Here is a 72,089-nt window from a genome sequence, read left to right as displayed (position 1 = left end):
ACCGTATAAATGCCTTTTTCTCCCAGTGTCACTGTCATGTGATTCTTTGAGCCTTTCAGAACATTATATTTAGTGCAAATGATCAAGAGATGTGTATCATGAAATGTTGGAATGACGGGGATTTTTTTATGTATATTTTTCTTCAAGACTAAATATCATTTCTGAAGAGTCTTTTAGGCACTTGATCTTTCCCACAGTTATTCTTTGCTTTTGCTCCTGGAATGCTGACAGAAAAAGAACCATGAACTACAAAATGCATTTTCACTTCCTGAATTTCATTGTTTAGTGGACTTAGAGTGGAACACTAGCTATGTGTTCCACTTCTGGAAGCTTTTTATGTCTGCATCTAATTCTAAGCATACATGTGCCCTCATATTGCAGCATTGCAATGCTCTTAGTTGTCTTGCTGAATTACAGACAGAATGCTCAGAAATGAAGCCTTGATGAATATATGTAACTCACCTTTACACTTTCTTCCCCCATAAAACTGGCCCCTTCTCTCACTGAATATTTTGAATAATATTAAGCAAATTGCAAAAGCTATATGAGAAAAGCAAAATGACAGTGAATTCAAATCTACAAGTCTTCAATGTGTTGATGTCACTAAAAGGGCACAAGTTCATTAGCTACCTAATATTTAGAGGAGTGCTTCAACAGCAAGAACGGAATACTGATGACTGGATGAATAGAAGTTAAATATATCTACATTGCTGCCTGGATTGACTTGCTTCCCTACAACCCAATAAAAAATTATAGAATTAAATAATTTTCTTCTGCTAAAGTGGTATCTGTGCTTGGAAAAAAGGAGGCAAAAAAGGAGGTGAAAAAAGGTACAAACTGTGATGCTTGCATTTAAGTTTCCTGCAGAAGTATCTTGAGCACACATGTATGACAGCATCTGTCTCCCCAGCTATGAATGTAAATCAAGGGGTGTATCACTAACATGAGTTCAAAGGTTGGCATAATCTAATTTTGCTGCTTGATTAGCTGGGCTAGACAGTGTGTTAGCTTTTCAAAACATATGAAGAATATCTAGCATGTTTAACAATAAAAATTCAGGATTCTTCCCCAAAAGCTGTGGAGCTTTGAGTGGGCACCATTAAAGGGTTTGGGGAGCAATGAGAAATGAGGATGCGTCAGCAGATTCCCCCTCTTCCACTGAAGCTGCATTTCTGCTGGGACTATCAGCCTCGTCCTCCCCTAAGATGCACCACGACTCTCTCTGTGAACCCATGTCCCCATCTGGACTTCTTGGATTTCCTGGGCTAACCAGATAACTGGTCAGGAAATAGTCTGCAGCCCCATAGCTACAGAACAGCCTGTGGCAGCAGTGTCTTGGCTGAGCCCGCTGCAGCCCCATCCTGCCCCTGCAGTTTGTAGCGGATCTGCTCTTGGCCTTCTCTGGTGGAGATGTGACTGGGACCTACAGCTCCTTTCTTGAGTGATTGTGCCACCTGGAGAGGAGCTCTTCAACACGTGGTTAATTCTGCCACGTAAGAGGTTGCAACTGCTCATAGCAGTTTTTCCTTTTGAAATTGAAGGATTATTTAACATTTGACATTTGTTCACTGTTTAACTGAGATTCTGTTACAAAATGCCAGTGTGTGCATGCATGTGTGTATCCTGGTGCCCATGCCCAAATCCCTGGTGGTAAGATGTGTGGGGTACTGACTTGTCGCTACATCACTGAGTCACCTTAGGAGCCCTCCAGAACAAGGAGCCCAGAAACTGACAGGCCTATATTGTTTTGCTTTAGTTCCCCTACAGAGATCAAAATGGGGAATGTTGCGGTACCCTCAGAAGACTGATTTGATTTTTGACTAGCTATTTCTACTGCTGAATTTTACAGAGTAGATTACTACTCCCTCTTCCCGAGAGAGATATCCTGACATTTCCATTGGTTGTAATGTGTGATTTATATTCAAGGCATAATTAGGACCAGAGATGATCTGTTTCAATAGTAAAAAACCCTCTTTTCTGAAGGCATCAGCTGTGAGCTACCCTGCAGTCACTAGGAAGAGAAGAGCCTTCTCAGAATGCAGAAAGGATAGAGACAGACAGAAAGAGGAGAAGGAAAAAAGAGAGGCCTTCTCAGTAGTATTACAGTCCAAATTTCTTTCCCCTCCACAATACCAGGCTGTTGTTAATTATTATTTGTTGGGAAATACTGCATTCCCATAGGGCCTGTCAGCATCATCTTTGTCCCTTGTAGTTTTCTAGTAGTTGCTTTCGAGGTTTCTCCAGTTGTTGCTTGCCTCTCAATTTTATAGATGAGACAGCTGCAACCTGAAACATTAGATATTTTCCCCTTCACTCCCGTTGCTCCTCTGTGTGGAACTCTGTTCCTCCTAATGTACATCATACTAGGAAGGACCCTTCTTGCAGGTATTGAAGGCCTGGCCAATGACATTTGTCATCCCCAGGGAAGTGCTGCCCAGCCCTGTGCATCCTAACAGATTTTAGGGAGAAAACATACTTCAAGCAAAAGGTCAAGAAGGAGCAGCTGCAGCAGGCTGATAGCCAGCTGTGATAAGAGATCACACTCAGCTGAACAAATGCCAACATCCAAACAATGTGGAAGCAGCAGTTCACGGTAAGTCATGTAAAGTAGCAGGGAACTCCTTCTGTCCTGAATGTTCACTTCCTCTTGACTCCAGTCTTTAATTCTTTTTCCAAAATTGTCAAGTTTCAGGTCTGTCATTTTCTATAGCAAACATATGGTCTGGAGAGCTGATTCCAAGGAACAGAAAGGTAAAAATTACTGTGTCAAGAGGGGACTTGAGAATCACATGATAGGCAAATCAAACCAACAACCAAGGAACATCCAAGCTGATGATCCCAGTGAAAAAACAGCTCTAAGTTGTGCCAAAGTTTAGTGTAGAGTTGTAAATTTGAAATGTACCTTGTAAATTTGAAATGTACCTTGAAATTTCCTTGCTTCCTCTGCTTGCAATATGGCCACTATATTTGCTTTGGAAACTTTCCTTTCCTTTAAAACTGCTTTCAAAAAGTGACCATATAGAATCACAGCTTTTATAAAGAGCTATAGAAACGGAAACTCTAGTGCTGTTTTGTCTTCACAATGCCTGTCTTTCCTTGTTATTTCCACAGAAATACTCAGAGCCAAATTTCAAAACAGACCTTATTGTTATAAGATAATGCATGTAATTTCTAGCAGTCTGCTATCTGTGTTTTTCCTCAAATATCTCAAACAGCTGGTTTAAGACTCTGGCTAGCAAGCTTAGAATTGGGGATGTAACCACATGGTTCCTGGCTGCACAGCTTCTGAGAGGCAGGAGCCCAGCCTTAATCTGTGTCCCCAAGGGGTCTTTTGGCCAAGTGCACATTTTTGATGTGATTCTTCTTTACTGGGTATGTGAGAATTGATTATCATTTTGTTTAGAGAAATTTTAAAGGTGTGAACACGCAGCTTGGTTTTAATAATCTCATTCCACATTAAAACAGCTTCAGAATGAATGAACTGGTGCCTCAAGCCAAAGCTGAGGTGAAACTGGAAACCTCCTGAAGAACAGACAGCAATACAGTTTAACACCTGATGGTGACAAGTAAGGAGCACTTGGTTTCACAAGGCTTTTTCCCCCATGTTTTCCTACTTATGTCTATATGAGCAGGTAAGGGAAGACCTGGGGTAGAGGTTAGGGCATGGTCCTTTGATCATTGGACTGCCAGCATGCTCTCAGACATGATTTTGGTCACTAGTAACCAACACGTATCTCAGTAGCACTCTGTCATGATCCAGGCATGTTATGGCCCAGGATAATTCCTGATAAACAATTTGGACAGGAATACTCTTAAGTGGGAGAAAAGAGAGGCAGATGGGGTTTGGGAGGGGGATACAAAGTGTGGTGTAAAATCTGAGTCAGAAAATCCAACTTTGTTGTAGCCTTTGATTACCAGGTTTATGTAAAAACATCTTGTTGGCTTTAGTAAGGGACAGGTCTGACTCTTAGCTGCATCTTCACTTAAAGCAACTTCATCAATCAACTCTGGTATTTGCAACCACTTTCCTTTACTTTCTTTTAATTTTTTTTAGAGCTTTAGTTTCTTTGCATGACCTACTTTCCTTGAATTGCTGTGCAATGTTTGCCTCCATGTCCTTGGCTGTAACTGCATCGCTGAACAGCAATCAGCTGGTTTACAAAATTTGTAGAGACCTGCAGTGAGGGCTGGTCCCCTTCTCAACAGCCATGGCAAACTGTTAGCATCAGTAACTGTTTATTAGTCAAGACTTGCCAGAAAGGAAACTGGGCTGTTTCTTAAAACCAGTGTAGTCACAGAGACCAAGAAGTTTCACCATCTCTCTCTCAGGGCATGATGGTCAACTTGTGTTGACATCAATTGAAAGATTCTTCATTTTGAAAGAACCACTGAATTGGACCATTACTCAGAAGGAAAATTCACAGTTATTAAGTCACCCACGCCTTTTCTTATGTTTTCTTTGGAAATCCGAACTGTCAGACCTTCTGAGAGTGATCGTGTCTTAGGCTGATGGACAGACAGTGTCTGGTTGTTTGGTACACCCCTGGTCTGCTGCTCTTGTTGCTTAATTCTGGACTTTGTTGTTGCATTCATGACGGAGTGCTAGCAAAGAAGTTGCACAGTTTTTATGTGGTAGTATTGTTTGCACTTGGGATACGTGCAGATGTAATTTGGAGATAGTTATAAAATTACTAATTCTTTTCCAAAGACGAAGTTTCTTCTGAGGTGGCAACTGTGATCTGCTACCCACCTACATCTCTAGCAACTAGTTTTCATGCTAATCTGCTTTGCTGGATGCCATCCAGGCATGGCAGTTGTGGTGAGAACTGAGTCAGAATCTCAGGTGGCTCCGAATTGTCATCAGATGTGTCAGAGCTATACCACAATATCCCTCACTTCTCAAAACAAGCTTATGATGATCTCTGTAAGGGTCACAACCCTGTTTGAATCCCAGCAGTCGGGCCTCCACTCCACATTTGTGTAACTTTTGATCTCATGCTAGATTTCCATTATTTTCCCACAAGTACAGCAGGAGGAAAAAATGTGATACTGAGAATTAGGCTGTTGAAATGTTTTGTGTCTTAGTTGTGTGAATTTCCATCAACTCTACTCAGATGTAGGAGAGGTGATTGGTAAAAGCTGTTAAAATGCAAAGATAAGATGAGCTGTAACCCCCTCTGAGTCACTGAGTAGCAGGGTCAGCAGCAGAGCTCTGTTTTTCCTGCCAGTTTAATTAAAAAAACATAAACTATCTTGGTTCACTTACTTCATCCCAAAGCCTTTGCTATAAAATTGGACAGCCTTTGCTTCCCAGAAGCAGAATTTTCCTCTTTACTAGTGCTCTGTTAGGAAAAAGACCATAACAGCTTTTTACTGAAGGAAGAAGGCAGAAATGCTACAGTGCAATTTGAAAAGCCTGACTAACCTGTGCCCTACCCTTTTCTACTCAGCTAGAATATGCTGGCCTCCTCTAAGGGCTGTAGGGTCCTGCTGGATGAGTCAGTTCTTACTCTCCATGCCCAAACGATCCCCACTTGGAGTCTGTGAGCCCCAGAGGATTTCGATACGTAAGAAGAGATGAGAACTTCTGGAGTCTCTACAGCTCCCTTTGGAAAAGAGTCACTGTTTTCCACTGGGGGAAAAAGGATCTTCTGAGTTATTGTTGAACTGCGGTTGCATAGGAAGAGATTTGCTCGCACAGCTCTTTTCACCGGGCTGTGCTCTTTCTCAGCTTGCAGTGTATTTAGTGGGTTTCAGCTCCTTGGATGAAGTGGAATAACAAATGGGATTTGCAGTCTGTCACAGAAAGGTTGCTTCCTAGATAGCTTTTTTATTCTCTCAGGAAAAAAAGAAAAAAAAAAAGAAATAGTTTCTTTTTCTCAGCTTTGGTTGAATTTGCACCTACCCTCTGGGCATTCAGTGCATTTGGGTTTCCAGTGGTTACCTTTATATATTTTTACTAATTTCCCAGCCCCTCCTTTCCTTTAAGTTTTAAGCAACCAGGTTCTCCTCCTAAGGATGTGACTGCAGGGAGTTTTGAACTTGAAAAGGCAAAGATCTATGATGAATCACTACAGTCTTTAGAAAATGAGACATCAGTGGGAGCTTTTGATTTTGGCAAGTTTTTAAAATTAGACACTTTTTTTCATGAGAAACCCAGATGCTACCCTTGATCTAACTGCTCTGGGTTGTTCAGTGAGCCAGTCCCTGCTGTCTGAGAACCAGGACTGAGGACTTTTGATAGTAAAACCTCTCCCAAGGGCCTATGTCATGGGACAATTTTGCAATTGCAATTGAATTTAGTGTAACAGCAGAATTTCTACGGAGAGTGTTTTTACATTGGGTTGAAGCTATCCTCACTGTTGATTCAGTTTCCCAGTGAAATTCAAAGTCAGGCATGTCTCTTTATTTGAAAATATGTATCTGAATTTGTTTAGGGAGTGTTCACCTACTTTGATAGTACCTTCATCAGCTTTTAAAACCAGGTAAGCATTTCTGCACCATGACAAATTATGGTAGTGTAATAATAATAATTTAAGGTGGTGGAAAATCCTAGGAGATTCCTACTGGCATGTATTTGGAATGAGATGGAATCCATTTTATTGCCAGACTTGTGTTTAGCAGTATCAGGTAAAATAAAAAAAATACAGATGTGGCTGTTGAAGATGTGCCAGGAAGATGAGATGTTGGATGGGTGCTTGATGCAATGCTCATGGGAAAACCCATGGCAACTAATTTGAACAAGATCTGAATAGCCTTTTCCCCCATATCATGGCAGGACTGATGACAACATCAATAAGTCAAAGAGTTCCTTGTTGTTTTTTTTTTTTTTTTTTTTTTTTTTTTGTTAGTGATAAGGAGAAGTAGTAATAACCGAACAATTATATGCAGGACACGTATGAACTAGAGAATATGTGTGTGTACACCAACACATATGCACAAGTTAAGGTGACAGATTAGTTAGCAATTCTATGGCTAATGTAGGTCAGTGTCCAAAAGCCTTGGTCTGTGAGTCCTCCTGAGAGAATATTCTGTTCTGAATCACCAGCCAGGCCTTTTGCTTCAGCAGGGTTAGTCAGCTCTCTCAGCTGGTGCTCCGTGTCAGGTCTTGATCATCTGTTTGTGATAACAGGGGTGGAAATGCCAGAAGGCACAGATGAACTCCTCAGAAGCAAGCATTCTATTTCTGTATAAATATCCCTTGCAATAAAGGGAAAAGGAGGAGAAAATAAAGCAAATCTGTTATACAGTATCAGCAAAACTGTTACTAAATAGAATGTTTTTGTGAGCAGTCAGCAGATGCTGAGGTTCAGATATTAGCTTAGTGACTGTGTAACAAATTACAGTCATAAGACTCAGTTCACTTTCACCATCTTGTGCTTGTTTTAATGGCAAATAAGGATATAGTTTTCAGGGGAATGTTTTAGGGGTTTTTGTTTGTTTTGAGGTTGGCATTTTTCAGTGAAAATTCATATTCCCTTCTGGCATTCACCAGACTGCAACTTAAGTCAACATCAGAGATCTTTGCAGAGACCTCATTGTCTTTTTCTCCTTTATTGGTGTGACTTTGCTCTCTCTCTATACAAATAAGTTCCTGAAATCTCTTAGCAGGCTTTTGTGTTTAGACTCTTCCAAGGGCAGCAGCTTAGTCAAGGTAGCATATAGATAGTCTAAATTTTACAATAAATATCTTTTTAGGATTCTTTTCTTACAACCCAATGTCATTTTGGGACTCTGTGGATGTGTGTCACAGTCTTAACTAATAAATTCAAAAAGTTATGGTTGTGCCTGAGGTCCAATGAATTCCTATTGTCCAATTAATGTTAAAGCAAGTAAGTAGGAAAAAACTTCCATTTGGGCCCAGGAGAATTAGACCAGGCCCTACACCTTTGACAAAACTCCCATGGCTTGAAGAACAGAGAACAAAATTATAATTTGCATTTGCTTGCAAAGCTGGAAAAGGAAAGCATACTCTCTGCAGCTACTAAATGGAGCTAATGCCTGAATCGCTTCTGTTTTGAGCTGTCAAGGGAGAACACAGCACACTGGCTACACATAGATCTAGTCAGTGTCTGCAATAATCAAGATAGGCAAGATTTTCCTCTTTCAGGTAATTACACTTCTCTCCAGATATCTAAAAGAGATAAAATAAGATCAGGGAGACATTTTTCAGGGAGACCTTTTATCCTTTGTAGCTCTAATTTTAGGACAACAGCTCTTTCCAAATGGGGGGTCTATGTACTACTGCTGTCAGCTGAGAGATGCTCTTATTGAGCAGAGCAGAGCTTTTACGGTTATCTGGGTTATCTTCTATTCTAAAATGCTCTGGACCAATGACATTTGTGGCAAACTAAAGCAACCTGCAGAATCCAGCCTACAAAGAATAAGTAGAGGTTGTCCCAGACTGTGGGGTTCTGAAGTAGATAATATTTATATATATTGTGTGTCCTGCCCATGAATATAATTTAATCTTAATAGAAATATTTATTAGCATGGTAAAATGAGTTGAATTTAATAAGTTCAGAGGTTCAGCTTGCTGTTCTCACTTACAAGACACAGCCAAATGTGAAACATTCTGCTAATTTTGTGGCTGACACCAAGTTGGCTAGGGCAGCATGCTGGAGGGAAGGGATGATATCCAGAGGGACCTGATAGCCTTGAGAGGTGGTGCTGTGTGAATCTCATTAAGGTAAACAGGGCAAAGTGCAAGATCTTATGCCTGGGCTGGGTAATCCTCAGTATCAATTCAGACTGGGGGTGATCAAACTGAGAGCAGCCCTGACGAGAAACACTTAGGGATATTGGTGGAGGAAAAATTTAATGTTAATCAGCACTGAGCACTTGCAGCCCAGAAAGCCAATCCATTCCTGGGCTGTATAAACAGAGGAGTGACCAGCTGGCTGAGAGAGAAATCACTCCTGCTCCACTCTTGTGAGGTGCTACAAGATGGAGCAAATCCAGAGGACAGCCACAAAGATGATCAGAGGGCTGGAGCACTAGAAGGTTCCAGGGACAACTTATATCATCCTTCCAATTCCTGAAGGGAGCTTTTGAGCAAGACAGAGACTTTTTATAAGGGCCTATAGTGATAGCACATGGGGCAACGGTATTAAACTGAAAGAGAGCGGGCTTAGATAAAACACAAGGAAAAATTTTTTTATGATGAAGGTGGTGAGGCACTGGCAAAGGTTTGCCCAGAGAAGTTGTACTGGAAGTATTCAAGGTCATGTTGGATATGACACAGAGAAACTTCTCTTGGTGAATGATGTCTCTGCTATAGCAGAGATGTTGCACTAGATGGTCTCTAAAGGTCTCTTCCAACCTAAACCATTCTGTGATCCCAAGTTTTTCAAGTTCTTGTTGCAGAAGTGCAGGAAAGTGCAGTAAATGGTTGGGAGGTTTTTGTGACCTCCATACTCTTGTCACACCTCAGAAAACATTGAATACTTGAACAGCATTCATCTTCTTTTGTAAGGCTGCATTTAATTTGTAACATCTGGTGCAAATAAGTAAATTCCTTTTAGATGCTTTTGAAACACTTTGCAAATTTGCCAATATTGTATTATTTTCCTTGCTTGTGGCATATGTGTGACTGCAGTAAATGAATATTGTGTGTTTGGGTAGAAACACTCTCCTGTTTTATCTGAATGGAAATTACTCCTATGTGCATGTGCCTTTTCAGCATGAGGTAGTTTATGTCTAAACAGCCCACTTCCATAAGGTGTCTTATTAACTGTTTTCCTATTTGAATTTTAATTACAAATTACGTTACATTCCAAATGTACTTAAATAGCTTTCAAATGTATGGATGAATGGGTGAGAGCTGCCCCGTTCCCTCCTGAGCCAGGGAGCTCACCACCCTGCAACCATGTGGGGCATCTCTCCAAATGCAGGGCCTGTTCCTCATGTTTGTATGGTCACAGGCTTGACAGACTTGTTTGTTCAGTGGAACAGAAAATCCCATGAAGCATACAGAAATATTTGCACTCTCTTTGCACTTTGCTACACTGTGAAAATTGAGGAAGAAGGCATGGGGATGCATTCTCAGCAGGTGAAAACAGGCAGGGCTCAGGTGAAAGGAGTGATGTTTTGCTCTGCAGCAGCTGTGGGGTTGTCACTGTCCACTAGGATATTGAACATTAAACAAAATCTCAGAGTAAATGTGTGGGCGAGTTTTTAGGGAAAGCTATCGTCTTACCTCTGTTACTAGTGAAAGACTTGTGCAAAACAGATGAACATTTAGGGCACTTTCAGAGAAGTGTTTTTGTGCTTGAAAACTTATCTATTATCCAGTGGCTCTAGTAAGTCCAATTAAATATGTTGTTTCTCCTAAAAATAATTACTTACTACTATATGCTACAGCAAGTAAAGTGATGTTTGCTTTAAAAAAAATATGTTGAGAACCAAAGATGAATTATCACTTATGCTAGTCTCTCTTCTACTTTGTATGTGGGTACAAACTTGCAGGCAACATTATCCCTAAATTAAAAGAAATGTAAACTGACAGGTGCAAATCAGGGCTGTACAATTTAATCCTCACTGGAGATTATGCTTTTCACATGAATTTGTATGAAAACAGGTTTGGGATCCTCAGTTCAGATTTTTAATCAAGAATGAATTGTGAGTGATACTTGCTCAATTGGACAGAAATAATATTCTTGGTTGTCTGGCAAAGGCCTTGGTTAAGCAAAATGTGTAGAGTAAATTACTGACTGCACAATGCACAAAAATATTCAGCATTTGGACACAGCCAATGTTTCCACTTCTGTTTTAGTTTGATGCTTTGAAATACTGAGCACAATGAGGATCAGGTGCCCAGCAGACAGAAGTCCACCATATCAATAGGCTGAGGGTTTTATATTGGTTTTGTCTCAGTGATACTGAGAACAGCTTTCAGCTGTTGTGACAACTCCTTACATCTTTGATGCACCACATCATTCTGAATGGTAGTGATGAGTCAGGATCCTTCTGCCTCCGACAATATTTCAGCAAACTTGGATAAAATTGAAAGGTGCCAGATGCTGGGCTCAGCTGCAGGGGGTCCGCTGGAGCCGGCTGGAACCCTCTGCAGCCCCCCCACTGCCACCTCCTCCCTGTTTAAACCTAATGCCTTCCCATATTCCCTTTGCCCTGCCTTCCTGGTTTTTAGATCACAAATGTTGTCTTCCAAGGTCTGTTTTGCAGAAATATTTCTCTATACAGGAAGTGTACTAAATAAACTTGCCATTTCAGCAGGGGACATTAATTAAGTAATAGCTCATACCATCTCCATTTGGATTCTATCTAGGACTTTGAGACCTACCCTCCCATTGAGAAATCAAAAGCAGCTGCCATCATTCTTGACACTCCTGGAGTATAAATTGTGTCAAAAGTGGCAATAAGTGAAGGTGAGCAGGGCTGGAGTTCATCTGTCCCTTTGTCTTTCTCACTGGAGGGACATCTGCTCCCAGCTGTTCTCCATCATCACCTAAGTTTTGTCTGCAGTCTGCCAGGCAGTTCTGGAACATGCAGCAAGGACCAGGGCTGAGGCAGAGATCTCCTGTCCTTCAGCACAGTAAGTGCCAGAATTTAGTTTATACAATGTGCTTCCAGCAGATGAAAGAACAGATCTGAAAGGGCTATGGATGAAAACACAAATGAAGACGAACATTTTCAAACACAGCCGCTGCATGCCCATGGACTTACAGCAGACTTTTGGAAGCATTCCACATTTCATAATGTCCAAAGGGAGCAATGTTTATTGAATGAAACCACTCTTTTTAGCAGTTTTGTTCTGTAGCAGAAGGTATAGTTTTTATGCCTGTGTTTGAAAAGGAAGGAGAATAGGTTTAGCTGCGCTAAATTCAGTAAGGCTTTCGAACATAGGAGTTAGAACCAAAGAAGGATACCAGCCAAAGGACCCTCCTTGATTCATGTCTTCACACTAAGGACTTTGGCATCCAGAAAGCTACAGGATTTGTACTGAAAAAAAAAACCCTAAAAAATTGTAGTAGCCTTTGATTCTTTCAAAACTAAATTTTACCTAGGACTGAACCACAAGACAACACTAGAATATATATCAAGGAGAGATGTGAAGGAAAAGTGTACTTGAAGTGCTGGCTTTCCTGAAGAATTGGTGTGACAGGCTCAAGCTGTTGCTAACAGTTCAGTAGGAATTTAAGGCAACTCAAGGATCATAAAAACCTGAAATTCAAATTAATTAATGAAATAGTAGATGTTATTTTAAAAAATTAACTTATCAAATGAAAAGGTCTGCAAAAACATCCTCAAGTTACTGCAGTGTAAGTTCCTTTTCCAGATAAGTTTGATCTGGTTCACAGCAAACATGAATGGTAATCAGAACACTAAAACATATCCTTAAAAGATTTGTTTTTATTTTGTCATTGAGCCATGAAATAAAAAAAAGGGGAACAGGAGGACAAATATCTTACAGAGGAATTTGAAGATCATTCTAACACAAAATCTGATGATTTTACTCAATTTGCAGCATTTGAGCATCTTCCAGATAGTTGCTTTTTATTTTAATTGATTTCCCACATTCTATTATATAAATACCTTTGTGTGTTTTCAGGTGTTCTTTAATATTCTTCTAAGTAGTGTGAATGTGCACTAAAATCAAGTCCAATAAGTGTTACATTTAGATGTGAGACACTGCCCAAGGAGGAAGTTACATCTGCGGCCCTGGTAACAGTTTTTTGTTGAGCTGAGAATGCAACATCATTTCAAAGGTGGTTTGGGATGGGTAGGTAATTCCTTTATCAGATAAGTCAAGCCAATCTCTTGAAGTGCTCTGCATAACAGGACCTGAATTTAAACTGAACTTTGATTCCTGTTAAGAGGCTGTTGCAGTGAGAAGGTCCCTGGGAAATTGCATCCATACTGACCTAAGTTTTCCAGATGACTTGGTTCATTTCTGCTCTAAATCTTTCAAAAGCTGTTTCTTCAGTAAGCTGATGAAATCTTGTTCTGGAGGTATGCTGGACACGCACTACTAGAACATAATCCAGACTCATACATTCACATTAATGGTGAATACTCTTTATCTGAATTCTCCCTACTGCTTTCTCATGGCTTCAGTTTGACATCTGAGAGCAAAACACACAGGAAGCCTTTAGTCTCCCTATTTTTATGTAATTGATAACAGGTCAGGTAAGGTTTCAGTGCAGCATAAATTACTGGGGGGGGGGGGAAAGCTTCTATTTAAAGATTATGGCTCCTGAAAATTGAAAAAAACCTCTCAGTACCTGAGGAAATAACATGCCTAGCCCTGAAAAAGCAAATAAGAGACTATCCAAATGCAGATATTTTTCAGTGAAGTACAACATCATTTGAAAGAAATAATCTAGTACTTTTTCTTTCAACGTGTACTTTTTTTTACTTTTTACTTTGCCCGCTGTGTATATTGTTTCAAGGGTTCTCATAGAGGCAGGTATGTGCAAAACCTGAACGGTTGAAAGCTGTTACTTCTGGAGCAGACCATTAATATTCCTAATGGATGTGAACAAACTGATTATGGGGGAGGTTCTAACACAGCAGAACTTCTTTATGAAGGTGTTCCTTTATACATAGAGATGCTGTAGTCAACTCTTTATTAAGGGGGATAACTAGACTGATTTTACATAACTTGCAGCTCTAAGACAGCCAATACTCCTTTTTTAAAATTCTGTGATGCTTTTTGCCTGCAGTGGGTGAGCATGAAAAATAAAAAATAATCAATCTTCACAAAATTTCTATGAAGTGATCAATCTGAATATTGAGCTTTAAGCAAGAGAGCAAAAACACTGAAAACTTGAGTTACATGCTCAAAATCACAGAGTGGAAAAGTCTGAAATCAAGACCTAATCTGGGTTAACTGACTGTGCTGAGACCCCACTAGTCCTCTCTTAGAGAGGAAAGATGGAAAAGATTTGCAAACTTGGTGGATATTCAAAATTAATTTTGATCCCAAGTTCTCAAGTTTCACACCTCAAAAAATTTCCAGGTTTGAGTCTTCTGCCTTGCAGTGTGAAGAAAGAATCAGCTGGGATCTGCATGAACAGAAATGATTTTGTTGTAGGGTCTATCTGTTGCTCTGCTGGACTATAATAACTTTTCTGTGATCTGTGTTTCAGTGCCCCTTTGACAAGTGAAAACGTGCATAAGTCGTGAAGTTTATTGCAAGTACAAATGAACAATTGTAGAGAGATTATTCATTACACCCTGCCACAGCTCAAGCACAGAATTAATAGGGTGCAGATGCTGAACAAATGGTTTGAATTCTGTTGCAGAGGATGATGCTAGTGACTGCTGACATGGGGAATAACCAGTGTCTGCAGGACTGAACATTGCTTGAACAAAAGTTCAGACTGACAGTTTTTTTGCCATTTTGGATCCACTTCATTAGCAAGGTAGCTAGGCAAGGGGATCTCACATGCCTGGGGCTGTGCCACAGTCACTTTGCTCATATCCTCTAGCTATCAAAACTTGAAAGAGAAAAAGAAAATGGCTTTTGTTCAGCAGTATGTGAAGTGCTATTTATCCTAGAGGGCTTCTCTGGTGTTGACATATTGGCTTGAGATCTTCATCAAGACACAATGTAAGTTATTACCATAATGTCCACATAAATTTTAAATACTCAAAGGTTTTTAAATACTCAAAGGATTTGTAAAGGTAATATATTGATATAAAAGATTCTTTCAAGCCTATTTTACAAAAGAATCAGGTGTTTTTTTATATGTTATAAAAACTGTAGAAGAACATTATATGTTTGCCAAAAGTAGCAGTTTTTTTTTGAAACAAACCTTTTCCTTATAGCCACACTTGATCACATTAGCCTGAAAAATTAATTTAAAAATAATATCACAATGATAATTCCTAATGGACAAAGCATATCAGAGGGAGAGAAATAGAAGCTGGGAGAACAACTGGGAAGGAATCAGACTAGAAAACTTTCTCAGCATCTTCTGGATTAGACAAGTTCAAGGCTGTGGTGAGAGAGAGAAAAACGGAGAAATTGTAGCTATAACAAATGTTATTCTGACAGAGCCAGGATTTTACTTGGCACAACTAAACCTGCTTCATCCCACAGATGAGGGCTGTGGAAAGCATCTTGCATGCTGGCAAAAGAAATCTCCTTCATGGTATGTCTCTCCTTTGTGTAGTGGCGTATGAGAAATCCTGTGCCTCAGCCTATATCAGGTGGAGGAATTACAACTTAAAAAGCTTCTGCTAAATTAGTGTAAATATATGCAATGTGCAAACCAGGAGAGGAGCATAATGGGAGAAACAAAGTAGTTACAAATGTTAAGGGATACGAACACTGAAAAAAGCTAATTGAAAACTGACAGGACCTGATACAATCATGAGAAAAGAAAAAGTGAATTAAATGGAAACATCAGGGTAAAAACAGAAAATATTTCAAATAAACATACAAGTATAGAGAAATATATCAAGAGGGCACTTACTGCTTCTCATTAGAAATGTGTTCTGGAGTACAACTACTAGCTAGTGATGCTTTTAGTTCTTTCTGAGTTGAAAATTTTGTGGGATGGAGAGACATGGTGAGTCATTGAAATACTAGTACTAATAATACCTAATGTTTATCCTGCACTGATTCAAAACAAGACATCCAAGCTTCAAGGAAAAGACTGCTCATCACTGGAAGGTGTAAGTGGCCACATGTGCACTCATCTGATGGAAGGAGAGAAGTGTGCCCCATGCTTCTGCAGGATGCAAGGCCAAGAGTAATCCTAAGTGTCGTAGTAAACAAACTTCTACTCTGATTGCAGTGGCGCTCCGGCATTTTAGTAACAACTAAAGGAGTCACCTCATTTAGGACCCATCGCTCAGGGACCCATTGGCTCAGGGCCCATTCCTAGGAACAAAAATAGGACCATACCCATCATGATAAGTTATTTCTTTCCCCATTTTATCAGCCTCTGGAGACTAAACTGCTGAAAGTGCTGTTGGTCAAACTGGCAGAAAAGGGGGCTAATGGCCTTCAGCCATGGTAGCTGGTGGGATCCAAATGAGCATATGATGATGGCATGGCAATGGTTTCCAGCTCTGTGAAGGAAAGCTCCTGCTGATTTGGAAGTTCTCCTTGATGAACACCACATGTCTATATTGAACTTTCTCTTCTATTTATTTTAAATTTCCTATTAAAGTAATTCCTATGTGAAGGAATAAGGAAACTACGTGCTTAAAAAGAAAATAGAACTGTAGTGCTTAGAAGTATGTTTATTCAACTGTGAAGTTCACCGCTGAAATGGGGATTGACAGACGTTAGCCATATTTTATCACTACTCTCATGAATGCCAGGACTAGAAATGCTCAGGAGAAGCTGATGCCAACAGTAATCCGAGCCATCAGCCCTCAGCTGAACATGTACTGAGAAGATTTATTCTTGCTTTTCTTTCATTGTGCTTTTTCCAGACTTCCCACAGCAGGCCTTAATGAAAAATATTCCAAAGTTCAGTGACAGTTCCAAGTAACTGACAGATGGAACAAAGTTCCCCAAGAATTTTATTAAGGAAGAGGATACCTGAGATAGGATTTAGGAGAGATGCAGGTGATCCTCTCTGATACTGCAATTCTCAAGACCTTCTATCAGCTTGCAGCCAAAGCTGGACATGTTTACTGTGTGTTGGCAGTCCAGTCTTGGACTTTCTAAGCAGCTCAAATTTGACTTCTTCCCTGTCCAGGACAACTTTCTTTGTGCTAATAGTATTTATGGAGCAAGCATTCCATGCCTAAAACCTAAGGAGATGCCAAACTTGAGCAGTTTTCTTCTGTCTGCCTTGCTTGTAGGTGTGGCTGCAGTACGTGATGGGAAAAAGGCACATTGCCCCAGGATGGTCTCAGGCACAACATGCGGCAGCAATGGGCTTTGTCCTCAGGCTGCACTGGGTCCCTTTAATGCAGCAGTCCAGCCCATGTGCTTCTCTGTCTGCTTGTGAGATATTTTGTCTGATGAGGGTGAGAATTGCAAGGCAAACCTATTTCAGGTCAGGAAAAAGCTTCCCCTCTGTTACTACGTCCACCTTCCTATAAATAATTAAACATTCATTTTAGCATGTGAACAATAAAATGCTCTTTATTCTCACCAGATGAGAATTAGCTGAACAACCTACTAGCTCATGGTAAGGAAAGTATCCAAGAGTGGTTCTTAATGGAAGGGACTTTTCAGTTTGATCTCTTTTCATGACCTATCCCTGCTATCTTCACATGAACACACACACAGAGTCATCTGATCAATACACTCAATTATTACTTTGATTAAAATCTTGAGAAAAGTAGAAAGACTTAAAGGCTCTTGGTCAATGTTGTGTTTAGCTGCATAGTCTGTCCATATTCTCATCACATAATGTTCTCCCTCTGATAAAGAAATAGATACAATCCATCTGAGTGGTTAATGGGAAGAAGTTGCACATAATGTTGCTATAAATGCGTATACTGAGTCAGTCACAAACAGCATAATATATAAACAAGTTTTTGTTAAAGGAATTTACAAATAACTTCTGTTAATAGACAGCAAATGCAGGTAAGATTAATTGAAATTGTGATTTATTGCAATTACTCGATTTGCTTTTGAATATATTTATATGCATATGCAGAGAGAATATGGGATTTCATGAAAGAGGGAGAAATAATTCAGCAGGTTTTTTTTTTGTTTCTATACAAACAAAATCTGTAGGCAAGCTTTGGAGGCAGGGAAAAAAGAGAAAAAAAGAGCAGAATCTCTGTGTTTTCCAGAAGCGCCTTGAAGTATCAGTCCTGATTTATTGCACCTTACAAGAACTTAGAGGGAAGGTTGGAGACATTCTTTTCCCACTGGGGAGCACTGAATGGAATTGCTGTGGAGTACTGCTTCATCAGTATTCAGGAGAGTGATGTTCACTACCATTGGCTGAGAGACGCTGCTTCTGCTCGAGAGGTAAGGCTGCATGCTTCTCCACCTCTCTGGGAATCTTTCTACTCTGGAACATTAGCTTTGATCCAGATTTTATGAAAATCTGTTTAATAGCAGTGCAGAGAATGAGTTGCAGAGCCATTTATAACAGCCAAAATAATTCAGTCATGACCTCTTTGTGTTCCCATAAAACTGTTTTTCCCTAGGCATCAGGAGATGAGTCAGCAGTAGTGATAACAAGAGTTAGAGAAATACTGGAAAAAAACAAGTGTCCCAAGTACTTTGGCAGTGAAAAATTGAGCTTCAAAGTGATTTCTTCATGTAACATTTTTTCTCTCTACAGGACACCAAACTGACGGAGTATATTAAAGAAAGAAGAAAAAGAGGGAGAGAGAGAACGAAAACAGGGCTTGGATGATATTTCTCAGTGTCTGCCAATATCTAACATGCTTTTGGAAAAGTTGTGTAACACAACCTACCAAGAGAGCCCTGTTTGAATAGAGGCTAGTAATCCTTTCTATTTGGTGCTATGTTTGTGGTTTTGCAGAACTGACCCACAGGGCCTCATTTTTTGACTGGTGAAACAGGCTCTATTTTTTCTTAAGCCTATAGGGATCAGGAAGTTGTCCTTTGAATACATGCCTGACTGGAATTTGCCATCAGTTTACCAGCAGCTCTATTATTCTTAAGCCTATAGGACACTTTGAGTGATGGAAAACCTTGAATGTTCTCCTTTGTGAAGGAGAGTGTTTGCCTCCAGTGATCAAACATACAGGTAGAATGTCAGGGAACTTGCAATATGAAGTGTTATCTTTGAAATAATTTAAACAAAGACTGTTGCAGAGGTTGTTTTTTTTTTTTTTTTCTGCTTTGCACTGCTTTCAATATAATTTCTTCAGATATTTTAATCTACTCTGCATGACAAATTAAAAGCAGTGTTGCACAATGTTTTTCATTACAGATAAGTGTCAACAATTTAAATTTTCAAATGAAGGAATATGACATCTAATATTGAGCTACTTTTGTTTTCATGGCCTTTGGGTAATGGCTATGAAGAAAAAGGCAAGGAAAATTGTTGAAAAATATTTTTTGGGTCTTCTTCATGACAATGAGAGACAAAACTGAAGAGACATGTTTCTATGTGTTCAGAAGTTTGTGTCCAGGGACTCTCCAAGGCTGATACCAGCACTAAAACTGCTGCCCGAGTCTGAAGCAGGCAATTTGCCTTCTGAATAACAGTTTGGCATGGGATGGGTAATCTTAGTGGGTGACTCCCTTCTGAGGGGAGCAGAGGGCCCCATATGTCAACCAGACTCATCCCTCAGGGAGGTCTGCTGCCTTCCCAGGGCCCAGGTATGGGATATCACCAGGAGACCCCCTGCCCCCTGGGCTGATTCAGCCCTCTGATTATTACCCACTGCTGATACTCCAGGCTGGCAGTGATGAGATTGAAAAGAGAAGCCAGGGCAATTAAAAGGGACTTTTAGACAAGTGGGTCAAGTGGTTGATAGAGCAGGAGCACAGGTGGTGTTCTGCTCAGTGCCTTTGGTGGCAGAGAAAAACAATGAAAGGACTAGGAGAGCCCCCATTATCAACAAGTGGCTCAAGGGTTGGTGTCATCAGCAGAATTTTGGGTTCTTTGATCACGGGGCAACTTATACAGCACCTGACCTGCTGGAACTGGATGGGCTCCATCTCTTGGTAAAGGCAGAAGGATTTTAGCTCATGAACTGGCAGAACTCATTGTGAGAGGGCTTTAAACTAGGTTTGAAGGGGGAAGGGGATGCAGCTGGGCTCTCTGGAAGCAGGCCCAAGGGTGGTAAGCCTGAGTTAGGGGTGAAATCAGTAGCCCAGCTGACGTGCATGCATGCATGCACGCAGTATGGGTAACAAACAAGAAGAGCTGGAAGCCATGGTGCAAGAGCAAAGCTATGATGTAATTGCCATCATGGAAATGTGGTGGGATGACTCACATGGCTGGAGTGCTGCACTGGATGGCTACAAGCTCTTCAGAAGAGACAGGAAATGAGGAAGAGGTGGAGGGGTGGCCCTTTATATTAGGAAGGGTTTTGATGCCATGAGTATTGAAACGGATGATGATGTAGTTGAATGCCTATGGGTAAGAATTGAGGGGAAGGCCAACAAGGCTGACATCCTACTGGGAGTCTGTTATTGTTCACCCAACCAGGAAGAAGTGGTGGACAGCTTATTCTATAAGCGACTGGAGAATGTTTCAGGATCACCAGCTCATGTTCTTGCAGCTGACTTTAACCGACCAGACATCTGCTGGGAACTTAACACAGCAGAAAAGAGGTAGTCCAGGGTCTTAGAGTGTGTGGAGGACAACTTTGTGTGGCAGCTAGTGAGTGAGCCCACTGGGGAGGGACATGTTAGAACTGTTGTTTACAAATAGAAATGGGCTGGTGGCAGATGTGGTGGTTGGAGGCTGCTTGGGGCATAGTGATAATGCAGTTTTAGAACTCTCGATATTTGAATTTTAGAATACCTCGATATTCTCGAAATCAGGAGGAACATCACTAAGACTTTTACATTTGACTTCCGGAGGGCAGACTTTGGCCTATTTAGGAGACTTATTCAGAGAGTTCCTTGAGAAGCAGCCCTTTAAAATTAAGGAGTCCAGGAAAGATAGGCATGCTTTGAAACAGAAATCTTGAGGGCACAGGAATAGGCTGTCCCTGTGTGCCGAAAGATGAGTTAATGAGACAAACATCCAACCTGGATGGGCAATGAAAGAACTTAGGAATAGAAAGAGGATGTATCATCTTTGGAAGGAGGGTCAGATCTCTCAGGAAGTATTTAAGGGGCTTGCTAGGGCATGTAGGAAAAAAACTAGGGAGGCCAAAGCTCAGTTCGAACTTCATTTGGCAACTTTTGTAAAGGATAATAAAAAACGTTTTACAAACATATCAATGGCAAAAGGAAGGGTAAGACCAACCTTTTTTCTCTACTAGATGTGGGAGGGAACTTAGTAACTACAGATGAAGTGCTTAATGCCTTCTTTGCCTCAGTCTTTAGTGGGAAGACAGCTTGTCTTCAGGACGACTGTTCTGTTGGGTTGGTAGATGGTGTCAGGGAGCAGAATGGTCCCCCTGTTATCCAGGAGGAAGCAGTCAAAGAACTGCTAAGCCACTTGGATGTTCATAAATCTATGGGACCAGATGGGATCCTTCCAAGGGTGATGAAGGTGCTGGCAGATGAGCTTGTGAAACCACTCTCCATCATTTACCAGCAGTCTTAGCTCACTGGTGAGATTTCAGATGACCAAGTGGTGGTGAGCGGTGCTGCATTCAGCTGGCGGCCAGTCACCAGTGGTGTCCCTCAGGGGTCTGTGCTGGGGCCTGCTCTGTTCAATATTTTTATTGCTGACATGGGTGAGGGGATTGAGTCCTTCATCAGTAAATTTGCAGGTGATCCTAAGCTGGGAGTGTATGTCGATCTGTTGGAGGGTAGGAGGGCTCTGCAGAGAGACCTGGAATGGTTGAATGTATGTGCAGAGTCCAATAGGATGAAGTTTAATAAGTCCAAATGCCAAGTCCTGCATTTTGACCACAATAACCCCCTGCAGCACTACAGGCTGGGGACGGTGTGGCTGGACAGTGCTCAGGCAGAAAGGGACCTGGGGATACTGGTCAACAGCGACTGAACAGGAGCCAGCAGTGAGCCCTGGTGCCCAAGAAGGCCAATGGCATCCTGGCCTGCATCAGGAATGGTGTGGCCAGCAGGAGCAGGGAGGTCATCCTTCCCCTATAGTCAGCACTGGTGAGGCTGCACCTTGAGTGCAGTGTCCAGTTCTGGGCCCCTCAGTTTGGGAAGGACGTTGAGATGCTAGAGTGCATCCAGAGAAGAGCAATGAGGCTGGTGAGGGGCTTGGAACATAAGCCCTGTGAGGAGTGACTGAGGGAGCTGGGGGTCTTTAGCCTGGAGAAAAGGAGACTCAGGGGTGACCTTATCACTCTCTACAACTTCCTGAAAGGCGGCTGTAGTCAGGTGGGGGTTAGTCTCTTTCACCAGGCAAACACTGACAGAATGAGAGGACACCATCTTAAGCTGCACCAAGGAAAAAATAAGTTGGATATTAGGAAAAAGTTTTTTACAAAAAGAGTCATAAGGTACTGGAACGGTCTGCCCAGGGAGGTGGTGGACTCACCATGGATGTGTTTAAGAAAAAGATTGGATGTGGCACTTGGTGCCATGGTTTAGTTGAGGTGTTAGGTCATGGGTTGAACTTGATGATCTTCAATGTCTCTTCCAACCTAGTGATTCTGTGATCTCTTTCCGGAGGTTTTGGGCCTACCTGCCACCCAAAGCTACCACCTTTACAGTTTCACTCATGTGATGGACCCACCAGAGTTCCTTTGCACAGGCATAGGTTGGGCATGGTCATATCATACCTCTGACAAAAATCTTATCAGGTCTTTTGTTGGCTGGTCTGTGCATGTTTCAGTCTCGAAGACTGTGCATCTAGTTGCCTCTGGAGCAGAGTAACAAAGATAATTAAGGGACTGGAGCAGAGTAACAAAGATAATTAAGGGACTGAAACATCTCTTTTACAAGGAAGTGCTGAGGGATCTGAGCCTGTTCAGCCTCTAGAAGAAATGCCTGAGGCGCTGCATCAGTGTCTCTGAGTATCTTAAAGGAAGGTATCAGAGGATGTTTCCAGGCCCTTCTCAGTGGTGCCAAGCAGTAGGCCAAGAGGCAACAGGCAGACACTGAAGCACAGGTAGTTCCACCTGAATATGAGGAAAAAATTCTTTACTGTGTGGGTGACCAAGCATTAGAACAAATTGCCCAAAGTGCCAATAGAGCGTCCCTCTCCGGAGATGACCCACTGTGGTCCCTCCCAACCTGACCCATTCAGTGATTCTGTAATCTATCCTCTCAGGTCCCTCTGGTGCAGAATTTTCCTACGCTGGTGCTCTGTGTAGTTGGAATAAAGGAAGCTGTGTGGTACCTATTTACAGAAATTTAACCAACCAGGGGACTTTCTTGGGATAAACAGAAGAAAGAAGAGGCTTGGGGCATTCCTGAAGGTAGGTGGCAGCTGAAATGGGGAGTTGAAACTCCCTCTGAGGGTGAAAATTTGACTATTTTTAACAGACTGCAGAAAATATTTGTTGCTGTGACTCTAAAACGTTGTTTATTGTAGTAATGAGTCTAAAAGAAGATAAGTGTTTCATGAGGCATTCCCCAAGAACTTTGCCTTCAATGTTTGCTACTTGAAGCTAGTAAGTGAAAAAAAAGAGTGATCATTGCTGACTTGTTTTATTGTTCTGGCTGGCACTGTCCTGTGTATAATGCTCAAGAGCCTAACTGGACACCAAGCAAGTCTTTGCCTTGACCCATTCTCCTCATAGTCAGGGGGTTGTCTGTCAAAGCAGTTGGATTTGGATGAAACCTGCTGAGAGGAGTATAACATTCCAGCTTTATTCAACCTAGAGCTGTGAGAAATACTCACCACAAAACCTAAAACTTTTTAAGGGAGCTTATGTTGAATATCAAATGCAGGGAGGGATTTGCTGTTGGGTCGGATTAATGTAAAACTCTACTTTGGATATACTTTTGACCTGAAACCTGACAATGCTCAGATATTTTGACTGAAGTTACTTTGAGGCTACAAAGCCAAAAGTTAAAGAAAAACTCAGAAACTGCAAAGGTGGCATGAAGGGCTCAAACCTAACCCCAAATTTGCTTTGGATTTTGTGCTAGATGGAGCTAGGTGCTGCTTAGCCTTTCTGCTTCCAAGTAAACAACAGGCATATCATTAAGGCATTGCAATCTGTTGCAAACACGAATAAGGACTAGAATGTTATGAAGCTAGAAAATAATTAAATTATTTTGTATTCTCAGGAAAAAAGTAATGAACTTTGAGGATAGGAGTGTTACCGGTGGTTTCCCCAAAGATTTGTTCAAAGGTGTGGTTTAGAATCCCAGCTGAGATGGTGCTTTGTTGGATATTTAATTGGAGCTGTTAATTTCTTTGTGTTGCCTTAGCACTGTCCAGCCATCTCAACCTCTGATGGTGAGCACCAACTTGGAAATAACCCCATGCAGTGTCCCCTGCTTTAAAAATGTATTATTTTTTTTCACCTCATATTGTATCAGGAATGACTACAAAAGATCAGCACACAGCAACAAGTAGGAATAACGGCAGGATTTGCTTAGTTATTTTGCTCAGGTTGTATTTAGTGGAAAACCTCTATCAGATGGAGAAGAAGCTGTGTTGCATTTGCAGATGAAAATATTTTTGGGAGAATAAAGCTTTTCTCTATAAAAATGTTACTGTAGAGAATCAGACAAACATTCCCAGCTCTCTGAATAGTCCAGGTTCTGAGAGCTGTAGTTTCAACAGGCTCTAGGAAAGAAGTCAGTCATGCACATGTATGTGAATTCTCTCACATGAGTAAAAGAAAAGGAACTTTGACATGCCGAATCCTAACCTTTTTTCAGCAAGGAATTTTCTGTCTGGAGACAAAGAACATCTTATTCTTTCCCCTGGTGACTCTTGCTGCTTATATTCCTCCCTAATTGGAAGTTGCAGTATAGATGTGCAAAAAAGGATATGCTTAGAGCATACCTCAAGGGTGAGCTGTCTAACCAAGGAAACAATTTCATCCTCTCTGTTGTGAAAAGAGCCTGGCGCTACAGAACACCTATTTCATTGCTCAGCAGGGCAAAATACAGCAAGGAAAAAAGACTCTGAATGCTGAAACTTCAATACATTAATATTCATAGTTTCTGTGTGCAGCATTTTGTAGCCTGGGAGGGAATTATTTGCCTTTAAATTGGGTAGCTGAAGTTCCAGCATTCTTTATTTGTCATTGCTTCAGATAGTACTGTAATTGAATCACTGAAGAAAGAAGACATGAAATTCCAGACTAGATCCATTGCTTGCTGCAGAGTGGGCTATGTTTTCAAAAGGTTTCTATCATACACCTTGCATTTTGGGCTCCCAGGTGCACAGAGGGAATCAGCAGCTTTCAAAGGCAAGACTGGCAGTCTTACCAGTGTTCTCTGCAGGACAACAGTGTGGTTTGTCCAAAAACCTACCCATCTGGGTATAGGTGGCACTTTCAGCATAAGTGGTTATGTTAAATCCTGAATGTCATGGTGCTCTCAGAAGAGTATTTCTAAATTAAGGAATTTCAAGGTTTGTATTGCTGCCAGGAATGCCACATTGCTACCACAAATGGGGCACAGCTTCAGTAAGTATGATGGTCTTCATACAGCAAATTTTAATGTTAGAAACATCCCAGCTAAAGCCAGTGGAGGTATTCAAGTGTTTAAAATGAACAATATGCATATTTATTATGTAGCATTTTAGAAAGGTAGAAGAATAACTGAACAAGCTCCAGATGCTCTGTTTTCTTGCTGACATTGTTTTTAAGTTGAGAGTAATATTTGTCATCAAAGACAAACAAATGGAGGATGACTCAGTCTCACCCTTGCTCAGAGGGGAAGAATCCAAAGGGAATTTGATTTCCCTGTTCAGAGAACCCACACAAAGTGAGGTGAATTCACATTTTTCTGAAGCTGTGAAATGCAATCCTGTTTAAAAAATGTTTTTCTGCAACTCTTATTATTTAAGTCTGAGGTTTCTAGGTCAAACACTGTTGAATTTTTTATCACAGACAAATCTGACAATCTGAAGGAAAGGCTTGATATTATGATTTTTTGAGGAAATACACAATGGCAGTCTCCCCAGATGTTCTTTCTCAGATCAATGAAAAGTACTTTTCAGATAGTGGCTACACCTCAACCACAACTTTCTGTGACTTACGTCAAGAGCAAAAGATAGGTCCCTTGTAAAGTCAGTGAATACAGTGCAGATTAAACAACCTTTTTACTAGCCCCACCTCCTCCTATCAAAATCACTGATGTAATAATGGTAGCTTATTTTTTATGTTCTTGGTGTCTTAGTTGTTTTTTTTTTACAGATAGTGAAATATGTGGTAAAACAATATATTGAGCAAAATTAATAAAGAAAAATGGAAGATTGCATTAAATGGTCATCTGGATAAATAAATGCAAGTTGAAAGATTCAAGTACTGAGCTCCTCAGAGTGTCTAAGAAATAGCCTTCATTATTTTTTATTAACTCACCTTCCCCGATAGTTAAAGCCTTGCTCATTTTGTTGAATACATGCATGAACTAAGCTTGATGGATGGTGACAAATTAGCTATAAAGAACCTCATAAGTAGCAAAGAGTCATTAATCCTGCACAGTTTGAACTTCACTTTCAGCATGGTGAGTAGGAGAAATTAGCTGCAATTAATATCACAGATTTTTTGATCATTGTCAAATAACTATTAGAAGGTGAGTATCTCATGATACTGAAACAGCACCTTTCCTAAGATATGTCAGCACTGAGCCTCTCCTGTGTTAATCATTGATTTTCTCTGAGCAGAGAAAGAAGTGTTGCTGATAGCTCTCAGTACAAGATTGGCCATGGGATTTCACCAGGAGGGAAAAATAGCTGGATTGAGGAACTAAATGCTGAAGGGATTAAAACAAATGTGGGGATGATCCTCATGAACTTCTGGCCAGCAAGGGAGAGTGAAGGATGGAAATGCTTTAAAAGAAAACTTTTGAGTCACATTTTCTGAACAGCACAGCTGCACACAGTTTGTGAAAGGATGCGATTTTGCTGCAGAAAACTGCAGTGAGAAATAAGTCTGGATCAGGGGGCTGGCCCACTGAGTACAGTGCCCACTTCAGTCACATAAAACCTCATAGTGGGTTCCTATTTTCAGTGAAAATTTGGGTCAGGTACTTTCATCATAAGCAGCACGTAGGGGTGTTCAAAGAAACGTTAAGCATTGCAATATTTCAACGGAATCTAAGAAAACATGCTTCAGTTAAATAACATATTTGAAATATATTGGACTCTTATTTGTGATTTTCCTCAGGGCAGTATTAGTGCAATAACAAAACAGATGAGGCTGAATGCTTGTTTTAAAAAGTTTGGGCTTTCAAGGGCTGTTTTTCTGTCCAGTGAGGTTCTGCAGGCTGGTCTTCCCAGGCACAGCAGCTCCCAGGTTTGGAATGCTGAGGAAAGAGCCTTGGAGTGCAAAACAGTCCAACTGCGGCCGAACATAAGGTCACAACAAGGAACATATGAGATGAATAAATCTTTATTGGGCAGGACTGCAAAACATTAGGTAATGGGGCCAGTGACAAAAAAAGAACTTAGTCTGAATCATACTCTAAAATGTGCACAAGAAGAGTTCAGGCCTCTAGCAAGGGGCAAAACTCATGTTTCTGGTGCTGATAGGAAAAAAAACAAAAAACAAAAAAAAAACCCCAAAAAACCAAAAAAACCCAAAAAAACCCAAAACAAAAAACCAAAGCAAAGGGTTTTTTTTTTGGCTTGTGTCAGTGCATGCATTGTACACATCTACAGCCTTTCAGTCCACAGGAACTCATGGTATTTTCTGTAGTTGAGACGGGATGCAAGTGCTAACACAATCCTTCTTACTTCTTTTCCAGCTTTCATCACCATATCTGTCTTCTGCTGCCTTCTCATCTTCTTTCTCACCTACAGATGGAAAAATCAAGCTGAGAAAAAAAACCAGAAAAAACAAAAAAACCCAACCTAACACTTCTGGGGAAGTGTTTCAGTGCTTATTTTACCCCAAACTGTAGTCGATAGTTAAAATATCCCCTCTCCCTCTCCCTCTCCCTATGGGAACTAAAATACTGAGAACTCTTTGCTCACAACGAATGAAACACTTAGTTGTGAATCATGTTGGAATTAATTTTTCTGTTGAATTGGTTTGTGCCCAAGGGAGATGATTACACAGTTTGAGGGGCTTGCAGTCCCATTTATTCAGGTCAGATATCCAAGAGCTTGTGGGCTAGAAGTCTGTGTTCCTTTTGGAATTCATTACTTGAAATATATATCATGAGCTATTTCCTCAGGAAAAAGACCTACCTCTTGTAAGGGAGGAGAGCTGCAAAGAGGTGATGAGACTGAAGATAAGGCAAGAATGTCAGAAGGAATCACTCCTGCAAAGTGGATCCAGGCCTTAGGTCCACAGTTGATCCATTTTATTGAGCTGTTTTGTGACTACTGCTCTGCCTGGGGTAGGGACTCATCCAGAAAAACTATAACTGTAGCTATACTATGGCACATATTGAACAGGTTTTACACGTTAAAAACCAAGAAAATTAATTTGGTGCACACAAAATTTATGGGATTCAACACCAGCTGATGAGATGGATACCCCTGGATGGGGATTGCTGTCTTCCATTTAGTTGTGAAATATGAATGACATTTAATACAAGGAGCTCTAACTGTGAAAATCTTTATGCATCCAGAAGTAAATTTAGTACTGTTTGACTTCTATAGACCAGCAATTCAGGATGTCTGAATGACATTGATGGTTGGAAATTTGGGTGTAGAGGAAAGGATTTTGTACTGTAAAGATATTAATCCTAGATGATAAGATATAAGTTCATGTACATAACCTGAGAACTGATATTTTATAGCAATATGTTCTACCTATTTTACTATGCATTATTGCCATATTAACTACTGTATTTGGATCAAACTGAACAGAAGCTCCCTACTTAGTCTAATATGATTTGTACACTTTTATTCAGGCAGCTTCACTTTTATTTTTCTTTAACAAATTATAGCAATATGACTGACAAGTATGTCCACATACACATCTGAACTTAATGTAGACTTAAACTAAAAGTAAGCCAAGGAGTATCTAGATGAGCTGGGGAATACCCTTCAGGGCAAAAAAAAAAAAAAAAAGGGGACCCACATGTATCAGGCTGGTGCTACAGATGCCTGCTTTTGAAATGATGGAATACAATGAAATTTAAATTCTTATCTCTAACTGGATGCCTAAGCTCTTTTCCACCAATAACATTTTGTCCACTCTTCCTTGTACTGTTAATAATCCATTTGGACAGCTTCTGTAGCTTCCCTGCACAATACTTTTAGTCTCTGGAATATTTTATTTTAACTTGGCCGAGATTAATTCAGCTTTCTGTGAAGTTAGCTGTAGTTCAAGGAACAATCATTCATGTGTGTGTGATATGTCTCTTTTCTGTGCAAGATGACCTTGAATACCTTCACTGGCAATATTCCTGGGAAGAAGCAGTGAGTTCATGTCATATAGCAACATTAGTGGATTCATCCTGCTTTCCATGCACATTGGATGGGTGTGTAGTGTTCTCCTCTGGTATGTAGTTTGCACATTAAAATCTCTTGGGATTAAGACAGTGAAATCCTTCTCAGGAGGAGGGGACATGAAAGAGAGATGCTGGATTTCATAGGCTGCTCAACACATTATTTCAGCTGAAATCTGGAAGACTAACCCTTTATTTCCAGGCATGAGAAATGAGTTTATAAAAGGCACGGAAGGCTCCCAGGGAAGGCTGGAGTAATGGGTGAGAGAACTGTCTGCCTCCTGGCATGATGCAATGCATGCAGATGAGAGCAGGGGAAAGACAAACTTATGGCAAAGAGCCTACTTTCCTACTAGGTACTTCCACTGAACTTCTGGGGATCACTAGATACAAGAAATACTGGACATCTCTCAGTTGTAGCCCAAATTCACTCACTACAGGCAAAACATCCCAAATTTAATATTCAGGAGACTTTAAACAGGCTGGTCCTGCAACACTTTAAGTGAAAACCATAATTGAAGGTTGAAAGCTATACCCATCATCAATTAACACACCATCCCTTTTGGCTAGCTAATACCAAAATGGACAGGACAACACATCATCTGTACAGGGACTGGAAGGCCCAGCAAATTTACCAGGAAAACCCTAGATGAGCTTTGTGACAACAGATCTTCCCCCCAAAAAGAGCTGTTAAGGTGTTAACGGAGAGGTCAGATTAAAACTGAAACAGCACAATTTAAATACTTCTATTCATGTTTTATTCCAGTGTGTTGCATCAGTAAAATGTGGATGCAAGCTAGGGATTTAGGATTGTAGACTTTTTTTTGAAACTGGTTTGGAAATTTTAAAAAATCTACTGTAAATTCTATCTAAACAAGCCTGGTTTATTTCTTTATATAAAAATATTTCCTCTTCATTTAAAGCAAAGCAAAGAATTACTCAACTGCATAAATTCTAGCAAAAAGCAGCCAGTGTCTTCCATTTCCCTCCTTATTTTAGAAGAAAGCACAGCCCTGCATTCCTATCTCCAGAGAGTGTGACAAGAACCACAGAATTGTTAGGGTTGGAAGCAACCTCTGGAGATCATCCAGTCCCACTCCTCTGCCAAGGCAGGGTCACCTAGAACCTGTCCAGGTGGGTCTGGAATTCTCCAGAGAGGGAGATCCATGAACTCCCGGGGCAGCCTGTTCCAGGGCTCTGACACCCTCAATGTAAAGAAATTCTTCCTCAGGTTGAGGAAGAACTGCTTGTGCTTTATTTTATGGTCAATGCTCCTCATCTTGTCACTGGGCACCATTGAAAAGAATCTGCCACCATCCTCTTGGCACCCACCATCCTCTTGGCACCCACCTTTGAGATGTTTGCGCGTTTTGATGAGAACCCCTCTCAGTCTTCCCTACACTAAACAGGCCCAGCTCCTGTTGTCACTCCTCATAAGAAAAGGATACTCTTCCTCATGAAGATACATGATCCATTTCTCCTTCCTAATTCTCTAAGGCCTGATTTGCTTTGTGAGAAATTCTGACTCATATTCAGTCTGAGAGAAAACTTAATGATGAAATGATGATACATGCAGCCATATCTTCTGCATTGTAAGGTAGATGAGGGGAAAGAGTAGAGACCTAACATGCTGTGATCTGGGGGTTCACATCCTTGCTTATTTTCTAGGGATTTTTAAAACTGTTAATGACCTCCTAGGCTCTGTTTTTTGACATTTACCCATATTCCTGAGTTTTGCTCCTTTTTTCCTACCTGACAAAAGTATGTGCTGTATTATTTCAGTTGTTAGGCTAAAATCTCTAGAACACATAGGTAGAAGACTGACTAGGATTTGCACCCTTGCATCTTGCTGATGTAATAAAGGCAAAATCCCTGTTTAGTTCTGTCACAGGTATATGTCATCAGTAAAATGTTCAGATTGTTTCTGTGTCATGGGATAGTTCTTCTTTGAATCAATCTGATCTTCATAAAGCATGTTTAAGGGAGGCTACACATTAAAATCTCCTTCCCCAGGCATTTGTTCCTACCTCTGCAATGCTGCTCACAGCTGCCTCAGTTTTGTTGGTGCAGCTGTATTTAGGGTTGGGACAGAAATGAGGTTGGGGATGGAAGAAATGGCTAATGAAATGGAAGGAAGTAAGGATAGGAATGGGTGGCTGTAGGGAGTCTCTTGTAAGTGAAACTACTAATAAAAATGCTTATGGACACTGGCATTTGTTTTGTTGAGCATGGCACTTAGTAATTTGAATCCTTCTAGCTAGGTTAGGAAAATGACAGATATATGGAATATGGATGCTTAGGTGGTGGGAAGGAAACACTTTTGGCAGCTTGGTTCTGCAAAGGTCCATATGTGTGACATTCAACACATGTGTGAATGAAAGGTTTCCAAGAAAGATAAATGGCACCCCTGTGAAAACAAAGTTAAAACATCTGCTGGTAGAGGTCAGCAGTGGCCCTGGTATGTTGGCCTCTATCAGCAGGATGTTGGTTTTAGTCCTGTTGCAAATACTACCTGTGGAAACAGAGTCTGAATGATGCAGTGTAAGCTGGTCCTTGCAAGCCTTAATCTGGATGGTCCTACATGTTTTCAGTCAATTTACTAGACTGTCAGACACAAAATTATTACGTTTAACAATAATGTTCACTTGAACTGCAAGGCTCTATAATATTCTCATCTGCCAATGTTTTAATTACAGGGTCTCATTCACTAAGGGAAACTAAAATTAGAAGTGGATGAATGGATTTTGATATGAAGGGGAAGATTTGCTTTCTTTTTTTTTTTTTTTTAAATTTTGCTTCTTCCTTTTCCCAAGGAAATTACATTCTTGGGAGAACTGCAAAACCAGAAAGACCAAAATGGCCTCTCAGCCATAGGGCGGAGAAGGCTTTGCAAACCAAAGGTCAGACACAAAGAGATGTCTATTTATAAGTGACAAAACATAACAATAAAATAGAGAAAAGGATGATGGACATGTAGAGAAGAGATTTAGGAGAGAGAGGCAAGGAGAGAAAGGAAACTGTGATTTGTAGTTTTGTCAGTGAGGAGTGAATGAATACTTGCGCAACGTAGGTGAAGGACAGAAGAAAACTGTGGTGGTGGAAGGGTTGGGTGATCCAGTACAGGGAAGGGTCTCTCTGTAACTGATGGGGTTGAGGGATGCCAGTGTTTCCACAGAGCTGGGTTTTCAGGGAGGTCCCATCGTGCTGGAGTCTTCAACTGCTCCTTCTGAGAGCTCTTCATAATGTGCACCGTGTCTCATGTTAAGTTACAGGGAGAGGGCCGTAGCTTCCAAACCACAGGCACAGAAAGAGCTGTGAGGGAAGGGAGGCCTGGGCAATCGTGAGTACGTCAAGATGGGGACTCAACACTGTTACAGAGTACACCTCCAAAATGGGAAGAAGAATGTTTCTTGTACACAGCTCGTAAGTAATCTCTGGTCTCTGTCTTTTTGGCAGATTAATCTTGCAGTAATGATTGATAATTTATTTTTCTAGATATGTATAGCTGTTCTGAGAAAGGTTATTAGATATGAGACAGTATGGTATCATTGACATAAATTGCTTCTGTGTACTGAATTACTAGATATTAACCAGAAACTGAGTGATTTTACTGATGACAAAATTTGTTCCCAATATAGTTTTCCAAAAGCAGTTTTTCCCTGCAGACTCTTGTTGAGTTTATAAAGCAGCACTGGGGGTCAGTGGGAGTTTTATGTGTGTGTGTGTGTGTGTGTGTATAATGTGAACCTGGACACCATGTTCACAACAAGTTTTGTCACTTGAAGATGAGAAAAGTTAAAAATATTGCTTTTGTTTGGCATCTCTCAAGTAGGTTAACATAACAATTTATGCCTACAATATGCCACGTTCATCCAGACATTTGATACCTCACCAAGTTTAAATGAAGACAGAGGCATGAATCCAGTCCCTGGAGCTATCCTGTCCCCCAGACTGAGGGAAACTGAGCTTATGCAGAGTAGTCACCTGAAAATTAACCTGGCATGAGGCTTTGGGGTTTGAGGAGTTAATGACATTGGCCCTTATGCTTAGTATTTTAAACTTAGGCATGCGCAGCACTCTACAGAAACAAACAAAGACAAATGTGAGAGAAGCAAATAGTTCATACCCTGGAGAGTTTATATTTTCCATTTCACAGAAATATTGAATGAATTTCTGTATAAATCTGAGCGCTCTCTGAAGAGGTAGGTCACAAAGAATCAAATGGAACTAACCATGACCAGAAAAGCATGAAAGAAAAGGTAGATAAATGTAAAGGTAGATAATGTAGTTATACTAGGAATCGATGCAAATACCTATGTGTATGTGCAGCTTGGCATTTACGTTTGTCTACTTTTAGAAATTATACGAGACAATGAAAGGACACCAGAAGAAAGGAAAGTGTGAGAATTGTCTGGTAATCTCAGAAAGCAGATGGTGGCAGAAAGGTAAAAGGCACACAGAATTATATTAAGGAAAATCGGGGAAAATCAAAAGAATACATGAACTGAGAGAAAAAGTCATTGCAGTTATTTAGGTGTCAAAAGTAAGAGAAGGCCTATGTTTGATGGAAATGGTAGAAGCCGCTTATGACAAAAAAAGTCCATTTGGATACCAGACATCCACAGCTTGTGATTTACGCAAACTTGGAAGCAATACAGAAACTTAACCCAAACACAGTAGCTGTCGTAAGCGATGCACAGCTCTGGAAAGACAGCAAAACTTAAATATAAACGAACCAAAATGAGGTTAAGTGCTGGCATAATTGTGACAACAATTCTGCCTGCGGTTTGCTCGAAAGCAGCGCCTGCAGTCAGAAGCTCGTATGACCGACGCGTGGTATGGCTCCCGTGATTCCCACACGTGTACGATGTAGTGGTCAGCACACACGGATCAAGGGTACCTGCAGCTCTACCTTGACAATTTCTCAGCAAATCTGGGTGAATGAGCGTCTGCTAGTTATGGTTAGAGTCTAACTTCCAGTCCAAATATATTTTTTTAATTGCTTATAGCGTTCACAAATAAATTGTTTTCAGCTGAAACTTCCTCTACTGAATGCTCATTTTGCCAGATCCTTTAAATTAAATCCATGAGTCTATTTAAGGATTTTTCAGTAATGGGGGGAAAAAGTGCCTTTTCTTTTACGATCTGCTAAGACTACTTCAACTTTAGAGGCAGAAGGACACATACTGAGCCTTGCAAGTGAATTGAATGAGTTGACTAATACCTGCACTGCAGTAATACAATGAGACTCCTGTGGATTTTCATTCAGTGGGATTTGCCGATTCTCAAAGAAACCCCTGGATTTTGTATGTTTTTCTTGATAAAAATGTCAGTGACAAAATCTGATCTTTTAACTGGGAGGTCTTTATTCTATAATTTAAGATAGAGCAGAGTTTAAGGTTAAAAAATTAAATTTTCAATGTTTTTCTGCACTTTTGTACTATCCTCATTTTCTGACTCTTCCTTTATGCAAATTATAATTAAAACCTCCCAACCAACCAAAAACATCCAAAAAATTCCCCCAAATAGACCTGAAAAGAAAAGAAACAAAGAAATATAAAGGATAAAAAAGAACTGTGATATTCATTAACACTGTTTTTGTGAGCTCATGAGATTATTCTTATAGTCACACTTGCTGTAATGCCTGTATCTATGAAAGGGAAAGAAAAACTTCATGTCCGTTAGTCTGACTTGAGTAGTTTGAGAGTATTAGGAAAGAGAGTGAAAGCTGTTGCTGTGAAAGATAAAAAATGCAACCTATCTTTCAAAGGATGATTGTGCCAAGCTGTTCTGATATCTGAATGAGATAACCTCCTGTTGAAAATAAGTGTTAGTTATTGAAGGTTTGCCATTAACAGTGCAAAGAACTTTGGTTCTTCAGGTTTTGTTGGTCCCAAGTTTGAGAGTGGGAAGGCCTTGTCTCTGTGAACAGCAGAGTGGGAAGCAGAAAGATTTCAGCAATGACAGTGATGTCAAGAGGAGCAATGGTGTACACTTGCTGTGAGTAACTTCAAGTTTCTGACTCTCAGAGAGTTAAAATTCAGGAACATCTCTGTCTTGGAGGCAAATGATCTAGTTATGAAGATGGAGCTTCATAAATATCTGGAACCATTTGGCATGGTCAGCAGCAGTCGCAGACAGCTGAGCCCAGGGAAATCCTTTTCACACTCAAGTTTCTGTATACTGGCTATTGCCATGCGAAATGTCACTGTCCTGCGGGTTTGCACTGGTGCTGATAAGTGAAGAAGCCAACTACACTTCTGATTGTTTAAGAAAAAGCCTGTTACTTTGCAGAAGCCATTTACTATCCCATTTCCTAGGACTAACTACAAAAAAGAAGAAATGGGGTTTTGGAAGCATCTTGTGTTCCGGTATATCCATGAATGTTGATTCTGAAAAACAATTCATGTTTATAGAAACTTCTATTTCAGTTTCTTAGCGTTCAACCTAGAATAAATGGGAAAATATGGTTGGGTTGTTTTTTGGTTTTTTTCCCCATCTTACTTTGTTTAAAATGGATACAGGGTACATAGTTGAAATGGGGAACTTTAAAGGCTCTCTGTTTTTTTTTTTTTTTTTTCTTTCCCTTTATTTGTAAGTGGTCTCTCCACAAATCTGAGAAAACCAAAGGAGTGAAAACCATGCTCACCACTATGGATGTGATATTCCAACATCCTGAAAGCTGTTTGGCTCTAGATTCCTCAGCTGAATGCTTTTTATGTCTTTGCTCATGCAAGCCTGTTCCTCTGCACACCCCTTGGTACCTTGGCTTGCCTGCGCTCCTCCAGAACTCTGCCCACTTGCATTGAACATACAGACACAAATATTCCAAATGGATCTTTCCTATATCAGTTCATTATTATACTTTCAGGTTCTCAATCTGCAGTGTTTCCAGGATACAGTAAAATACACACAGTTTGACTTCCAGAAGTCTTTTGATCTCTGAAGACATTCTTAAGATGCAGTAGATTTGAAGTGCTTTATGCCACTCAGAGAGAAATGTGCCCCATGAAGGAATCAGCCTTTTCCATTGCACTTGCAGGCTCTGCTTATACTGGAAATTACACAGTGCCAGAAGACAGACCCAGGCACTAACTCCATTGTCTACACTGTTAAATTGTTTGAGCAGTCCCTGGAATGGTTTGTCCCTGGGCAGTCAGCCCAGGCCTCTTCCAAACAGTTCCTGGGCATGTTTTGAGAATTAGCACGGGCCAGGCACCATGCCCAACATGTAGTTTGGATGCGGGCACCCTTATTTGGATGATAATAGACTTCACTAGTGCCAGATGGCCTCAGAGCCAGAGGGAATAAGCACAGCCTGATTGCATATGCCATGTACTCGTGCAGAGGACCTCTTGTGCTGTAAAATGATAGCTTGAATTGTGTGTACGTGCGCATCTCCATGTTAATAAGCTGTAACCTGAAAGACTGGATTTTACAAGGGGCAGCCTCAGGCTGGGACTTTGTGGCATCCAGGAAGACAGAGTGGGCATTATGCAATGCCTGTATTGCTGAAAACATCACAGGCACAGATCAGACCCTGGGACCATATGTCCAATGCACCATCTCAAATGGACGCTAAGTATAAATTGGTTCTAAGGTCTCCTGGACACCCTTTGGCCTTAAGACATGTTTATGTCTCTTTGCTGTTCAGACTGCCTGAAATAATACAGAGTCTGTGTTACAACCCACCAGACGAATGTTTTTAGCATACAAATTAGAAGGTGTGTGTTTTATGCTTTAGGATGTGGTGCGTTCAAAGATTCAGCATTGACTAGGATGCTGTTACAAGGCTGCGTTGTTGGGAGAGAGCCAAAACATATGTACCCTTGACCATCATGAACTGAGAGCAGCTCCCATGATGTTCAGGCACTGCCCAGCAGAATGCTTGTTAAAGTAGTCCAAACCAGAGGTGAGAAGTGTCTTCATGGGGAAACTGATCAAGGGTCCAGTGTGTGGTTCCCACACTGGACCTCTCTTACTGAGAAGTACGACCATACCCCTTGGTGCTGGGTTCGTGGACATGAGACCCTAATCTCTTGAAAAATCCTGCAGGTTTTAGGTTGTTTGTGAAATTTCTGAGCTAAATTACCTTCTTTCATGCAGAGCAAACTCAGATAACAGAATGAGAGATCTCTGCACTGGATTCCTTTGTTGTTTTGTATGATTACCAGGGGCTCAAGTAATAAAAATTATTAAATGCTGAAGAGTTTAAATCTGCTGAAAAACACATGGATGTCCAGGCCTGTAAGGGTGTCTGCTGGGTAATAACTGTTCCAGTTCCACTGGAGAGCACCAACAAACTCTGCTGAGATTGCCTTATCCCCACAGTATTTAAGTTATACAGTGGATCATATATATAGGCTTTTATGTTCAAACCCTTCTACCATTTTGAAACTTTGGGTTTAAATATAATGTTATGTCTCCTTTTTTTTTTTCTTTCAAAATCACAATGTGCATGGAAAAAGAAACCTTACTACAGTATGTTTCATTAAATAAAGAAAACTTCAGGAAAACCTTCTAATTAAGGAAAATTGAGAGGATAAAACCTGTTCTGGATGTGAAAAAATAATGATAATGATTATTATAATTAGCAATGATTAGTCCCATTAGCCTTTTTTTAAATCAGTAGTTTTAGGGAATATTCAGGGATAGGCATGCAAACAGCGACTGAGCACAGAGAGTAAGTGTTTGAGAGAAGCTTTCTTTGTTTAGAAGCCACTGAAGTACATTGCAGTATTGTGCATTGAGCAGCTTGTTTCAACTTCAGACACAGAAGATGTCACTGGAAATGGGGAAAGCCATTGCTACTGTAATTTTTTGTATTTTTTTCAGGTTCATCTCAATATGTTATTTGAGAGCTGATTTGTGAGGTACACATCTCAATTTGGTGGGGGAAAGGCTGGTGCCTGGAGATAGTATCTGCTTCAGCTGCAAATCAAAACATGACAAGGCCAACCAATGTCTACAGACAGAATTGGACAAAGAGGAAAACATAGTTAATCATCATGTCAGAAAGAGGTGTATTAATAATATGAGATAAATTTTCAGTACTTGTTTGACAGGGAAAGGTGATGGGTGGTGTGTGTGTTATCTGTCAGCAAGAAAATAATGTTGATACCTTTTCTGATAACAGAAGTGGTCTTTTCGTTTTTTTCCCCCATCTTTTCAGTGTGGCTCATCAGTTTTATTCTTATTCTTGCTTCATAGAGGGGATTGTGAAGAGGAAAGTCCAAAGTTCAAAGAAGTTCAGTTTCACTGAAGCAGGATAGGTCTGGCTACCTTGAGAAGAATCTGGATTTTCAGTTCAGAAACAGTTGCACAGTCCTGGAGACACTAGAATGAAATATTGCTGTATTCAAGTGTATTTATTTGGCTGAAGAAGGTTTACATGGTTTCAAGACAACTACATAACAGAGGGAACGTGAATACCTCTTCCATGTCATATACAGCAATTGCCAAATTTCCACCACTTCTGCTGCAGGAGTGCTAGCAGTGCCCTGGAAATGTTTTTTAGAAATTTCTGACATTGCTCAAGAATAACACAGCATATATTAACTTGGGCAGTTTTTCATAGTCAAAGTCAGCCGTAGATGCTGAAATGCAGACATTTCTAGAAATACTGGACAAAAGAAATGGCTTCATGACCTAAATATATCTAACTTGTCAAGACTCCTTCTTGTACACCTTTTTGCTATAAAAAGCTGTCAGGAAAATATCCTTTGTCATCTCCTTACAGAGTGTTTATTTCTGTTTCCATGGAAAAATATTATTAGACTGGTATAATGGGCACTTGAGGTTATGTGCAGGAGTCATACTGCAGGCATACAGATGTATTTGCTGGTGTGCTCTGGAACAAACTCTTGGTTGAGTATTTGTAGTAAGCACTGCTATATAAAAAGAAGGCACCAGGCATTCCACTGAGAATGGTACAGGTTTCATTTCAGATGCATTTTTTACCCTCTAAATGCCTGCAATCCATGGCCACCAGAAATAACTGCCCCAATGGGCAGTTGAGATGCAATCACATCATTTCCCAAGAACAATTTCAGTTTCACAGCCTGCACAGTCCTTTGGGCATGTGAAAGCTGTAGACCTAAGTATTATCATTTTACAATGTTTCATGTGCAATGAAGTCACCACTTTCTCATGATTCACAGACAAATAAGCAACCATCTTGTACTCACATTATCTGGTTTATCTCATTTTCTGTTTTACTACTCTCTATTTTTGCACTGATCATGCATCAGCCCTGTCTGTGGTGATGGATCATAGATTACAATCACTCTTTGGCTTACCACTTCCTTCTTGTCCAACAAATTGAAGTCTTTAAAACAGAAGGCAGTTACTTATGAAATCAAGTGGTTAAGCTTTGTGGATAGTCTCAGTTTTATGTTGGTGCATACTGCAGTTCTCTTGTGAAAGATTAGCCTAACTGTCACTTGACACATTTTATTTGTGATATTTCAAACAAAGAATAACACACACATTTTAAACAATATATGTGCATTTCTACTTCTGCGTTTGGTTTCAACTTCTGAGACTTCATTATGTTTATAAAATTCAGAACTTTTTTTTCTCTAAAATGATCCTTCTTTAAAAAAGTTAAAGATCCCTTCCCTTCCCTTCCCTTCCCTTCCCTTCCCTTCCCTTCCCTTCCCTTCCCTTCCCTTCCCTTCCCTTCCCTTCCCTTCCCTTCCCTTCCCTTCCCTTCCCTTCCCTTCCCTTCCCTTCCCTTCCCTTCCCTTCCCTTCCCTTCCCTTCCCTTCCCTTCCCTTCCCTTCCCTTCCCTTCCCTTCTTTTTTTGAATAAGGAGAATAAATTTGGACAGTAAGATTATATAGTGACAGATGATAGAAAAAAATAAATACATTAATTTACAACATAATCAAACTTCAATCATTAGAGTTACAAAGAGCAAGACAAAATTGTAAACAGAAGCTCTTCTTTCCTTAATGATTCTCCAGATATGTTTAGAAAATGCAAAAGAAGGATTTCTGACTTTAGCTTCCCAAAAACTTATTATGCTTGAAAAGAATATATCTAAGAGGAAGACTGCACAAATAGAGAAGGGTAAAAAAAGCATGTTTAATAACTTCAGCTAAGGTTCACGCACACCGTCGCATGAACTGTCACGTTCCACACGCATGTAGTGACAACCACAGTCACTGCACCCCACTTCCTGTGCTTTGAGTACTGCCAGTCCTGATAACCAGTGTGAAACCCATAAGTGGTGGGAGGACTCACAGCTGACTTCACTGAGAAGAAAAACAAGGGGAGGTATTAAAAAAAAAAATTAAGCTACTGGTAGGAAACTGCTGATAATTGACAGGTTCGCTATAAAATGCTGGCTCTGGCTATGGCGATAGCAAGCAGTCCTATATTGACATCGGTGGGAGGTGTTTGATAATATGCAATCAAGTGTCAATAATAGTAAGCATAAGACACATTTCAGTCACTACACAGACCCTGTTATATTTTGACTCTGCTTCCTCTTTTCTCCAAACGAGATAATGATCAGAATTACTCTTCAACAAGAAAACCGGGAAAGGGGCTTGACTTGGCCAGAAGTACTGAGGGCAATCTGTTGTTGAAAGAATGAGCATAACAGAAGTGCTGCCCAGGGTGCATGGATGTTGGGGGCCATGAGGTGATCAAAAGGGAGATAATTATGCTCACTATTATTAACACTTGATTGCATATTATCAAACACCTCCCACCAATGTCGATATAGGCACTCAAAGGGTGTTTGATTGGCACTCAAAGGGTTCTTGCACGAAGTTGATAAAGCTTGTTCTTTCTAAAGCTTGCTTCAGTCATTACATTGCACTGGTAGCTACCTAAAGTAAATCTTTTTAAAAAATAAATAGACAGCTCTCAACAAGGAGCTAGAGGTATGGGTCAGGTGGGCAGAAAGGAGGAATACTGCCAGTTTGGCATTACCTCCCCTTTCAGCATGGAGGTGGATTCCTTGATCTGAAGCTGTACACCTGTTTCCAAACAGACTTAAAAGACAGCAAAAAGATCTGTCACCCCTGACTGCTTGCCAGCACCTCTGGTACAGTGCAGAAAGGTGAGAAGTGGTGAGGTAGACCCACATGATCGAGTTTAAGTTACTTCTAGGCAAAGAGCTATATTCACCTCCTGTGAAGCAAGCCCCAGTGCGACCGTTCCCTGTAATGCCACTTGCTACAGCTCTGCACAACCTGTGGCTAACCCCCAAGATTCAAGAGTTGTGTGTTTTCATCATACATTGTTGTGAGGCAAGATGAGTCCCTTTGCCTGTGAGAGCCATTGCAGCCCATTCTGCAATTTGGGCTGATTTGCTGCAGATAAATTTCTGAGAATACTCGGGCTTCTTTTTGGACCCTGACCTTTTCTTCAGTTAAATTACTAGAAACCCCTCTGGCATAGATCTGTCTAATTTCAATAATTATTTCTCAACAATTTTTTAACACAGTCATGGTTAACAAGTTTAATTTACCAATATAGATGTAGCTAACATCTATAGCTCAACATCATTTAAAAGTGCTAAGTACAAAGCAAGTATTTGTATACCTAAATAGTGATGGTAGTGTTATATGCCTGGAGAGATATGCAGCTGGCTTCATTGATATAAGAATTATTTCTCTCAAAATTTTTCATAATTAGACAGATTATTTTGTAAACTTATGTTATTTATGCCAAGTTATGCATATTCTGAGGTTTTAATAGAAGTGAATTGAAGGATTTTTTTTGTTGATGTGTTTATTCATTTGTTTGTGTTTTGTGTGTGTGTGGTTTTGGTGTGGTGTGGTTGTTCTTTTTTTTTTTTTTTAACCTTCCCAGATGTTAAGGTATGAGGCAGAATAGCCAAATTATACAGGAGTAGTATGTCTTCCTGAGTAACATATGTGCTGGTAGGGCACAGAGCATCAGGAGTGGAGGGAGAACAGGAACAATGCTTCAGGAACAGTTTTTCATCTTAGCAGTGGATATAAAACAAGGCACTTTGCTGAGCTCAGATCTATTCATTTCACACTCTGTATCTTTCTGGAATTGAGCCTATTAACAGTATTATGCCTTTTCAAAGTGAGATTCTTATTTGCTGGCAGATATTTAGGCTTAAGTAATTTGTGCTCTCTTTATGTATGTGTCTACATGGGTGACATAGTATCTATAACCAATCCCACAGTCCATAAGTAATTGTCACTTACTTGGCTGCTAGTCTAGCAGTTAGAATTAAAAAGGACCTAATGAAAATAAATTTTTGTTAATGAAGCTGAGCTAGTTGGTTGGAAACGGTTTTATGTAGTTCAACTGTGCATGAAGACATTGGTGGGAAACTTGCCCTTGGAGCAGGAAAACAAAGATCTTGTGAATAGTTGCCTAGCAGTATGTAGGACTTGTCACTGGGATGAGGAAAGCCCAGCAGAACCCCATGGATTTGCTGTGGCAGAAAGCAGAGGTACAGAATAAACAGTCACTAGAACAAATGCCAAGGGGTTTTGTTTGCACTGTTCCCATATGAAGACTCCTACCCTCACGCTCCCTGTGGCAGCTCCATTTGGCAGTCCAGCACGACCACCTTGTTCTCATATTGTCCAAAACCAGTCCCGTTTATCAGCCCATCAGAGGGGAAGCCGATAATTACAGTTTTTGAAAGCAGGGCTATTTGTGGCAATAATGTGTTGCAATCGAGGGAGTCACTGGTTAGTCAGCCGTGTCACCCCTCTGCTACCACAAGGCAGAAACAAGCTGCCTGTGCTCCTGATGCAAACACAACCCAGGGCCAGGGATGTACTTGACTTCTCTGGTACCATATCAGTGTATGATTTTGCTGTGTGACACTATCAGGAACGTTGTAGCATACAGGAAAGCTGAAAACCTTCCTTTGATCCTCAGGGGAGCACACCAGGACAAATCCTTTCCAAACTCTCTGTCTCTCTCATATTTCTTGAAGAAAATGCTCTGCCAACTTTGACTTTTATAGACATGCACCTAAATTCCAAAAAGATAAAATGGCAGCATTTGTCCAAAAAACTGACCAAAAAGAAATATAATCCGAGAAAGGTGCAGTTTTGCTTGCAAAGCGGAAGTCACTTTTGGAAGCCACTTTTTCTAACCCTGTTTCTAATGTACTGAATGCCTTGGCAGAAATTTTCCAGTTCCCTTTAAGGTATTGCTGGGATCTGGCCTTGTGTGATAGTTTTGACCTCAGTGGGAGTTAAGGACTCTCAATAAATCATTAAATCATGTCCTTAGAGAGAGAAAAATATTTTATCTTGCTAAGCATCCAGAAAGCAAAACCAAAGACAGTTTTAAAGGTGAATTTGACCTGGGATATAAATTAAATCATCATCCCATTTTTAATATAATCCATTCCTTATCATAAATCAGGGAATGTATTTCAAGATAATTACAGATTTTTGAAAAGGTTAGTTTTAGGAAAATATAACACAACAGTCAACTAACAATGACACTTAGGAAAAACAAAATGGATAATCTTAATTTTATTAAATAGGGAATTTAATTTTATTGGCCCATGTATATCACTGTAATTATATACATTTTAAACACACATTTACAAAATTAGCTGGAAAATTTTATCTCTGCTTTCCAAGAAGGCTCCAACACAGGAAGTATCTGAGCCTGGACTTTTGAGTAGCTCACTAGAGTCATAATGGGCATACAGAAATAGTCTTTATCAAGGTTTGATTGTAATTATAGGTATATTTTATACTTTTCAAGCTGGTTAGGGCAAACCTGTCTTTGGACTGGCTGGCCACAAAGTTAGGTATGTGATCCCCGGCTTAGACCATCTGAGGTGGTGGCAGTGATGCGTCATGGGAAAAATGTGTGCTAAGAGAGAGATGAGTGAATGGGGAGATTGATGGAGAAAACATTCATTCAGTGAACTAATTCATTGCAGAAGAAATTGCTGAAGGTTGAAATTATCAAAACATGGTTGACTGTATAGTGTGAGGTACCTTCATATTTGCTGCTGTAACTGGCATGAGCAAAAATGCAGCTTTAGTCTGAGCACTGCGAAGAAGATTCTCTTTTCATCTCTATGCCAACCACTGAATGGAAAGAGACTTTCAGCAAAGTCTTGGCAAAGGGCCTTTATCTGCTCATCACAGCTAATTAGCAAACAAAATGAGTATATACTTTGGGAAAAGAATATCTTCATTTTTCTTGTAAGACTGCCAGTGTTTAAATTGTTTCCTTTCATTAGTCTTAGAATTTTTACCTAGGTTGTCCTGTAGGTAAAGGATAGTCAAGCTGAATTTCAGCTAGGAATAATTTTTTTTGTCATTTGTTTGGTTGATTTTTTCTTTGTTTGTTTTCTTTTGTTTGTTTGGTTTGGTTTTTTTGGTAAGTTTTTATCCATGCGTAAAAGTTTATTTCCAAAACTGGCTTAGAATAACTGTTCTCTATGTTTGCCATCAGTAGACTTCACATGAATAGATATTTAATCTTTACCATGTTCCTGAGCTTCCTCTCCAACTGTAACCCACCGATATTTAAAATACATCTCCTGTATGCTATAAGTTTTAAATCTGGCATCTCTGTTGCATCTCCAGGACTGAAAGTGTAATTTGATTCCTAAACTTGTGTTACCTATTTACCAAATTGTATAACCTGTGTGAGCTGGCTTTCCAGTAGGGATTTGATTTAGTAGCTTGGGCATTGAATGAGCTCTGAACCTCACACACTCTCAATTCTTAAACACAGGCTCTCTATAGCCCCCTGCCTTTCTTCAATTTTGTAGAATTTTTCGGAGCTTCAGATTTGAAATGGCATAAAGCATTTGTTTAAATCTTTCCAGTTATTAGACATCGTACTGAGATTTATTGAAGTAGAAGGGTAAGTGCTAGTAATTAATCAAGGCAACCTAGCTGTGCTGGTGCCATGGAAGTGAATGAGTTCCCAATAGGGGATTTAAATGAAAAACATTAAGTTTCAAAATGAACTGGATGAAGTCAGGGGATTAGAACATAATTCTTTCGATTCTGGCAATTTAAAGAAAGAGAGAACTCTTCCAGAGGAGAGAACTGCATAATGCATTGATGGGCCATCAAACACTAATTGCAAGCTATTAGTTAAAAGTGACACCTGGAGATTTAATATTGGGTATTGGCATGCAGGCCCCAGGATAAAGATATCTTCTGAAATGTGAGCGGAGGTGAATTTAAGTCAGCAACCCTTATTTGGTATGGATGCAACCCAACAGTATTTCCCTGGAAGTGAAAGATGGGCCTGCAAGGACATTCAGGGCACTTTGGCTATTCAAAAGGTCCAATCATGGTTGTTTCTTCACAGAGTGGGGAAATGTCACAACCACCCATACCACTGAATGTTTCCCTCCTCTCTGCTTATCACCTGGGTGTCATTGCTCTCACTGATGGCTTTACAGATTGTACAAAGTATGCAAAGATTAAAGAACATTACAGTTACATAAATTTTCAACCAATTGGGTTTTCCCTCTGCACAACTCTTATTTTCATGACACCTCTGCAAGGGCAGCAGAAGAAAGCATTGACAAGAGGACTGACTCCTTGTGATGCTGCAAAATAAAATGGACTGCAGAAACTTATCAGCGACAGCAGAACTCTTCTGTTTTGTTATTCTGCATAGCACTTATGCAAATACTTTCAACCACAGCTGTGGAGTTACTTTTTACTATACTTCCTTTGTATTTTTCATAATATTTGGTAGCATGATATGAATTCCAGTATCCAGTGAGGCTGATGAGAAACACATTTGTCCTGCAAACCAAAAACTAGACCTATTTTCCATCACGTAGCTGTTGTTACGCAGCAATGCACATTATAGACAGAAATACAGTGGCTGGGAAAGACCACTGATAAGAGCAGGCACTTCTGAGACATGAAAGTAGACATTAAGCCTTGACCTTCTGTTTTGCTTATCATGCAAACGGAAATGTCATTGTCTTGAGTATTTATAGAACACTGACTTAAGTTTTGAATCTCTTTTATGTTTTTAGTGAGTAATGGTGAGCATCTGTCACCTGCTGCTGAGGATGAAACTGCAAAGTCAAAAGGAAAGAAACAAGTGTCTTTACACTCACAAAAAATTCTTGCTTCTTACTTTGACTGACTATCATGTGACATTTTTCAGTATCTTCTGTAGGATTGATGTCTCAGGGGGGTTTTTGTGGGACAATACAACCTGATTTTGTTTTAACCAATTATTATTTCAGAAGGTGTTTTTGGAGCTGCTCTGGGGTAAAGGGGCTGGGAAGGCTGAGTATCCAAAAATTCTGGCCTTGTGACAAAGCTTGGCAGTTGCTAGTAATTTGTAGGCTGGAAAATGAGTGTATTAAATTTCTGTAATTTAAAAATATTTCTATACTGATTCTTTGTCATGCAGGGGCAAACTGTTAAAGGGGAAACAAGCTCTGTAACTGTCTTGAATGCTCAATATAGTAGTTTAAAAAATAAATGACTGTAAGTTATGCATAAAACCTAGTTGAGCAGAGGTTATACTGAAGAAAGAATGTTCAGCTCTTTCCATCATTCCCTTCTTGAAATTTTGCTATGCACTTTAGCTCATCTGTGTGTAATTTTTTACCTTTGTGTCAGTCTTTTAGGGACAGCTGTGCAGTTGTTAGGACAAGAAGACAAAATACATTTTTATTCCAGATTTCTGTCTCAGTCATCGAGAACAAATGCTTAGAAAGAGTACAAAAAGCTGTGCCATATGATGTAACTATTTTGTAAAGACAACTTGAATTTTTATTATCCTGATTAACTTTACATCATCTGTAAATTCATGACTTATTCAGTTGTTCATGTATGAATCTACTGAACAGTTTTTGTTTCTAAATAATTCCTGAGGTTATTTCTTCATATTATGCCCACTGTCAGTTTTTAATTAGTTACAAACATACAAGAAACCTTTCTTTCTACCTTATATCATGACTGTTTTTTTCCTTGCAACTTGATGGAGAGGTGCCTTGTGAAGTTTTCGGAAAATTCATGCAATTCTGTAAATCAGACAGTCATTGTCAATATACCTGCTGACCCTCCAGTGACTCCTAAGACCTATGTATATATAATACCTATGACTTGATTTTCCATTGCAAAAGCTGCTGCAGTATGACCAGGATATCAAATGTTGAGCAGATTCATAATTTCTAACAGCTCCATATGCACAGAAGTCAGACTTTCCTGTGTACATTACTTGTACCCTCTGTCAACCCTCCCTTTAAAGGAGGTTTTTACAGATGATACTCTCAATTCCTGAGGAAGTGTTAGTCAGTAAGTGTTAGTAGGTTACCACTACAGCAGAAATCCAGTAGTCTCATAGTTTGAATGTTGTACTACTTGGTGTTAAAAGCAGTGGAACCCAAGTGATTCTTTAGCATTTATTTTATCAGTCTGTTCACAAATGTTCCCTACTGACCTTTTGGTGGTTCACCAAACTTGACTCTTATAAAGTAAGTGTCTGTGAATCTCTCTAAGCTTTTCTTAAACAAATGTGGATAAAGAGAATTCATCTAACTTTTTCGTTATGACTTTACATTTTTTAAGTTCTGTTAGGTCTGTGGACTGTACAAATTTTCTGCCAGGGAGGAAAGCAGTTCTTATTTACTCAAATTAATCTTCAAAATCTGTTTTCATATGCCTTTTATGGTTTTATTTGTTTTTTATCTGAATTTATCTTCTTTTCTGTTTCCCTTCTTCAGATAAGGCTTCTGCTTTTTGAAGGAGCTCTTTCCAAGTTTAAATGCCTTTGTTTATTGTTGTTCAGTGGTTCTGACTTCTATGTCTTCCTTTTAATTTGTTTTTAACAAGCTTCTTCTTTTTCTGTTGTTGTTCTTTTTTTTTAAAATTAAATCTACTTCATTTTTCTAAATGCTAAATTTGAATATATAGTAGTCATAATTACAGAGAAACTTTTCAAAAGCAACATTGCAAACCACATCTCGTCTGCTTAAGACAAACTGCTTCTTCACTTGTGGGTTTTCTGAGTAGCAAGTTTAACAAGTGGTCATTTTAAGATATTTAAAACTTGTACCTCTATATCATTTCTCACAATGACATTCCTTCAAGTTTACATGGATATAATTGAGTTCTGCCATGTTTTTTGTTTGTTATGCTCTGGCAGCTTCTCTGCTTTTGGTCTCATCAGGTTAGTCACATCACTGCCCCCCTGGCTGGCAGCACCAAGACTCCTGTTAGCACAAGACTGTCTTAACTGTGCAAATGGCTGTGTTCCCTGTGGATGCACTTTACTTGCCCTATTTTCTACATTTAACTGTGTCTTCTCCCTGCTACAGGGAGTCACTGTGCTTGTGTCAGTGACCCAGAGCTGGGACAGATTCCAAAGGTTGCCTGGTCCTCGTCAGGCAAGGCCTTTCTGACCAGCCCAGCAGAAAAGCAGGGCAACCAGGGGGGCACTGTGGCTGCCCCGGCTTTGGGCCCCGTGGGGAAGGGGCCAGGTGGGCTGTGGACCCGTCGTGGTGGGGAGCAGGGAATGACCCTGCTGTGCTGCCAGTGGGGCAGGGACCCACAGCCCTGGGGGCCTGGGCAGGGAGAGGAGCTCCAGGGTTGGGCAGGGACGAGCAGGGCTGTCGGGGACTGCGGGGACCTGGCTTTGGGGCAAAAGCTAATTTCACTTTGTTCTCCCTTCACAGCAGCACTTTGTTGCTGGCAGTGCTCTAGCTCAGAAAAGGGCTTCATAGTTAATAAAGCAATATACCTTGTTACACCTACAGTGAGATTTAAATATTTCCTGCCCTTTTGTGTGGGCTGTCTGCCATTTATTTGCTTTGCTGACAACCATGAAACCTTCAACTTTGGCCTCCTTCACTCCCTATTGATTCCCTTCTGAAATCAACACTGGCCTTGGTCAATATAGGATACACAGTAAAATCCTGAACAGCTTTCTACTCTTACATGTATATGGATTATTTCGAAATAGGAAGCTGGTGGGAGCCAGAGGTTTAACAAGTGTACATAGTACTGAATTTAATTTGTTTTGATATTTTTTTCTGGAAAAAGCCCACCATTTTTTCCTTGCTCTATGCTGAGGAAGAAAGATCTGTTCCAATTTTTTTAAAAGACCCTTAATGATAAAAAAACCCATACTGTTTAGTAGAAAATTGCAGTTTTCACTTGAGACAGGAAAATCAGTTTTTATATGTAAATTGACAATAAATCTGACAAGCATATGCTTGTTTAGACATTGGAGAAATCTGTACTGCTTTCTAACAACATCATGTATCAGAAGAGGATGCCCAGCATAACCAAAGGGGTACAGATTGTGTGAAAGATAATAATGCTTTTCTCTGTATTCCAGAAAACACCGGGTGTAAATTCCCTCATTGATGTGTTTAGAAAAGTAACAGCCTTAATTATCCAGAGGTTTCTTTTCTCACATAGCGTATTTGAGTGGGTAATCATCAGATGCATTTTTGATTATGATCACACTTGTCCTCAGTTGTGTCTCAGTTCTTTGCTTTTAGCTTCTTCCTGAATGTTCATTCTTGAATCAGACCCTGCTCAATACTTCCCCTGTTTAACACTCTCCCTGTTTAATACTCTCGATAATCCCTGCCTTGGGATTGAGCTGGACAAGTGAGTGCACCACAAAAATGGCTCTTTCTTACATATAAAACTTACAGCTCATCTTTCATGCCTAATTTCCCATGGAGCTTGTGAGTGTTACTTAAGGTTCAAATGCATTTTATCTTAACAATATTTTAAACCACACTATTTAAAGTATATCATGATGAAGTTCTATTAGGATTTCTATTTGGCAGCAGCTGTTGGTGAATTTTACTGTTTCCTCCTTTCTACAAGCAGCTTTGACTTTCCCTAGTTCTCTAGTGAAATGATTCTTCTGCTAAAGTGACAGAATTAGCATAGTTCCCACAACATTTCATTAGGGTCTATTAAATACTTCCCTCTAATTCTATAATGAATTGTGAGTTTCATACAAAGAGTGCCTAGGTTTCCAAGGGAGAAGTTAGAAGCTGGCAGTACAGGGGTTTTTTTGCTTCTGTGACAAAGGCATAAAGGAGCTAAAGGCATCCCTATAACTGAAGAACAAGACAATGCCTTTTTGGCATGTTGAGTTCTATTAACTGCTCTGACAGTATGTCTTATTTCTGGAAACATCATCTAGCCTGATCTGTAACAAGGTTAATATTTAAATATCTTTAACTGAAGAGTAGGTATGGCTGAGGCAAGAAATGGCTTGAGGGTCTCTCAGAATGGATGTCAGTAACACTCATAGACTGAGTTTGTTACTGTCCTTTGAGAATTCCTCATGTTTAGCACATGAAAAAACCACTACTCAGCAGCAGCTTTGTCATGGTGATACTCTATGTAGCACTCTATGAGCTTAGAAATTTCTTTAGCTCATGGAGAACTGCATGACTATGGATTATGGGGGGCTTAAAAGCTACCTTGGTATCTTTCAGAGAATAATTTTAGAAGAATTAGATATTATATGTGCACTACCTGAGAATGGGATAGTCACATCAGCATCCCCCAGAAGCCTCAAAGACAGGACTGTCTGTAAGCTGGCATTCTTACCTGTTATATACAAAACTTCTTGTTGACCTTTTCAAAGAAATCACTATTTTCTAATATCCCGATTCAGCTTTGAAAGGGCAAATATCCTTTTAAAGCCTGTATAATTTTCAAAGTGTTTGGTGCAAAAAACCTCCATAACTTTAACTTCAGATAATATATTATCAGTAACAGTTAATTTAAGGAAAAAAACATAAACAGAATTTAATAGAACTAGGTTCTTGTTACAATTGTACAGATTCAACAGGTAATTTTTTATTATTGCTCCGACTAATGAAAAACACTAAATACTTCCAAAACTGAAACTTGTGTAAGAAGGGCTAGAAAGAAAAGGAAAATCTGACCTCATATCTTATACTGCCTCTTCTGTAACTGAGAAGTGCCAAATGCAACCTTGATCTTTTTCTTGATGTGGGTAGAATATGGGAAGGTGAGGTGAAGGAAGAAAGTAGTGTTTCTTTCTTCTTGCTATTGCCATAGCTTCAGCATGCTTTGATTCTAGCAGTGCTACAATTTTTTCTCCCTCACAAGATATTTTGTTTATAAAAAGAAAAGCCCTGGAAGATCACTGTGTGTTTAGTTAAAGTGGAGATGATCTCCAGAGGTCCTTTCCAACAGCAACCACTCTGTTATACACTCCTAACAAGCCCATTTAGAAACCTGCTAACTCCAATATTTACAGCCTCACTTCAGCCTCTATTTCTTGTTGCAAGTTGATAATTTAGGGATTTCTCTGCAAAACACATCTTGTTCAAGTGTGTTTTCAATGATGGGCCTATTTTCTGCCCAGATAGATAAAATCTCACTGTATTTGGCATCAATTTAGTCATTTGAATGGGAAAGTTCTAAATTCAGTACTCTGGAACACAGCCCTCAGTTTCCCTTCAAACCCGAAACAAAATATCCATAGCAGAAACTTGACTGGGTGTGGGATTCTGGAACATACAGCACATTGCAACCTTTTCTACAAACTCTGTTTCATGATTCAGCATGCTGAGGTCAATATTTTACAGTAATAAGCGCTAAGATGACACCAGTTTGCGTGGGCTGCATCAAATTTTGGCTAAAAGAAAGGATCAGTGAACCATATAATTACATAGAAATGGGATTCACTGTATGGTGAGAGGAAGGTTTCATCAGAGCTCCTGAAATGCTGTCATTATGCATTCTGTCTCTTTCCTACAAGATCATTTATCTCTGCAAAGTACTTCACTGACATATTTGCAAGGCTGCAGCTGGGCATGTTCCTTGGTAAAGATGCACTAAATTCTATACAGACAGCACTAACCAGGCCATCTTTTATTTGGTTTTGACCGTGGCATAGAGGATTAGGTTCTGAAGAATAGGACAACTGAGTGTTGAAGTCTTGGCTGCAGCTGAAGCTTCTTAGTGGTACAACAACTTGTGGCAGCTTCCCGATAGAGCTTGATGCTTGGTATGTGGCTGAGTGCTGTGGCTTAACAAGTTATCACCATCAGAAGCGAGCAGTGGCTAGCAAATTGGCAGGGCTGATCTCATGTTTTGAAAACATGAATTCTCTTGCAGCTATAGTTACTTCTGCAGTTCTTGTTTGCCTGGCTCGGGGTAATTGCTAGTTGGGATGGTTCCACCTATGCTCATTGTGAATTTGGTTTCAAGATGAGCAATAAAGTTTAAATCATTGACCTTGGCTCCAAATTAGAGGATGATTTTGTAAAATGTTCTCTTGCTCCCTCACCCATTTAGCAACCTCCCTGACCTCTGTGGGCTTGATTTCCTTGAAATGCAGAGATAAACCTAACTTTGTTTCCTGATGGTGGAGTAATTGGTGTGTTGGTCTAGTATAATTCGAAAATATTTTTTCTTTCTATCACTGTTTATGGAAACCTTTATAGTTTTTCCTTTTAAATTTATTTCTCCATTCAGTTTTTGCCTCGTGTTTTCTTAATAGGAAAACATGAAAATACTTCTTAAAAATATGAGGCAATATAAGCATCTACTTGTTTTTCTCTGACACAAGTCTCTATGAGCAGAACTTTGAATTACCTCCCCCATCTAGCCCTGGATGTCAATCAAAAGCTGGTCCCATTCTCCCCTACCCTGTCTCTCTGTTGCCTCCAAAACCATTTGTTTTGTTTCTTTGAACCTTGAACACACATTTCTGTGTTGTAAAATGAATCAGATTAAGGTGATTTGAAGATTTCTGAGGGGCAAAAAGAACCTTTTCAATAGCATCTCCTGAAGATTTCCTGATTTTGGCACTGAGAAGAACTCAAAGGTAGCAGTTTCTTTGGCACTAAAATGAACTACATGGAATTTGTAAGCTTGAAGTATCTCTATCCAAGACTACAAAGTGCAGATTAAAGCTGCTTTGTTCCACCACTCTCCTTCCCCAGAATTGCTTTCTGTTTGTATCATTTTCTATTTATACATCTGCTCATGTGAAATAGTTACCTTTTCCTTTCAACTGAAATTTCCTTGTTGTTTGTTACTGAGAGCTTACAATCCAACAAATGTTTTTGATTAAGTACTACTATCATATCTGCTGTTTCTTTTCAGGACAATCCTTCATCTAGAGTAAATGGGGACAGCTTTACTGCTCCTGGTGAACCTGTGCTATTTTGTGTTGAACCTCATCACATTTTCAAGCTTGTTCATCACTCCCCACACCATACTTGGCCTTACACTGGTGGGAGAAGGAAAGGAAGTTCTGGCCATGGAAAACTATTTCTGTAGCTCTCTTTTAAGAGACAGTTCTTCATATATATATATATATATATATATATATTCAACAACTCTTGATACTAAAAAAAAATATTTTTGGGCTCTCAGTGTTGGCAAACATGACTAACAAGAAGTGATATAAGTTCTTCTTATCATGGACTGCACTTCCCTCTTTATCTTTCCTGTGTAAGGCTAACTTGCATGCACAGGAATATTATTATTATTTAACTCTGGAAACTATTGTTAGCTAACCAAATGCTAATTGTAGTAGTTATACCTGTTGGATATGTTGAGAGCTTTTCCTTGCTGTCAGCTATTTCTCAGAAATTACATACATCTGTAACAATCAAAAATAGGTAGAAAGCTGTGTGGTACCACAAGGTCCAGGAAAACCTTGGTAATTTGCCTTATTACTTAATATTCAATCTTTTTCTGCACTCCTTTGGTATGTACATATCCTTCTCACTTTGAAAGTAGCTGGAAGACACTTTTAAAACTGAAGATGCTTACTTTGCTAGAAAGCCAAGGAAAGAAAAATTGCTAATATTGCCGCAGTAGTGTCATTAGTGATACCACAAAACCCCTGCATGGCATAACACAGCCCTCCTGAAGGATGCAACCAATTGGGGTGGCAATGGGAAATCAGCAAGATGAAGTCTAAATGTGAAATGTATACTGTGCTAAGCAAATTAGGAAATTAGATTCAAAAATGCAGAATGGCAACAACAAAGTGGTCAAAATGAAGCTGGAGCTTAGTAACCAATTCCTTCGGAAAAAAAAAGAAAAAAAGCAACTTTTACTTTAGTGTCTGTCTGATGAGAATTTTACTTTCTTCCTCTTAGTAGTGGCAAAGTCTAATCTGGAAGGCTTTTGCCCACTGGGCTCTTAGAAATGGAGAGACAACTTAGGTAACAGCAAAAATTAAAAACACAATTTAGGGAATGCTACATGAAAATCACATTGATGTAACTGGATTGCAGCAAGAGGGTAACATACTGCTTCAGCAATCAGACAAGCAAAGTGTAACCAACACAGTAAGTACAGGGAGTATTGATGATTTAGAAGGATCTGTTCAAGTCTAGTCCTCAAACAGTTCTTGCATTAAACCTCTCGAATGAACAAACTAATTTCATATTTAGTCTAAGCCCAGCAAGTCAGAAACTTTTTCAGGGGTAAGTCTAACCCATTGCAACAGCCATAATCTATAGGTTATTTTCAGGTGCACGAAGTATTTTTATTTCCACTTTGAAGTTATTAAATTCCTGCTAAACTGACAAAGCAACTGAAAAAAATGGCACAAAATAATAACTTACCAGAAATAAATACAAGGATAACTAAGTTGTTTTCTGTGTCTTAGTCTTGCTGCGCATGGCTTTAGCACAAGGATGTGGAACATCAGTCCCATTCTCAGCTGTGGTCCTTGCAGAACAAGGACACTGCAGTGAGTCATGCCAGCAATGGAGCAGCAGCAACACAGAACTGTGTTTCCTCTGCTCTATATGTTTAATTGTACTGAATTTCCTCTCACCTGTCTTTTTGTCTTCCTTCATTTTGATAAGGTGGGGAACATTTAGCAATTATTGGAATGTCCTTGCTTTTTGTAAGTGCGCCTTTGCAGTTTACAAATTCCACGTAATCACTATCTACTAATTTCCATTTGACAGCACTGTTTTGTTTGTGAAAGTAGAAAGTGAATGATAGTCATAAAAATATATGAATTTGAAGAGGTTGAAAGATCTGCCAGCAGGTTCTAAATGCAATGCTTACTACATCAGGGCTGAGGACTGTTCAAGCATACGTCCCTGACTCCTTTTATCATGATGCTATAGTCAATAATACCAATTTTTTATGATTATGTATTTGGGAAAATAGAGATAAATACCACTGGAATGTGATGATGCCCTTCTTGAAGTTGACAGTACTGAGTGTGGTACATACTTAATGTTAATTAACCTTGAAACATGCAAATATGTTTCTCAAGGATAAACTTTCCATTAGTCATACTTAGTTTTATATTTCTCCCCCCAGGTCCCACATCTGGTCTTGATGGTATAATACTTGGGTACATAGCCTGGTGTTATTCAGTGTATTCAGAAATACATGCAGCTAAATGTAAGGAATGCACTGTGTAATCTTGTAGTTATTTCAAAGTAACTTTTCAGTTTTATGGCTGAATAGGTCTGAATGTGTCACCCACCTGGGTCTGTTACCCATTCACTTTCATTGTTTATGCTCTAATGTATGGAGAGGTTTAGACACGAGAATGAACCTATTGAAGAAGGGGAAGCAAGGTCTGTAGGAGGGCACAAAGAAATACTAAAAGATCTCAATTTACAGCACCATATTTCTGTGAGCTCCCAGTTTAACTCAGTGGTTCAAAACAGCACCCCTCGTACTGAAAGTCTTCTACTTTGCCTCCAAGGTGATCTGGCACTGGTCTGGTATGGATGTTAGGACTGCCTCTACCTTCCTCTGACCCTCCAAAGTTAGAGCATGCTCCCCAAAACTCCTGCATCTGATCCAGCATTCCCAATGCCTGTGACCTGTCAGCAATTTTCACACTTTCTGAGAAATTTTCTCTGATTAAAATCTTTACTTCAGCTTTTCACGAGTACTTTTATCATCTGAGTCCATTTTGTTTTCCTATGGCCATGGTTTTTGTAAGCACGGAGTAGTAGTGCCTGTGTGCAATTTCTGAGTCATGGTAGTGTTAGCCATTATATTTTGTGAAAATGCTATCTCTGGACTCATGCTGGTGTGGGAATCCATTTACCCTTAGTCAAGTCATAAAAAGGGTCCCAAAGAACATGTTAAAATTGGATGCAGAAGGCCTCAGTAGAAAAATTTAATTTCTTGTAAGTTTGGAGAAAAAGCAAAGAAAAAAGCTTCTCTTTTTTTAAAATTTTTGAAAAGTATTCACAGCATGGGAGAGTGTCTGAACCACTTACGGAAATAGCTTGTTGAGCAATTTGGGACTGCATTAAAGCAAGGATTAGTGGGAGGTTGTAGACCTGTGGTGGTTGCTAGTATTCTTCAGTAAGTCTGTAGCATTTTCTCCACTCAAAATAATTAAACTGATGCAAGAAAAAAAGAAGGAAATCCCACTTCTAAAATGAACACACCACATACACAAATCATTGTGTGGCACTGAGAGAGCAGAAGTGGTTTGACTAACCAAGTCAAGTTAGATTAATCTGCTGTAAAGCAGCAGGTTTCAAGCTGAAGGAAGATCTACTGTTGATGCAGGCTAATGGTGATGTTAATACAACCCAAATTTAGGGCAAAAAAAGTACGCAGCATCCTGAATAGTATTTATATGGTTTTAATTTCTATTGCAGGTGTGTTATTCACCCTCCTGTGTTCCAATATAAGATTACACATTGAGTGAACTTTTAAAAAGTCAAATAGTTTGAAAGAAGGGGAAACGAGCCTGCTTACTGAATTGTCTGTGCTGTTTCTCATATTCTGACTGGGCTTGTTTTGAGTTTGGTGTCATTATCCTGTGCTGCAATTATAGCTATATAAATCTGAACATTTACAGGATGGAAAAGACAGATACAATACTAAGAATAAATGTAGGACAGATTCTGTGAGTGATGCTCACTGGGTAGGAATTCCCAAAGAATGTTGTGAATTATGTGCATCCGCCTAAATCTGCCTGAACAACCTCACCCTGCCAGAGATATTTTAAACTCTGGGTTTGCTACATTTCTCTGGAAAGACTGCATTTCTTTAAGCAGACAAAGATGACCTTTCCCTACTTAAGGTAATGGGGCATCAGAAGTACTTATGAAATTCAATAGGAGGTATTTTAGGGGACTAACAATATATGAAGGAAGGCATCTTGCCTGGCCCATGTAAATGGTTATTTCTTTTAAGTAGGAAAGTGTGAAATGACAAAATTCACTCTATCATTTCAGAAAAAGGATATTGTCAGGATTAAAATTAGAAATAAAAATGAAAAACTGCTGAATGGTTCTGAAACTTCCACTACTACAGGAAAATATTTAATTCCTGAAACACCCTTGGACAAAGTACCCTGTAGTTTTAAAGTTCAGTGCATTTACTGCAGTGGGAACAGAGAAAGTGTGCCTATGTGTGTTTTTCTTTGAACTTCCTCAGCTGTACTGAAAACACAATATATGTCTCTGGTAGAGTGACTCTTCTATTTCATTTTTATGGGTAAATCAGTACCCAAAACCAATGGCAAAAGCTAGTGATCTTGTAGATGAAGAAAACGCCCTGTAATTTGCTATGGGCATCACAACTCTTGGGATTTTAAACTTTATTCAAAAAATATATGTATTTAAACCCAGGATCTCCATAAAAAATGTTCAGACCACATGTAGACAAACACTGACTAGACAATTTACCACATCCTATGTAATTCACAAATCTAAAAAGACATTTAATCTTTTGTTCTTTACTTCTTTTTTAATGTATTTTTCAAAAAATGCTGTGCTTCTATTTTTAGCAGTAAAGCATTTTTTTTGGATATGAGTCTAGACACACTGTGATTTGAAAGTAACAGGTACATTCCACATGTCCTGCCAGAAAATCTATCAATTCCCTAGTTAGTGTCACTGCTGGAAAGAGCAGGCTAAACAGAACAACTCAGTGAGAATGGATTAGCTGTGCAGGGGAATCTGACTCTTTGGATGGGAGCAGATCACTCAAATTAGATTAAAAAATAGAAAAATCTGCAGAAGGAAGCTTTTGGGTGTCTCTGGAGACATTCTGCCTGAAGGCTGATGTTTTCAGTTTGACTGAAAACCAAAACTTTGCCGCACAGGTACCAGCAGAGAGACACAAGCATTGTACTTTGCCTTGGAGTTTTCATGTGTTTTATTAAATGACAGCTTGACATAATAAAATAGTCTCTAGAAGCAGGGTTTGGAGCTCAGGTTTTCGTGTTTCCTAGAGAGTGTCCTCAATGGTTTGGCTAGAAAGTAACATTTCTGGACTAGTAAATATTGAATTCTTTTACAGAGGTGGAACAGCTCCAGTAGAAAGAACTAAACCCACCACATTTTCTTCAACCCCATGTAGTCTGTAGATCTGCTATGAGACCACTTTTCCAGGCAGTAGAGGCAGAGAGCTTTAATTCCTTTTACAGAACACAGCCTAGGACCCAGGGTTCTCATAGTCTGTGTTAGTGTGTTAGCTATGGACTTGTAGGTTAAAGAAAAAAACCCAAAACAACCAAAACTGTCTTTTCATTTCTAAAAGAAGCCTATAAGGTTAAGCTTTTAAGTCTCAGGGAAGCATTTAAAGAATCATTTCTCACACTCTCTCGTGGCCTTGTGTTGATATTCTGCCTCTGTTTGGCTCCCAGTCCTCCTGCAGATTTATATAAAAACACTTCCCTATTAAATAGGAAGACAATCTAATGAAAAAAGGCTTAAAAAATTCTGATGTGCTCAGTGTTTCTCTTGTTCTTTCCTGGCAAGGTCTGTTTTCAGGCCTCCAAGTTCTCTGTGCAAAGTTTATGGGAAAGGCGTACCGACTACAGTAGAGAATGATCCCATTCAGGATCAAATAAGGGAACTGGACATATACAAATCCATGGAGACTGCTGAGGGAGCTAACTATCCTCTTTGAAAGGTCAGAGCAATTGAGGGAGGTTAAAAAAGTCAAACATCACACTTACCTTCAGAAGAAACCAAATAAAAGGGCAAAAAGGACAACCAGGGGAACTACCAGCCTCACCTCAGTCTCTGGGAGATTGTGGAGCAAATGATCCCAGTAGTCCTGTCCAGGCACATGAAAAAGAAGTGAAGGAACAGCCAGCACAGACACATGAAGGGAAAAAATGTGTCTGGTTGGCCTAATTGTGATCTTTTATGAGAGGAGGGAAAAGCAGTGGATGGCCTTTAACAGCACAGTCTCTCGCCATAGTATCATTGCAGTTCAGCCAGTGAGATAAGGATTACATGTGAATTATGGGTGGGTGAAACCTGGGCTGCTGGACCCAAAGGTTGTGATTAGTGGTTTGAAATCCAGCTGGCTGGAGAGTACTGGTGATTTTCCTGGGGAGTTATACTTGAGGCTGACACTGGTTAGCATTCCTCACCAGTGACCTGGGCAATGGGACTTCCAGCCCAGAAAGGTCACAGTCTACAGAGGTGATTTGGATGCTGCAGGTCAAAGCCACCCTAGAGCAGGGCCTTGACAATCTGGAGGTGTGGCTGAATGATCCCCACAAGTCCCTCCTATCCTAAAGCAGTCTGGGACTCTTTTCTACACCAGGATTTCCAAAAGTGTGGTGCTGTGAAACGAGAACCACCTTACATAACTGAGATGAGGTTTGTTGCTTCTGAAGGGCTGCATTTGGCTAAGTGGCAATCTAATACCATACTGGGGGGACTACAAAGGTAGCTGAGAAAAAGTTGCATTGTAAAATGTAGTATTTCTTCATGTGCTCTCTTAAATTATTTGATAAAGAAAATCATCTCAAAATCCCTGTATATAGTCAGGATACAAAAAGAAACCTAGGCCCCCATTTCCACATTGTTGGAAGGAACAGCTTAAGAGAAAAATCAATCTTGCAACATTTATGGACAGAGTTGACATAAAAAGTACCTTAAATCAATTAGTGAGGGTTTTTTCCCCTTGTATTTCAACCCTTTATTGAAGTAGTCATATTAAATTATTCCCAGAAAATATAATTCAAGAATGATCTGACCAATTTTGAAATTTGTTTTATTTTAAATGCTATGACTAGATCATACTTAGATGCTCATAAATTATGTTGCTTTGAAAGGTGGACATAAAACAGCAAAAGGTGCTTAATAAAAAGATTATGGTGTCTTGCAAATGAATAGTTGGGTACTTAATGTCAAGATGAAGAATGTAGAAAGTATGATGTAGAAAATATTGACTATTCATTGAAATTATTGCTCATGGCCAAGTGGGTATTATTAAACTTCAGAAAACAATCTTAATAGTTTTTGAAACTATCTCATCCTGAAAGATCATAACATCTTGGTGATTAAATGAAAATGAGATTGTAGCTATATAATGGCAAGCACCATTGAATTAACTTCTAAAAGAAATTCACTAAATGCTTAATATTAACACTGGGCTGAGAGAAATGCAGCTGCGAAGAATTTCATTGAAATGGCAATGCTCAAACTTTAATTTGATTTTAATGGAAAATTTATGAAAGACAGCCATTAAGACTAGATGGGAAGATGATCACTATCATTTTTTTATTAGTATAACCCAGGGGCTTAATTTTCCTTATCTCTTTAACTGTTCTTTCATATTCTCCAGTTCCATGCTCTGCTTCCTAAGAACATGTGTATATCTAAATATGTTTAGATGTAAGCTGGATATAGGATTTTCAAACCAACTATTTTGTTTTCATATTAAAACACTCCTCATTTTTACATGAAAGGAGCAAATCTATTTCTTAGTGGTCCAGTTCTAATGTTATTACCCCACTAGAAGTGTGTATGCCAATTCTACCAAGAGGGTTATTTATATTTTGAAGTTATGTCTGTTGTCTAGGATGTGGGGAACTGGCCACTGGCAACCAGTCAGAACCATTTAAGGGAAGTATTTGCTCATCAGTTTTGAACTTGGAAATTGTGGGTTTTAAACATCTCATTCATTAATTTTGTTACTGATGACTTAAGACTCACCAAAACTTTTTATTCCCACATTTACTGAATTGTGCATTGTACCCTTTTTTTAATGACTGAGTTAGATTTCAGGGAGATGTCTGCATGAAGTGTTCTAGACACTATTTTTCCATGCTTAAAATGATGAAAATTTAAAAAGGCATTTTTGTTCACTGATGTAAAAAAAAAAAATGGTACAAGAAAAAACAGATATTTAGCATGAGCAATTTGTGGAAATGTGAAGAACAATATAAGATAAAGAGCTGTGTTGACTTTAGTTAAAGAGTGAGGCATAGCCAACTCAAAGGTGAATTGCAGTAGCTCACATTTAGCCTGGGACTGCAGAACATCAGGCATAGCATGGAATTGCTGTGAAGTGGATGTGTTTGCCTGACCTACAGAATGTGGGAATGGGTGTCTTTTAATGTAATTAATCAGCTTTAAATAACACAACTGGGACATTTTATAGCACATAAATAACTGAAGCAAAGGTGTTCCTCTCTCCATTAATACTAGTAACATAGCATGTATCCCCAATTCACATGGTTTGAATGTGCAGAAGTCCTCCTTACTGAAGGAGTTGGGATTCTCTCCTGCTCCTCCAGAGCTGGCCACAGTCCTTGCTTTCTTAAAATAAACCCAGCCAGGTAGGGTTGATGTGTGCTTTTTGACTAGCATGTGTCCTTATGAGAAGGAGAACTGTACTCTTTTGTAGTGAATTGAAGTTACTCACTGCATAAATTATTGTAATGCTTTGCTTTCCACTTGCACCTTTGTATTTCTTCTGACACTTCTGCCTTCAATAGTCTGTCTTTTCTAGAAGATTAACCACTCTCATGTTACAAAATTCTTGTTCTCAGGGTAGATTTCTACTAAAGAATAATTCTCAAAGAACAAATAATATCCCAAATCAGAGAACAATTTATGAGTTTCAGTGGTGTAGACAGGGGAAATTTTAAGAAAAAAGTTAGTGAAAAGTAATTTTCTTTTAGGAAAAATATCTGTTGAAAAGTCCTCTGAAATTGCTGTTTAATGCAGTTCTACACTCAGATACATTTTGTCTGTAAAGTGGCAGACATAACTGTGCCAATGAATAAGAACGAGTGCTATAATATGTGTTTCCCTGGTAACTAAATTGTAATTATTCATAGAAATAAATTTAAAGGCCTTAGATAAGCAATATTCAGAGTATTTGCTACAGTTCTACTATAGCCTAAATATAGATAATGCAGTAAAATTGGATTTAGCTAGATGTTGTTCCCACCCCTTAGGTACGAAGAAAAATGAGTGCAGATGCATTTTTTTGTAAAACTCCTTGCTCTGAATGTAGCTATCTGGAAAAAGTGTCAGCTCATATCCCAAAAGAAAGAAGGAAGAGTTGAGTGTGTGATGTGGGGCAAACAACAGAACAACGTCTTGTGGAAATTACTCACAACTCACAAAATTGAGACCCTTTAGCTGTAGTTATAAAATCTGCCATTTGAACTTTAGTGTGAAATTTGCACTCCAGCTACCAATAAATCAGTCTGCATTTCCATCTTCTTCCAACTAACCTTCGATGAGGTCATCCAAAAAGAGATAAACAACAATGTTTCATAGAAGTATGTGCCTCGGTTGTTGCAATGGGAATTACAAAACGAGGCATCTTTGAACGATAACTCGAACATGGTATTTCTTTTTTATTTTCCAATAAATGATGACTTGGAAGAAGATTTCTCAGTGGAAGCCAAAACTGAAGAGTAAATGATATTTTTTTTATAATGTAATGTACATGCTGGTTAAGTGTTTGGGGAGGACTTGGAGTTTTTAAAAGAACATTTGCAATACCATAGTGCAAAGTTTGAGAGACCATTAAGCAAATTGGAAATCTTATACATGGAGGAAATATTATGTTCAAGGCTTCAGTGCTTGCTATGATTAGAGTGCTCTTTGTGGGAGATTTGTTAATATTTCTTCATCCTGGACACCTGCCAAGCTTAAGGCTTTAATGCTCTGAGACTGAGTCACGAAAGTGGGGACTGACTGCTCAGAGCTTGTTGATTTGCCAGGAAGTGGGTGTGGGAGGTAATATGCAAGTAAGAAAGAAGAGGGGCATGAAAAATAATCTTGACATTGTGTGATAACCTTTTGTTTAAAAGAAATAAGCCCATGGCTTCGGGTTATTTATCTATTTTCTGAACTTTCCAACAAAACTGAGATTTTAGAGATATGATGTCTTTTCTTGTTTCAGAAAGGATGTCTATGTATTTGGTGAAAAAACCAAAGGGCTAGAAAAAGAAGGATTAACACATCACAGAATATAAATAACTAAAAACACATCACAGAATATAGATAACTAAATACAGATAACTAAATACTTAATAGTAAATCTGTTCCTGATAATTATCAAGGGAAATTAATATTTTGACACAGACAATAATTTGTTTTACCTTTCATTTTCTAACCACTAGAAATCTCCAGCAGATCACTGCAAAAACTGATTTAAGCCTGCTGAAAATAGACTAGATTTTCTGGATCATGTTTTATGGATCTGGAGAGTCCAGCCCCAGAGCGTCTCTGAAACATATGCTCAAAATCATTAGACAAACAGAAACTGCACAGATAAAAATAAAGAAGAGCATTTGTGAACTTCTTTAGCCAAATTAGATCAGTGTAATTAAATATTCAACCTCCCTTACAATATAGGAGGGGGATAATACATAAAGCTCAAATACTTTTGAAGGGACAAATAGTAACTTGTGAGTTTGGAAAAAGCTGCTAAAAATGGATATGGCTGCAGGGTTACACACAGAGCACTGGATCCTGAAGTCATTCAAGAGAAGAAAAATGTCTGGAATACACCCATCTTTTGTATGTTAACATTCACAAAGTCTGACTAGTGCAGGCTTCCCAAATTCTGGTTTTCAGCTGGGAAATGAGGACTGAAGCCTGGGGAGCTACTTCATCAGTCTCGCATAATAGAACTTAACACATCTGTGCTTCAAGTGGACTGAGGACAAAGAAGTAGAGGTTACTCTAAATTGCTCTCAGTGCTGGGCTTGCCTTTGCCCTGGTGGTCACTGCCTGGGTTTATTCTTCAGCCATTTTGCCTTGCTCAGAAATTACAGTGAAGAGCACAATCTTTTAATGAAAACTCTCTGACCTTTGAGTCCTATGCATGCTTGTGTCTGATTTACCACAGCTACAGGAGGCTCAAACACAGGTCTGGGAAGCTTGAACAGATTCAACTGTCTATCAGGATTGCATGCTAACTGACTTGCCCATGACTTTTTTGTGTGTTTAGTTCCATGTTCAGATTCAGAGATGGATGTATGCAACTGTGTAGGATGGCTGTTGATTCTCCTGTGAAAAGTCAGAAGCTAGTAACCCAGGAAAAAGAGATTATGTGTGTAAATGAATGTAAAAGGCTCCTTGTGATCTCTCATTTAGCAATTAATAAACTTTGGGAAGAAATACAAGCATTAACATTATACATTTTTATATCATCCAGAAAGCAGACTGTAGATCCATTTCATTACCACATCTACTCCACAAATTGTTTTTGATCAGTAAATAAACACCTGGTATTTAAAAGCATGAAAACTAATAGCAGTAAGGAAAATAGCTTTTCCCTTCAGTGAAGAGAGGGAAAATTGTATGTCCAGGAAGAGCCAAGGAATGAGCTCAAGAACTAGATCTTAGATCATCAGTTAGCTCTTAATTTGCTTTCTGACAGCCCCATCCTCCTCTCTCCTAGACAGCACCTAAACATGTTAATGTCACATTCCACCATGGACACTGATCCCAACCACTGACACGAGTGAAATTGCAACAAAGTTAGCTTCCTTTATGCTATTCAGTCTGCCACTTTTACCCCCAAACCTCATCACCATCAAACATATCCTCTTGCTGGAGCCAGGGCATGCAGAACCCTGACCACATCCCTCTCATTTCAGAGACTTTAGATGGAGAAGAGAGAAAAAAAATTATAATTGTCTCTTAAGAAGTCACAGTCCCAGTAGAGCCATGAGTACAATGCTGTAACACAACATGCCTGTTAGGCAACACTACAAGACCTCACCAGCCACAGCAGTCTCTCCCTATCAGCCTTTGCCTCTGCCAATATTTCACCTTCTGGAAATGTTTTTGTGCTTCTTTAGTTCCAGATGACACATGGCACAGCACAGATGGAGCACTGGGCTAGGTCTTGGACTGCTGTGGTGATTACCTCTCCACACACAGAGGGTACTGAAGTGGCTTTGCCACTGATGAGCCTCTCAGGTCCTGACACCAGCTGCTCTTCTTTACTTTGCATAACCCACAGACCACTTGCATGGGAAGTAAATCCCCGGGAAGTTTTTAACAAAGGATGTGGCTGGGTAGATTGGTGCTCTTCTCTGATGATTTGATGTTTCCAGAGCCTGTCTCTGCTGGCTGGCTGCCTTCCCAGGTGTTTTGCACTTGAAGGAGAAATAAGACTCCAAAGAAAGCCCTCAAAATCCAACAGTTATCATAATCCTCTTAATAATCCTGAATTTCAGTGTTATGTCCTCTCCCTGCCTGCCTGCCACTATAAAAAAACCCCAAGTGTTTGTAATCCAGACATTATTTCCTGTTGGGCTGGGAGTTTCAAGATAGCCTGACATGAGGCTCAATAGCAATAAAGAAAGTTATGGAAGGTTATGGGGTATTTCAGAGGAGCGGAAGGGCAGTGATGTTCACAGATGTTATTGATTTAATTTTATTTATGAATTGTAAAGAATCAAATAATAATCGAGCAGAAAGAACTTGCTAGTAAAGAGAAAATTATATTTACCTAAACCATCTGTTTCTATACTGCTCTAAGCGACTTGCAGTGAATCTGGAGGAATCTCTGCTTCTGTAAAGCGATACAAAAATTTAGTCTTTTCCATCAGAGACAGAAGAACTGGGGACATACTCTTTCTGTCCCTTCCGGTGTTAGCCTGCCAGCCTTTACCCCAAGGTAGTCTCATTTTTCTCATTTAATTTTTGGAGACTTTGCAGTTGAAATGCTGCATTGCCCCATCTGAGTCACATGTGATTGCAGCTGCTCAGCATGTATATGCATGAATTCACTCAATTTCAGTAGGGAATTTTTAGGCTGAACTCTGCATATTGTATATTAAAAAACCAAATCAAATGAAAATGAAAAAAAGAAATGGAAAGAGATAAAGGAGGGAAAAGGAATGAAGAGAGAAGACTAGAATGTCTCCTGAATGCCATTATAAGATGAAGGTCTATTTGAAGGTTCTATAGACAATAATGAGGATGTTTATTTCCACTGCACCTTTTACATTTTAATCTAAATAAACATTGCCCTAAAGCATGAAAGGAAATGATTCTTTTTTTTTGATGGTTTCTGTAGTAAATCTTTCACTATGTTGCCCAACTCTTTTTCTTCCTTTTGTTGTTGTGAGTTTTTGTATATATATGTTTCCAAGGCAAATATTTCTACTTCTCAGGTTAAGGCTTTTGATTTGTCTATTATGTGACAGTTTCCTGGCCTGGAAACCATCCATCGGCACTGGGACAAGGGCATTTAGAAGGAATTTTTTTCCATTGTAAAAAATGTGGACTCAAATGCTGCATTTTGCAGTTAATTTTATGAACAAGATAAAACCTTTCCTTTTAGGAATATGAAGAGCAGAAAAGATACTCATATATGTGTGCAAATATGTGTGCATTTGTATATAAACAGGCACATTATATTTATGTATCTATACTAATGTAAAGGACTATTCCTCATTTCATAGGAACAAAGGAATTCTCACACGGATTTTATTTTATATAACAGTGGCACTGTTACAGCAGCTTAAAATAAACTTTGAGGCCTTGACTGAAGTGTTTAAGCATCTGAGAAGCATATTGAGTTCATGGGGCTTCTTCACATACTTAGGGTCTGGCATATGTGTAAATACTTCACTGTAGCAGGGTCACAAGACCCCAATTCAGACCTTATAAAAATCAGCGGAAAACTTCCTTTTGATGTTAAAAGCAGTTGGATGTGTTTGCAGTGTGCACTTTTTATGCTAATGTAGAGTGAGCCAGCCATATTGCAGGAACATTTGGTACACGTTAAAAGTCTTGGGTTTGTGAGCAGGAGCAACCTTACACCAGCAACGTTTACCCAGATTGATTAAAAGATGTGAATCAAAAGACATTCCCAGACTGGCAGAAGGCAGGGGGTGCCTTCCAGAAAGGGCAGCATGGAATGAGCCGTGGCTGGGGAGCTGTCGGTGGTGGCAGAAGGGTGCAGTGGGAGCCCACAAGGACGACTGAAGATGATAAGCTCATTCCTTGGACCTACCAGGGAGAAGCTGTGTTGTCACACCCCATGTACACCTGGGAATGTGGGGTAAGTCCTGCCACAGGGAGCTGACCCCAGCTGGGGAGGAAGAACAACATCTATCCATCTCAGAGACTGGAACTCGGCATCTAGGCAGGTCCGAATTTCTGGAGGAGAAACCCCATGCTGCAAGTTGTGCAGCGTAACAGCAAATGTAAAACTATTGCTGCTTTGACACAAAGCCTGCTGAAAAGGCTTTGTCTACAATTGTGTTAAATTATCCCAAGCAGACCAATTTATCCCAATTTAGACCAATTCATGGTCCAAGCTTCCCTTGCATCAGAGTCGAAGGGCGTTGGCTGAGAAGATGCAATGGAGGACAGTGCAGAGAGGCACCCCTGGGAGATACACTGCAAGTGCCTTTTTGATGTGAGCTTGGGGAGCTGAGCGGGATCTAGAAAAGTGAGGTGTTACTATGCCAGCTCACACTCAATTGTTCCTGGAATGCTGCTTCTAGGCATTTCTTTAGCAAGAAAATTTGCAGAAAACCTGGAGAGGGCAATGCAGTTGTAATGGATATGGTTTGGTAAAAAATGACAAAAATCACAGGTAAATAAGTCCATAGAGACACCTAATTACTTGTGGCATTTGAAGGAAATGGCTTGCAAAGAGTACCAGATGAGTAATCTAAGGAGATAAAAGGAGGTAATTAGGAATTGGAATTGCCTGAATATTTTCAGAATTTCAATATGTGGAAAATAAGAGATGAAAAACCATTCTATTTTGACCTGTTCTGTTGTCAAGGACAAATGTAACAGAGAGGAATATTTAAGCTGGCTGATATAGAGAAAGTCTGTTCTGACCACAAGACATTCAAAAGAAATAAATGGAAAACCCTTCATTGCATTCAAAGCAAGACTCAGCAAAATTGAAAAATAGAATGTATGGGTAGGCAAAGAATGAGAAACAAATCAAATTATTTTAGAGGTGCTTGATATATGTATTTGATTAAGGAATCAATTAGGTTTCTGTGCATTCATTTATGTAAATTCTAGATATCTTTCCCTTTATATATGCTGGTTAGTACAGTCAGGCTTTTTTTGTTTGTCTCCCCAGGTTGAAATTCAGTCTTAGTTAATGCTTGACTCGCAGGTGTGTACAGCACTCCTTTGGGCTGAGTATTTCCATCTTATCCTATATGACCTCTGTTCCTGTTAAGAGAACATCTGCCTATCTCTTTGATAAATAAAGCACCCTTTCCTACTGTCTTTTCATATACAAAAGTGTTCTTTGTCTTTCATTCTGCCTCTCTGTAATCGCTCCCTTCTTGTACTTCAGTTTTTTCTCAGTGCTTTATGACAGCCTAGCTCTGACTGACATAAAACCAAGAATTAGTTTCCTCAACAATCTCCCTAAACATTTTGCTTCAAAAGATACAATAACATATAATTTGATTCCTTTTTTGCTCAAGGCTCAAAATGTTTTGCCTGCATAAGGGTGGAACATAGGAAGGTTAAAAGACAAATGGATATTGCTCACTGGGCAATTTTTTAAACCAGAAAATCTAACTCAAAAGTTGCCCTTGCCAAAATCACAGGAAGATTTGGCAGCAATGATATGTGCTCCCTGCCAGTGTGACATCCTCCCAGCCTCTTCCATCTATCATTGACATGGACCCACAACATCCACAGTCACCATCCATCTTTTGTGCCCATCTAGTGCTGTTTCTTGTTCCTGTCTACAGCTCTGGAGTCACATTCATTCTATTTCCTAATTATTTCAAGTGTCAGTTAGGTTAGCTGGGACAGTATGAGGTATTTGGTAGACTGACAGCCTCAGGTGGTGATATTGGGCAATGTTTGCTTAATTGCCTTCATATAATTATGCTGTTTATTCTGTTACTCAACTAGAAAAGATATGCTGTTTGAAGATTAGATATTTGGTTGATAAGCGGAAAGATAAATGTAATAATATTGCCAACTAGAGAGGGTAATCTAAAACTGCATTGACTAAAGGACAGCTATGTTACATAATTTTGCTGACTGGGAGCAGGAGTCAACTCAAAATTTTATTACCAGATGTGTTGAGGTGAGGAGGGCTGGTTTTACCATCCTCTTTCTCCTGGGTGCATATGTTAGAGGTTCATATCTGTTCACATCAGGTCTGTCCTGGTTCCAGGCAGGATAAGGTTAGTTTTTGCAGTAGCCAGGAGGGGACATGGCCAGGACCTGGAGGTTATTTTATACCAGCTCATGTAATTTTCTGGGGATGGGGTCCCTTCTGGTTGAGTTAGTGTGGCTTGAAAAGAGAGGTTGGGTAGTGCCAGCTCCCTCTGTTACTGATATTTCTGCTGATACTGTTTGTTTGTCTTATTCCATTGCTCTTTCCAGTAAATTGTTCTTATCTCAATCTGTGATCTTTACCCTTTGTGCCTCCAATTCTCTTCTCCATCCTGCAGCAGGGGGACTGAAAGGGGGGAGTGAGCGAGTGAGGGATGCATGGTTTGGAGTGCTTCAGTGGGAACACTAAAATGAGGAATACTATTCCTAAATCATAGCAGCCTTATTTAAGTGTCTTTTTTGATTCTTATGCCAGCACACAAAACACTGCTAGAGACAAATAAATGACCCCCTCTTAAAACTCTGTGAATCTTGGGACAGAATTTACCTACTTCAAGCAAAAGAAACAAGTGAGTGGACATGGGATTTGCTCAAGATGAGGCACAGAGGCCATTGTGAAGGTGGGGCTGGAAACCTCAAGTCCTTAATTACAAGCATCTGCCTGTATTTGGCAAGGGAAGATTTCCTGCAGGATGTTCAAAGATTTCTTGTTGGAGGTTGGATGCATGCTTAACAATTCCCAAGCCCTAACCATATTTTCAGGTATTAGTATTTAAATAATTAGCATTTAAGTTTTGTGAACACAAGATGCTTTGGCAAGGAAAATGCTGTTTATGGTATCCAAGTGAGATTTATTCTTCCAGCATGAGGTACTAGTAAATTGGCTGTTGGCCTATCTAGGTTTTTGATAATGACATCATGATTGGTAAGTCTGATTACCTTGATAAGAGCAACAAACCTGAGCTCAGAGTTTCTCCAGATGTTTCTGAAATCCCCAAGTGGATTAATTCATGCTTAGGATGTTCAGTTCTTTCAAGGGTGTGCCATTAAGTATGCTGTAACTAATGTAATGTCAGAAGCCTTAGAGCTAAGATGCAACTTTTCAGCAAGCTTAGAACTCCAGCAGCTTTGCTGTGTAAAGCAGGTGGAAGGTCAGTGCTCAGAACAGAGAGCCCAACCTGGTGCTCCCGTCTTCTCACATGTAGGCAAAATTTCATCAGGGAAATTAAGAAAAAAAAATATTTTGACCTTTTCCATTAGAAATGACAGAAGTCAGAGAGGGAAATTCTTTATGTTTCTTTATACAGAGCCATCATCCTCTTGGCTAATGCCCTCCCAGCCTGCCCTCAGGACAGCAGAGTAGCTAGATGCTGGCTGGTGAACTAGCGAAGGCAAACAAACTTACCCTCGCCCGAGAGCAGGGACAGCAGAGACCCACAGGAGCCACACGGTGCTTTGTCATGCTCCCTATGCACTTGGGTTAACTGGGCCTTCTTGGTTTCCTTGCTGTGCAGCTGGCTTCTCTTAGGATGGGAGACCAGTTTTGTAAGCACTGAACAAGAAAAAGCAGTACCCAGGTATCAGCAAGACTCGTCCAGCTCCTGGGTGGGGAGGAAGGGGGAGACTAGCAAACAGGGAGGGGGGAAAGTCCATTTCCAGATAAGCATGTTGAAAGGTTGAAAACAGGGAGAAGTGTGCTTTTCTGCTCAGAGTTTACTTATTGATAGGGACTTGGTTCTTGGCTGCTTCCTCTTGGTGCATATGTTTAGAATTTGTAGAGCTTTATGTTCTCCTGTAGAAAATTATAATGTCAAGTGAGGAAAAGGGTAAAATATCAGGACACTCACAGGAGATGACATCTGTTACCAGTATTTTATATGGACTTTTATTCAATTTTGTCATCAGGAGTCCTCATGATTGCTTCAGTGTTGTCATCATGTGAGCACACACACACACACACACACACACACACACACACACACTATTTGATTATAGATTTAGCTATCTGTCTTTATACACTAATTTCTTGTATATTGGTGGGATCATGGAACTGATATGACTTATAAACAACTAAAATGAAATCTCACTTTACAAGAAAAAGCTTCACGTTGAAGACCCTCCTGATCTGCACTATTGAAGCTCCTTATCTTGTGCTAGTGAGATATTTTCCTTTCTAAAATAGTCTTCAATTCTGTCAAAAAATTTGCCTTCCTCTGTCACAATTAACCACATGCACTTACAAAACAGCAGTGAATATATATTTCCACTTGTTTTTCCTCTCTCTTGCTTTTGCTTCATGATGCTGTAGTGTCTTGTACAGTTGTTTTATTATTTTCCTTGGGTATTCAATTCCTTGTTTGTACTGTTTTTTATCATATCAGCAAGAAGAAAGTATCTTTTATAATAGGGGACATAAGAATATAATTACTAAGCCACAAAAACTACATGATACAGAGAGAAGTGTTGTACATGAAATAACTTGACCCTAAACTAGATTCTAGTAACACTTCATTTTCTATAGATTGTGTTTTCAGTTCTTGTTATTAGAGAAAAAGAATATGCAAAATCAATTAAATGGAAGGTTATATAATTTCTTTCTCAGACACATATTTTCCTAGATGAGAGGTATTGAATTTTAAGATGCAATCCATGATGCTTGTGCCTTCCTGGATCAACAATTTTGGTCATAAATTCAGTGAATATTAAGATGGCTATCAAAAGGCACATGCATTAAAAAATCTCCTTTGGACATAA

At 39.6% G+C, this 72,089-nt stretch overlaps 1 long non-coding RNA gene across 4 annotated transcripts; it reads right to left on the bottom strand.

The window, feature by feature from the left end:
- Positions 1–27,046: 27,046 nt before the first annotated feature.
- On the bottom strand, positions 27,047–70,962 carry LOC119699751. Of its 4 annotated transcripts, XR_005256520.1 has the most exons (5): positions 70,741–70,962; positions 58,955–59,055; positions 38,175–38,389; positions 32,111–32,365; positions 27,047–27,446 (listed from the first exon to the last, which is right to left on the bottom strand). It is a non-coding gene; the product is annotated as an uncharacterized LOC119699751 (long non-coding RNA). The 4 variants fall into 4 exon arrangements; XR_005256521.1 differs by lacking the exons at positions 32,111–32,365; positions 58,955–59,055 and adding an exon at positions 65,725–65,787; XR_005256518.1 differs by lacking the exon at positions 32,111–32,365.
- Between the last annotated feature and the right edge of the window lie 1,127 nt (positions 70,963–72,089).

The sequence above is a fragment of the Motacilla alba genome, chromosome 3 (assembly GCF_015832195.1).
Source record: "Motacilla alba alba isolate MOTALB_02 chromosome 3, Motacilla_alba_V1.0_pri, whole genome shotgun sequence".
Classification (NCBI taxonomy): Eukaryota; Metazoa; Chordata; class Aves; order Passeriformes; family Motacillidae; genus Motacilla; species Motacilla alba.
The sequence above is the reverse complement of the archived record's forward strand: the minus strand, read 5'-3'. Positions and strand labels throughout refer to the sequence as shown.